Source organism: Xenopus laevis, chromosome 7S, assembly GCF_017654675.1.
Source record: "Xenopus laevis strain J_2021 chromosome 7S, Xenopus_laevis_v10.1, whole genome shotgun sequence".
NCBI classification, from domain to species: domain Eukaryota; kingdom Metazoa; phylum Chordata; class Amphibia; order Anura; family Pipidae; genus Xenopus; species Xenopus laevis.
The window spans coordinates 98,537,542-98,609,630 of record NC_054384.1 but is presented as its reverse complement, the minus strand read 5'-3'; the positions used below and the strand labels follow the sequence as shown (position 1 = coordinate 98,609,630).

The following is a 72,089-nucleotide window of genomic DNA, read 5'->3' as shown; positions in this document are numbered from 1 at the left end:
TAATATGAGAATACTATATATCAGCATTTCCCACCCTGCTGCTCTTCGTTTCTGAAACACAGGTTACCCTGCTTTGTGTTGATAAAGAAGCCCTTCAAACTCTGTTTTGACTTCCATTATTAAATATGATTCTGTGCAAATAACTGACTAAATCAACAGCTATCGAATATTAACAATCCGATTTACATTTGCTGATAAGAAGTTCATTTGATTTTGCGCTTTTGTCGACAGGTCTGCTTATAGAAAGTGGCACATACATACTGTATATCAGCATATATTAAATGTTTTTTCCTGACATTGCACACAAGTGTTAAATTGGAGCCCCTGTCTGGATTGACCTGGGTCTTGTCTTTCAAATCATATCACAAGATACATGAAAGTCAGATCACTGTTAGCAGTTGGCAGTACAGAGACTCCAGAGAGCTGCACATATAACATCACACGCTCTTAGCAACAGCATCAACATAGAGCAGACAGGTGGGAAAGAAGCTGCCAGAACACTCACCTGTTCTTTGCTCGGCTACTGGCAATCTGTCCTGTGTGGCTGGGGCAGCTGAGTGACTGTTGTGAAAGACAAGTGGTGTATAAGTAACCTGGAACTCGGCTCACCTGTCCTCCGAATGAGAAGAATGTGACTCAGTCACACCCAGTCCCCAGACACAGGCACTGCATAGATCATAGGAGACGTCCCCAGAGGGGTTTTTTACCCTTCAGAAAAGCAGGTGCACTAAGAAGTAAAAATAGCCAACATAGCATACCTGCCCTATAATTCCAGTCTCCTTATGAAGAAGAGAAAATGTTATACAGAAGGGAAATATTATATATATAGCAATGTCATTGCTATGGATCCACACAAATCAAGGAAGCCATCATAGATGCACACTGGGAGATAACAAGCCGGGAAATTACAACCAAATACTAGGGATGCACCGAATCCAGGATTGGGTTCGGGATTCTGCCAGGATTCGGCCTTTTTCAGCAGGATTCGGCCGAACCAAATCTAAATTTGCATATGCAAATTAGGGGCAGGAAGGGAAATTGCATAACTTTTTGTCAGAAAACAAGGAAGTAATTATCCTATATACAAAAGAGGACTTATCCCCCTATCCCGTTGCACTGTAGAAAATTAGACACAATATATTACAATAAAAAGCAATATTTATTAATAACCATGCTAGTGAAAACAAATTAAAACATATTTAAAAACCAACAGCGCTGCTGGAAACAAAAAACGGGGAATACCCTGATGTTAATTAGTGATCACTATTTTCCATGCTGGTTGAAAAACCTTGCGTAGGTAAAAAATGTGGTTGGAGCAGTATAGATGGTTTAGTAAAACGTGTTAGATGTGAACTCCCGGCAAAGATAAAGCATTACTTTTCTGCATTAGTGTGAGTTAGTTTCAGACCACATTAAGGGCATACGTGCCAAAATGTCCCTTCTTCTCTGTATAAGAAGTATATCCCAAACAGGGTAGGGGCTGGCTCCCCTTGCAAGTCCCTCAGCGGAAGCCCCTTGAGCCGAGGTTAAGTGCAGGGTAAGTAAGGAGTTAGCTGTAGCAAACGCTGGATCCAATGTAGTAGCCTAAAGGCTATATATGCAGAACCCCAGTTCAGTATGCCAGCAAAAGGTTTCCTATACTTGCCCTTGTATGGATATCGTCCGTGGTGTGGAACGCTCACAAATATCCGTCAGATCATCCCCGGGATAAAAACTGCATCCAATCCGCAAGGGAAAAACACCACGACGATATCCATACAAGGGCAAGTATAGGAAACCTTTTGCTGGCATACTGAACTGGGGTTCTGCATATATAGCCTTTAGGCTACTACATTGGATCCAGCGTTTGCTACAGCTAACTCCTTACTTACCCTGCACTTAACCTCGGCTCAAGGGGCTTCCGCTGAGGGACTTGCAAGGGGAGCCAGCCCCTACCCTGTTTGGGATATACTTCTTATACAGAGAAGAAGGGACATTTTGGCACGTATGCCCTTAATGTGGTCTTAAACTAACTCACACTAATGCAGAAAAGTAATGCTTTATCTTTGCCGGGAGTTCACATCTAACACGTTTTACTAAACCATCTATACTGCTCCAACCACATTTTTTACCTACGCAAGGTTTTTCAACCAGCATGGAAAATAGTGATCACTAATTAACATCAGGGTATTCCCCGTTTTTTGTTTCCAGCAGCGCTGTTGGTTTTTAAATATGTTTTAATTTGTTTTCACTAGCATGGTTATTAATAAATATTGCTTTTTATTGTAATATATTGTGTCTAATTTTCTACAGTGCAACGGGATAGGGGGATAAGTCCTCTTTTGTATATAGGATAATTGCTTTAAATGTGGTGGACACCCCTCCCCCCTTGCACTGACACTTAATTGAATGCTGGCGCAATTGTGGATGTCCGCTTCTTTTAACCCGGTGTTCTAAAACAAGGAAGTAAAAAATGTTTTCCCCTTCCCATCCTTCATTTGCATATGCAAATCTTTCGCGAAGGATTCGGGGTTCGGCCTAATTCAAAATAGTGGATTCGGTGCATCCCTACCGAATACATTTCTGATGATTAGCGTCTAGTGATGGGTGAATTTGTCCCGTATCGCTTCGCCACTAATTTTGCGAATTTCTAGCGAAATTTGCAAAACTGGTGAGAAACTCGCAAAATTAAGATTTTGACACCAGCGACGATACGCTGGCGTCAAAATGGGCACCAGCATCAAATATGCCAACATAGAAAAAACATAGAAAGCAGATGTTCACCAGTGAAATTTTGCGAATAAATTTGCCCATCACTATATAGCGCTTAATGGTAAAATAAAATGGGTTTATATTGGAGTTGTTTCTGCAAACTGTTCTTATGGACAAGGTCAGACCCACTACCCTGATCGGCCTCCCCCCAAAAGAAAACGAACTTCGGCACAATGGAGTTTGCTCATGTGTGCGGGGGGGGGGGCACCGAAGTTCGAAACCTGGGTGGGCCCCCAATGCTCCAGTCCGACCCTGCTTATGGAAAACCTGTTGATTTCTTTCTGACCATTATCCCAGTTACAGGTATAGAATCCGTTATCTGAAAACCCATTACCCAGAAAGATCAGAATTCCAGGAAGGCCATCTCCCATAGACTCCATTATTATTAAATCATTAAAAAAAAAATTAAAACTAAGCAATGGTCAAAACATTTCTGATTTGCCCTCTTTACATGTTTCATATGCTTGGAGGTATGCAATATTTGCAGCTGGAAATATGCCACCCAGAATTCTAAAAGGGTTATCAGGAGTCTGACCCATGGGAAGCTTGCCGATTCTTTCTTGGGTGTCTCTCCATTTCACAAACTGAAAGCACATTAAAAGCCACTTTGCATTATTACAGAGGGGGGCCCAGGAGGTATAGGGGCCCCATAATTTCAATAAATATTGGTAAAACAGGTCAACCTCCAGACATTTTGGTGCCCCAAAATTGTCTGAAATTAAGGAAAGTCACCAGAAAACACGAGAATGCTAAAGAAAGACAGGAGACTGGGGTACAGAGCCCAAAAAGAGCCCGACTTCTACACAGGTTCGTCCCATTGCATGCTGGGTATTGTAGTCTTACATTAAACTTGGCAGGTGCCAGATTGTTAAACAAAAACTACATTACCCAACATGCATTGGGAGACGCAGGCTCTGCCCATTAGGGCATGAAAAACTTTGGCTGGTTTCCAAACAACAAACCGTCAAAGGCTCAAAAAGTAGCCCTAATCTGTACCTTGGCTAGTTTGTACCTCCACCTGGGCTTTAAATTAGTAGCGCAATTTGGCTGGAATATCGCCAACCCTAAAACCGCTGCTGTCACTAGCTTAAGGTGACAGCACAATATATTACAAATATACTGAGTAGGACAGTAATGGCCACCATTCCACCAGAGTAGCCTTGCAGCCAGGCATTTATGTTCTGAGGAGCTTGAGGATTAGCTGAAAGGTTAAAAAAAGGTAATTTATATAGAAATAGTCCCACACACTCTACGTAACCCCTAAACCCATCAAACTGCCTTCAGCTCAGGCTACACCTTATTTTAGATATTATTTTATGTTCTGTGCTCCAGCCAGGGTCGGGACATTTATAGCTTTGGCAGTCCTGGGGCAAACTAACATGGCATCCCCTGAAAACAGTCAGCGGCCTTTGGGATAATGTGTAAAGCCTTCACTTAAAGGGATTGTTCACCCATAAATTACTTTTTAGTATAATGTAGAGAGTGATATTTTGAGACAATTTGCAATTCGTTTTTATTTTTTATTATTTGTGTTTTTTGAGTTATTTCGATTTTTAAACAACTGTCCAATTTCAGCAATCTGGTGGCTAGGCTCCAAACTCCCCTAGCAACCATGCATTGATTTGAATAAGAGACTGAATATGAATAGGAGAGGCCTGAACAGCAACACACGTAATAAAAAGTAGCAATAACAATACACTTGTAGCCTTACAGAGCAACTGGAAATTGGAAAGAGTCAGAAGAAAAAGGCAACTAATTAAACTATAAAAGATAAATAATGAAGACCAATTGAAAAGTTGCTTAGAGTGGGCCACTGTATAACATAATTACACATTGGAACCCTATGTGGATGTTTCTTCATTTTGCCGAAGGGGTGCTGTTTAAAATGTTATCACATGGGGCAGAGAGGGTGCACTTTGTACTTTTGTAACTCTGGTTTCATTTCTTGTGAAATAATGCTGCACATGCCGGTTTCATTTCTCTTAAAAAGGATCACCATCACCAGCATCCTTGCATAATTTTTTATGACAATGGGGAAAGCAGAGTGCTGTAGCAAATGTATGCCCACAACGTGCCTGGAAGACTGGAAACCAGAACATTACGTAGTGATTCTTTCATTGGGATCAGTGTCTGCCTCTTAAAATTGTAATGAGCCCTGAGTTATAGGAATTAGAACAGGGGACCCAGATTATTTAAATCTGAGATTAGTTTCCGAGTACTTTTCTGGGGATTCCTCTCTCAAGATTTGCTGCGAGCCTGATTGAGCCAAGATTAGTAAGGTTCGCAGGGTGGTTGTTGCAAAGGGCCTGAGAGGTTTAAAGGTGGGGCATTGTGTGCCCAATTGTGTTTGTAACATTAGGAGGGTAAGCTCCGGGGGCCAGTAGAGAATGTTGTAGGCTCCTCAAGTATTGGCCCCTGTGGTTCCCAGTCCGACAATGAGTACTTACATATTACTGTTTTAGGAAAATGTTTTTAATGTATTAAATGGAAAACCACCCAAAATATTATGTAGGGACCCATAGGGTTAATGTGCCCCTATTGTCTTTAAATCCCTACATTCCCTGATCTCCCTAGTTGCCTGGCAGATGCCCATGTAGCTAGTTGTAATTTAATTAACCAGATAGCAGCTCCCTAACACAAGATAACAGCTGCCTGGTAGATCTAAGAACAGCACTCAATAGTAAAATCCCATGTCCCACTGAGACACATTCAGTTACATTGAGAAGGAAAAACAGCAGCCTGCCAGAAAGCATTTCTCTTCTTAAGGGCAGGCACAAGTCACATGACTGGGGGCAGCTGGGAAATTGACAAAATGTCTATCCCCATGTCAGATTTCAAAATTGAATATAAAAAAATCTGTTTGCTCTTTTGAGAAATGGAATTCTGCTGGAGTAGCACTATTAACTGATGTGTTTTGAAAAAAAACATGTTTTCCGATGACAGGATCCCTTTAAACTGAGTGCACTCAGACTAGTGGCCCCATAAAAAGCAGAAAATATACCCAGAAATATAGTAGTGGGTGTGCTGAACCAGACATAGAACAGAGGATTCTCAGCACCCTTGACAGCCTTAACCTATTAGCATGTGCTGAGAGTTTTGTAATAAACAGGCCAAACCCAAAAACTGAAGGGCATATGAAGTGTTACTTTCCCCTACTTGTATGTAACCTGCAATACCACATTCCAGAAAACCCCAGGTCCCAATCATTCCAAACAGATCCCATGCCTGCACTCCCACAGTCACAGTTCCTTCCTGGAGTCTATTATCCCAGTGCTTCTATAGGTATCATCTCTCCCTACTATACCTGCTATCCCACAGTCACACTCCCTTCCCAGAGACTATTATCCCACTGTTACTATAGGCACCATCTCTCCCTACTATACCTGCTATCCCACAGTCACACTCCCTTCACAGAGACTATTATCCACTGTTACTATAGGCACCATCTCTCCCTACTATACCTGCTATCCCACAGTCACACTCCCTTCCCAGAGACTATTATCCACTGTTACTATAGGCATCATCTCTTCCTACTATACCTGCTATCCCACAGTCACACTCCCTTCCCAGAGACTATTATCCACTGTTACTATAGGCACCATCTCTCCCTACTATACCTGCTCTCCCACAGTCACACTCCCTTCCCAGAGACTATTATCCCACTGTTACTATAGACACCATCTCTCCCTACAATACCTGCTATCCCACAGTCACACTCCCTTCCCAGAGACTATTATCCACTGTTACTATAGGCACCATCTCTCCCTACTATACCTGCTATCCCACAGTCACACTCCCTTCCCAGAGACTATTATCCCACTGTTACTATAGGCACCATCTCTCCCTACTATACCTGCTATCCCACAGTCACACTCCCTTCCCAGAGACTATTATCCCACTGTTACTATAGGCACCATCTCTCCCTACTATACCTGCTATCCCACAGTCACACTCCCTTACCAGAGACTACTATTGCATTACAGATACAAGAAGGAGCCTCCTATACAGAGGGCTGCTTACCTTGAGTTTGAAAAGGTTGAGACCAGTTGGTAATCGCAATCTGAGTGTTTACAGCATTGTACAGCACTTAGCGGACCCTAAATGATACTTTAGAAAAAATTTTTGGACTTAGCCTCTGCACGAAATTACTGTATTTTGAGACAGGCAAAAGTATAGAAAGAAATTCAAGAAAGTTAAGATAGTAGAGTTGGTGCACAATTAAAGGCTGGATCTATAAATGCCGGAACTAGTGGTTAAAGATCAACATAAAACAAATAAAATCAATGGAGTATGTGGGTAAGCATCAGTTCAATTCCTTTATTTAGCCAGGCCAATTAGGTTCCTTTCTGGATATATTGAGTTCTGAGATCTGTGACAAGGGGAAAAGGTTGACAACACAAATACGAGCAGTGCAAATTCTAAACAGAGAATGGCAAAACAAAGTGCAAACAAATTATCTTATAAACAGGTTAAAGGATCTGACTGACGCTTCTGTAGTGCTATTTCTAGATTTACATGCGCTTTGAACATAAAAGTGGAGGGGGGATAAGTTAACCCATTAGATACTTGGAAGGACAAGACAGTGTAGTCAAATAGGTGCCTAACACAGAACCCTAGCCCTCACTTATACTGGATTACTTATCCCGTTAGTGATAGAAGTTTAAAGGGGATGCAAAAGCCAGAAATAAAACAGTGCCGAATGGCAGACAATGGAATTCTAAGCAACGTCCCTATATGCATTCATTAGAAAATGCTGGTGGATACAATTAAAAGAAGTCCCCTTCTGCACTGCTGGTTCTGCTTCTTGAAACTATGTAGCAGACATCAGCTCTGCATGCTTCTTTACATTTATGTTAATCAGCTCGTTCTTGCTAGATTGTTTCAAAATTCAGAACTGCCAAGGAAGAGAAGGGACAGAAATTCTGCTTTATATATTAGTTAAAATAATAATTATTAATAATAATCATCATAATAACAATAGTAAAAATACATCGTAAAATAACTTTAAACCATCGGCAGAGGTCAGCTGTAATGCTCTTAATGAAGAGAAAGAATCCGTTATCCATTATCATAAGCAGACTGTGTTCTGTATGTACATTTAATATTTTAACAAGGAAAATAATCTCTGTGCAGAGCGGCATTATGTGATTTTATGTAAGGGAATGATTAACTGGGTGACGGACAGCAACTGGTTCAACTAGAATGTGCTTGAGAAAAACTGAATGCAAATTTTCTGTGTAGAAAAGGAAAGAAACGCAACAGAAACAATTATTTTTTGGCCAAGACACTGTGTAGCTGGTTACATTGGGCGGCAGTCATTCGGATGTTCTCTGAAGTATTAAAGAGCCAGAGAGGCTGACCATATACTGAATGGAGGAGAGTCAAGCAATCTTGAACAACGGGGGTGCTTTATTTAGCAAACAGCTTATAAGTAACTTGCTCTGTAGGGAAAGAAGAAAATGTCTCCTGGCCCATTAATGCATCAGGGGATGATCATACTCAGTCAACACCTTTACTAAATTGCTTCTGCATCATCATTGACCTGGGAGCAAGCTCAATGCTTGGGCCAACCTGATAAACAATTGGTCTGTACTGTGGTATCTTATATCCCCCAAGAACAATGTATGTACTATTGTTACCTTAAAGGAGAAGGAAACCCCCTGGTTGCAAAATCCCTCCCCCCTCCCCTGTGTTGCCCCCCCTCCCTCCTCCCCCCTGGCCTACCTGTCCCCCTGGGCAAATGCCCCTAACTTGTTACTCACCCCTCTGCGCAGGTCCTGTCCACAGAGTCGCCAACTTTTTCCACGCGCGTCTTCTTCCTGCTCTGACCGGCGTCTTCTGGCACATGCGCAGTAGGAACAGTTACCAGTACGGATCTACTGCGCATGCGCGGAATGTCACTAAGTTTTCCGATTTCACTTCGTGACATTCGGCACATGCGCAGTAGATGCGTACCGGTAACTGTACGGGGGCAACACAGGGGAGGGGTTTTGTGCCCAGGGGGTTTCCTTCTCCTTTAAGAGCAGAGACATACGTTCAGATTCGGGGAGATTAGTTGCCCAGTGACAAATCTCCTCTTCTTCGGGGGGACTAATCTCCGCAAACTGCCTCCTTCCGGATAGAATGTAAATCACCGACGGGATGGCAATCTGAGTGCCTCGCTTTCCAAAGTCGCCCGAAGTTGCCTCATGAGGAAACTTCAGGCGACTTTGGAAAGCAAGGCACTCCTAATGCCATCCTTTAGGCGATTTAGATTCTAGCCGTCGGGAGGCAGTTCGGGGAGATTAGTCGCCCCGAAGAAGAGGCGATTTATCGACAGGCAACTAAATCTCCCCGAATCTCCTCTGAACGTGAATCTGAGAAAGGTAAATAAGTTAATAAATAGTACAGCCAGGATAATTAATGGCAACCAGTTTATAAACTTATTGCATTACAATTTTATGTCACAGGTTAAGCAAATCATTCTAGACTAGAGCTAGTCATCTCCAATGACCCAGGACGTATTTCAAATGTGCAAGCAGTGGAACCCCTGGTTCAAAAAGCAAATATAGACAGAGGCATATATTGGGGCATTATATTTTCTGCTAAATGGATACAGATATACAGAAAAGGCAAATGTGATTAATTAGTTCCTTTCTTCAGTGTATACAACGGAGGCGTCAGAGTTTCAAGTCCCACCTAACAGGGTCACTGATGGCTCAGGTCAATCTAGTCAGTTTTTAACCACAATTTCTTGAGCTAAACAGGGAAATTGGTCTTTACAAGGTTTATAATTACAGAACACAGATAATCCCCTTGCATAATGGACTCCAGAAACAAAACAGTCACAGCAAAGGGGAAAGGAAGGGGGTTGTAGACATTATCTACTGCAAAGACCAAAACATGGAGTAACAGACTGGGGGTCCAGGGGCCCAATGGAGCTGCCAACCCAGGGGCCGAGACAGCAATTGTGAGGTCCTCCACTGGCACCACAATACCCATTCCCTCCCTTGTGCATACCTTTTTTTCCATTGTGATCAGGAGAGGAGGTCAGGAGTAAAGTGCCCTCGGTTTTATGCAGGTCTGGGTCGACAAGGGCTGGGCCCACCAGTTTTTTCCCCAGTGTCCCTCTGGCCCAGTCCAACCCTAGCAGCTTCAATTTCGCTTTTTGTCCTGTTTAGCCCAAGAAATAACAAGAACCATGGATCTTTCATGATTAAAACCAGAAGTAAAAAGTATGTTTAGCACAAGCCCTATTTATTGCACCCATGTTGAATAAAGGCTAAACTACCCCGTTTTCCCTTATATCTAAGACCTTCTATGCCAGTTATCAACTTAGCTGCCCTTATTTGAATTTTCCCTGGGTTATTAATATCCTTTTTACACAATGGGGACTAAACTGCTATGAATATTCTAGATCTTACTTTGTAAAGATGAAGAACAGCCCTCTCCTCCAACAAACTTATTCCCCTTTTAATAAAGGACAGTATTGCTCAGGGGCGTAACTACAGAGGAAGCAGACCCTGCGGCTGCAGGGGGCCCAGGAGGTATAGGGGCCCATGAGACCTTAATTTATACACAATTTCAATAAATATTGTTAAAAATAGGTCAATCTTTAGATATTTTGGGTGCCTGAAAAATAAATTGCAGTGGGCCAAGTAATATCTATTTACACTACTGGTATTGCTGCTACAGCTAAATCTATTATCCTCAAGTACCCCCAGGTCCTACTCCATCGAGTATTTGATAGTGAGTTATTACCAGTATATCCAGATCTTCCTGTAAAGATGCCACATCCTAGATGCTCTTAATTGGGCTGCATAGTTTTGTGTCATCTGCAAACATAGATCCATTGCTTACAATGCCCTTCCCCAAATTCATAACAAATTCAAAATAACATATTCAAAATAGCAAATTCAAGTGAAAAAAAATTCCAAAGGATGTTACCAATCGTACCTCAAAAGAAAAAATGTATAGTGTAGCGTTCTTTTTAAAAAGATTCACACCTCACTGCAAATACATACTCACATTATCAGTGCCGTATTTATCCACCCAAATCTAGTGTGCAAGTGAATAAAATGCAAACATACTCATACACCATCATGGAAGTGCACTGTGTTTCTAAAAAGGAAAGTATTTCTGGTGGTTGAATGTACTCACAAACGTTTATACTTTACTTTAACTTATTGTTGCTCCCGAGATTCCTCCTTTGGACAATAAAGCATAGCATGTGCGGAAACGTTTTATGGTTCTTTAATAGCAAAAAATATTACACTCACAATGTTCCACTTTCAAATGAATTTTAAAACCAAAATTGGCTCTTCCGCAGCGTGGCTGAGATATCTGCGGCGTTCCTCAGTCCTCACTGCGCATGTTCGTATTGCGTCCGCTTACGTCACCACTGAGGCGTTTCGCCGAATAGGTTTCTTTCTTGAATAGGTTTCTTGCTCAAGGAAGGAGCCTATTCAAGGAAGAAGCATATTCGATGAAACAACCTTCTCTACACAATACTTCGGTACAAACAGTACATGGAGCACTATATCATGAAAGGGATGATCCAGTAATCTTAGAGTATTAGGATTTTTAATGCATGGTAACGTTATCATTCATTACAGTTAAATGAAGATGCATGTTCTATGAGAGCTCAGAAGGAGTTGTCTGTGTACCTGGGATCTGTACTTGCACTATGATGCTTGAAGTCTTCCTGGTAGCCACAGCTGGATCTTCTGCATCACTTAGCCATTCTTTGTATAAACAATAAGCAGGGCGAAGCCACAGCACCGTTGAAAGCCTTAGGGAATCAGAATACAGAGGAATTTAATAGTCTAAGGAGACAAAAGTAAAACGTGATGACATTTACAATTTAAACATTTACACAGCTTTGCAAGTCAAACAGCAGGACATAACAAGCAGTTGCTATAATAGTGGTGCCTTTCTCCTGTTTCTCCTTTGAATAGGTTCAGTAATTAAACATCATATGACTGAACATAAGACTTGCTTTGGCCTGTTCCTTCCCTGAGTTGGCTGCTGGACCAGGGCCATCAGATTAGAGCAGGGGGGTCCAACAGGTAGATTGGGATCTACCAGTAGACCTTTAGCTGGTGATCAGTAGATCTCAAGACACTTGTCTAAACAGCTTGTCTAAATTATCCTCCTGTTTCATGCTTTTCATTCGGATATTTATTATGTTAAGGTGACAAAAGAAATAGTTGTTTATTAAATATAGCAATATAAATTCTCTTATAAATCAATATAATATTTAAGTAATATTTTCCATCATAAATTATGGGTTCAACTCTGCCTAATCACGAGAGGCTTAATAGCTAAAAGATGGAAGGGCCCACCTCCAACTATGCAGGAAATCCGAAACAAATTGTGGTGGTCTATCGAAATGGAGAAGCTTACTGCTTTAATGAATAATAGGCTCAGTAAATTTGAGGATGTATGGAATATTTAGCTATATAGAGAAGGACTGTTGCTAAGACAAATATAATACCTCAATCGCCGGAAGGTCTCACTCCACCCCTCCCCCCCACCTTTTTCCCCCCCCTCCTTTTCCTCTTTTATTAGGAATTGTTGTAAATTTGTTAACACATAAATAGGTTTATGAATGTGAAATAATGCGATAGGCAAAGATTGCATTTCAGTAAAATTTTTATTGCTGTATATGTGGAATGGAACAGACAATTGCATTCTGTCGAGTTTGTGTGTTAACTTCAATAAACAGAAAGTTGAAAGTAATATTTTCCATGGAACAGAATGCTAACAGTGCTTTTACGGATGTAGATCATAATGGGACAACATCAATAAAAGTAGACATTAGGGGGCAGATTTACTAAGGGTCGAATTTCGAAGTTAAAAAAATGTCGAAATTCGACCCTCGAATTGAAATCCTTCGACTTCAAATATCGAAGGTAAAGGATTTTTCACCGAATTTAACGATTCTTATCGATCGATCGAAGGATTTTTAGTCAACCAAAAAAAACTTAGAAAAGTGCTCTGGAAGGTCCCCATAGGCTAGCATTGCATTTCGGTAGCTTTAATTTTTGCGAAGTCTAATTTTTTTTAAAGAGACAGTACTTCGATTATCGAATGGTCGAATAGTCCAACAAGTTTTACTTTGAATCATTCGAATCGAAGTCGAATGGTCGAATATAGCCTATTAGATGGTCGAAGTAAACTTTACTTCGAAATTCGAACTTTTTGAAATTCGAACCATTCACTTGAGCTTAGTAAATCTGGACCTAGTAGAAGACACATTAGTAAAGTATGGCCAATCCAGGATTAGAGGATCTGTTAGGTCCCAGAAACATTTTTTATAAATAAAGGGTCATCTGACCTGTACAAATTTCACTTTGACAGAAGCAGCACTATTCTAAGCAAACGGGTACGTGGTTTCTACTTTTTAACAGTTTTCCTTTCTCTTCTGCCTAAAATGTTAAATTCAGCTCGGTTGCTGGTCCAACTTTTCCTTTCATCTTTTCTTTTTAAGCCCTGCACTATTCATCTACCAATCAAGTAATAATTGTTTAAAACGGCTGGTTCATATTTACGTAAATTTTTTTTGTTTTTTGTTATTGTTGCTTTTATTCTTGATCTTCAGCTCCTCATCTATTCATTATTTAGTCTCTCATTCAAACCGCTGCCCAGCTGCTATAGTAGATGAGACCCTCGCAAACAGATAGCTGATGAAATACCACACTGGAAAGCCACTGAACAGAAAGTTAAAATAATTGAAAAACCAAAAATATTATAAAAAAAAAAATGAAGACTAATTGCAAATTGCCCTTAGTCAGAAATGGCCCTGAGTGTACGATGCCATAGAGCAATGACCCCCAACCAGTAGCTCATGAGCAACATGTTGCTCCAGCCCCTCCATTGTTGCTCCCGGTGGCCTCAAAGCAAGAGCTTATTTTTGAATTCCAGGCTTGGAGGCAAGTTTTGGTTGTATTAAAATCAGGTGCACTGCCAAACAGAACCTCAATGTAGGTTGACAATCCACAAAGGGGTTACCAAAGGCTAATCACAGCCCTTATTTGGCACCCCAAGAACATTTTTCATGCATGTGTTGCTCCCCAACTCCTTTTACTTCTGAATGTTGCCCCCCTTCTTCTGCTCCAAACCCCTCATTAGGACCAACTAATCAGTATGGGAAGAACTGAAGTATATCAAGAAAGCAAGGAAAAATCCTTTCTCTGTGGCTCTATATATAAGCACTATATATATAGCAGTACATATACTTAGTTGTGTCCTTTCTATATTGGGATTCAAAACTCATTTTAATTACTGAATTATGAGTAACAACAATTAGGCAAACATCAGCGATATCTCGATGTTTATGAACGAACCATTTAGAATGCACAGTGGCTGAGCTGAAGGCGAGTCCTCGTCTGGGACAATTAGGTAGAAGGTACAGCTTGGTCCATTCTAAACAAAACCTTATTATCTGCAAACTTTGATGCTCTAATGACAGAAAACCTAAGAAATAGGACTGCTTGTTTTACCATCTTTTTCTCGTGATGCAAGCAAGGCCAGTGACTCACTCCCTGTCTCCGATGGCAAATCCTTAACAAGCAATCGACAGCTCTTTCTGTAAACAATTAGCCCGTCACTGCTGCATTTTTAACAAGGTCACCCTTAACCTCCTTTGCGGGAGGTCATAGGGCTTCCTGGACATTTTGAGTTTGATATTAGAAATTAAATGCAAAACAGGAAGAGGGGGAAAAAGGAGAAAAACAGAGATTAAGGACTTTTTTTTTCTGCGGACTTTGAATTAAACTAACAATATTGTCCTGGCACCAATCGTCTCTCTTTAGCACTTGATTTTTGTGTTTCATTATTCAGTTCATTATAGTGTTTGCTTTGCCCTATCTGGGGGCATATGAGTCTCTTGAGAAGCAAGTGTTAATAGCAAAGCTGAGGATCTTGCTGTTCTTTCTCCTCCCCGTGTCTCGACACTAGAGCTCAACTTTATAGATGTAACGGGCCACTGAGAGGACCCTGGGATCTGAAGAGCAAAAGGTGACACAGTCAATTTGTAGTCATAAATATAAAGTACGGCTACGTCACCTGGTAGATATCAATGGTATGTATAAATAGGAGACATGGCACGCGTTGGGAGAGGGAACAAAAGTTTGTCGTATTCCTGTGCGGCTTAAGAAGGAAGAAGTGCAGAAGAGCAGGAAAAAGATATTTTCAGGTATTTGGGAGAAACCTTCACATTTTAAAGGTTCATTCCTGTGTTGGTATATTCCATAGTGATCAGATCAGATCCTGCTGATACATCCCTTTTACTGAATATTTTAATATTGACCACAGTCTACATTGTTTAGCATTAATTCATTCAAATGTAACAAAATCTCATAGAGAAAATAATATATGGGATCTCTTATTTAGATACCCATTATCCAGAATTATAGGAAGGCCATCTTCCACAGAGTCCATTTAAAGCTCATTGTTTTTAAAAATGATTTCCTATTAAAAAATTATTTTCCTATTTTCTCTGTAATTATAAAACAGTAGCTTGTACTTGATGGCAACTAAGCTTCACAAATTCAAATTGGTGGCAAAATTGCCCTATTGCCTTTCTTTCATGTTTAAATGTTGTTTAATATACCTAATACTATGAGTTTGTGCCTGCATGGTTTTATGCGTAACAGATCTTGCCAGACTTTCTTTAATTTAATTTCATTTAATGAGATGAGCAGGAACCTTGACTTTAGTATGGCTGTGGATGTGATCTGTTTGGACTTTGCTGAAGTATTTGATTCAGTGCCACACAAAAGGTTACTGGTTAAATTAAGGAATGTTGGCCTGGAACATAGTATTTGTATCTGGATAGAGAACTGGCTAAAAGTTATATTACAAGAGTGGTGGTAAATTGGACATTTTCCAATTGGACCATTGTTGTTTGTGGGGTACCACAAGGGTCTGTACTTGGTCCTTTGCTTTTTAACTTGTTTATTAATAATCTGGAAGTGGGAACTCAAAGTACTGTTTCTATTTTTGTTGATTATACTAAATTGTGCAGAACTATAGGTTCCATGCAGGATGCTGCCACTTTGCAGAGTGATTTGACTAAATTGGAAAACTGGGCAGCAAACTGGAAATGAGATTAAATTATCAAGAAATAATATAAATGCAAGTTCTACACTAAATTGCAGTGTGTTGGGAGGTTCTTTACTTGAAAAGGATCTGGGTATTTTTGTAGATAACAAGTTGTCTAACTCCAGGCAGTGCCAGTTTGTGACCACTATTGCAAATAAAGTTCTGTCTTGCATAAAAAAAGGACATTAACTCAAGGGATGGAAACATAATTATGCCTCTTTATAGGTCCCTGGTGAGGCCTCATCTGGAGTATGGGGGCAGTTTTGGACTCCAGTCCTTAAGAGGGATATAAATGAGCTGGAGAGAGTGCAGAGACTATGTGCAACTAAACTGGTTAGAGGGAGGGAAGACTTAAATTATGAGGGGAGACTGTCAAGGTTGGGGTTGTTTTCTCTGGAAAAAAGGTGCTTGCGAGGGGACATGATTACACTTTACAAGTACATTAGAGGACATTATAGACAAATAGCAGGGGATCTTTTTACCCATAAAGTGGATCACCGTACCAGAGGCCTCCCCTTCAGACTAGAAGAAAAGAACTTTCATTTGAAGCAACGTAGGGGGTTCTTCACAGTCAGGACAGTGAGGTTGGGGAATGCACTGCCGGGTGATGTTGTGATGCTGATTCAGTTAATGACTATAAGAACGGCTTGGATGATTTCTTGGACAGACATAATATCCAAGGCTATTGTGATACTACAATTAGTATAGATATTAGTATATATAGTTTGTGAGTGTATGGAGGCTGGGCTTCAGTTGGAAGGGTTGAACTTGATGAACTTAATTTATTTATTTCAAACTTTTGGATTTTTTGGCTGATATTTATGAGTAAAAGCCAGGATGATGTATGAACAGGAGCTATTTAATATATGATCCCTGACATATTTTTACAGTTGTATGCCAGGAGCTACTTACTATTTATAAGCACATAATGGGATACCTTTCAAGTATCTTACACTGTCATAATTAGATTTTTGCGTGTCTTTGTGGAGTTTATAAATACAGGTATGGGATCCATTATCCAGAAATCCGTTATCCAGAATGCTCAGAATTATGGAAAGTCTGTCTCCCATAGACTCCATTTTATCCATATAACCCAAATTTTTCAAAAATGATTTCCTTTTTCTCAGTAATAATAATAATAATGGACTGCATAGTCCTGAGAAGAGTGCGTCAGGTTGACCGATACTGTTGATGAGGGATGGAGAAGAGTATTGAATAAAGAAAACAGGTGTCGTGGGTTGGATTTGTCATTGTTTTCTAAGGTTACTGTAATACTCTTGCTTGGCTTTCAACAAGGTAGAATTGAGGCATGACAGTAGAAATTTAAAGTGAATAATATCTGCTTGTGTAAAGAATCTTTTCCACAGACGTTCATCAGATCTTGTACAGGAGCGTAAGAATCTGCTTTATGAAACAAATAAAATATTAGTGAAATTGTGATATTTATTCCCCAAAAGGGCATGGATAGAAGGACTTCCAAACGAACATTCCTTCCAATCACAGTCCTCGTTGGATACTGTATTGTATTGTCTTCTGCAGCCATCATTCCAACTCTGCGAAACAGGCATGTAATCTACTATACAATCCCCAGTCATCGTCACCACTGCCCCTCATATATCCTACATTCATTAACATATATCTCTAACTAGACTCTAAATTATATTCCACATGATACATTTGTTAGTTTTTCCTTGTAATCGTATACTTTCCTTTCTATAACTGAGATCATGTACTTCCCATTTTATATTGTCCCTGTGCTTAATAAACCAGTGACATCCTATTAATTGGGAGATCTATTTGTCAAGCCCTGGGAGGGGGGTTTCATGGATTCCCTGTTGCACAAAGGATTGCTTTCTCAGTGAACCACACCATTTCAAAATGTTCAGCGATCATTTGAACTTATTTCAGGGGTCAATAACTTCAGCTAATGGATGAGGTTTAATATTGAGCAATACGTTCTATATCAGTGATCCCCAACCACTAGCTTGTGAGCAACATGTTGCTCTCCAGCCCCTTGGATGTTGCTCCCGGTTGTCTAAAAGCAGGAGCTTATTTTTGAATTCCAGGCTTGGAGGCAAGTTTTGGTTGTATAAAAACCAGGTGAACTGCCAAACAGAACCTCAATGTAGGTTGACAATCCACATAGGGGCTACCAAATGGCCAATCACAGCACTTATTTGGCACCCCAAGAACATTTTTCATGCTAGTGTTGCTCCCCATCTCCTTTCACTTCTGAATGTTGCTCATGGGTTCAAAAGGTTGGGGATCCCTGTTCTAGACAATCTAAACAATAGCAAGTAAACCTTATGAAGTTTCTTACAGATCGATATATTCTCTTTTTTTCCTTTTTAGACTTCGGAAAAGAGACTTGTCAGACCAAACTTTCAGTAATAAACAGATGAACCCGTTCCTGTCCAGACCAGGATCATGGGATAACCAGCTACCTTCTATAACCCTCCATGATTGGAGTTCTGATGTACTACCAAATGGACCTCCAGAAGACAGAGGACAAAGGCTCCTCGTACAGCCTGTTACCAGGCAGTTTCTATTTGGCTCTAATGATGTCTCTAAAAAGGGATTGCCAGGCGTCCCCAGGCTTAATAGTGGCATGGTTGATCAAAGCTGGCTGCCAGACTGGCCCACCAATGAGGAACAGGACAAAAGGAGCATTGTCGTGGCCGATGATGCTGCCTTTCGGGAGAAGAGCAAAATGCTCACGGCTATGGAAAGACAGAAGTGGCTTAACTCATACATGCAGAAACTTCTGGTTGTGAATTCCAATTAACTGGAAGCTTTGCATTGTGTGATTTAAACATGTATTCTTTTTTCAATAAAAATTATTAGCTACTCGTCTAATCCAAATGCAATAATAACGTTTTTGTAAATTGAGGCATGATAACCTTGCATGTATAATTCTGAATGAACGAATATAAACATGTATTAATTTAATTAGTCGTTAGTTTCTTACTGATCCAGCCAAAAATGTATTATACTCATATACTCATATTGTACTGCTGATTGGATAATGTCATATCACATGTACATGCTACTGGGGCTCTCTCATATAATTGCAGGACCTGAGCCTCCCCCTTTTGTGCCTCATGAATACAGGGCTGCCGACAGCAGGTAGGGCTGTATTCGCGGGGGACAGTTGGGGATCTCTGTGCTGCAAAACGGAGTTCAGAGACCTGCAGCCATTATTACAATATTTGCTGCCTAATATATGGGACTCCCAAAAAATAACATTTTACAGAATGAGAGAAAATATAATTCTAAGCAACTTTCAAACTATACATTAATTCCAAATATTGAATATTTATAGTTATTTGTCATTTTTATTGATACTGAAAGCAGAATCTGCCTGTCCCTTGTTATTCTCTGTACCAGGGGTGTAACAACAGCGCATCAGGCCATCCCTCCGAAAATATTCGGATGGACCTGACCCCCCTTTTCCCCGTGCCCCGCTGCAACCGCTGGGTCTGCTTCCTCTTTAGTTACGCCAGTGCTCTGTACTGCTGTTTCTGACTATGGAAACAATGTAGCAACAGCCAGCTGATAAGCAGAAGCATGCAAGGTATTGTGGGAAATGGGAGCATTGATGGAAGGAGGGCTGAATTTTACTATACTGTTTCATGAAACCAAACCAGCAGTGCAGAAAGCGACAGAGATAAATTTTGCTTTGAGATGAAACTTCATTTACAAATACCTTTAATACCATTGCAAAAGTTGTTTTTAAAAACATTGAAAAACAACAATCTCATTAGAGTTTATATAGAGAGTTGTAATTAAAGGTGTAAAGTATTGATGCCCCAAATGGCCCGAAATCTGCAGGTCGGCCATGTTCAGGCAACATCTGCACCTGATTTGTGGGTTTATTTGGGCTGAGCCCTCCCTTCCACCCTCCTCGTCTGCATCCTTCCTCTACCTGGCATTCCAGCTCCAGCGCCTCTATTTATAGGCACACCTGTACACCCACCTCCTTCATGACATCAGAAATGGGGCGGGTCAGGCGCAGGGCCTATAAATAGAAGTGCCTTGCCGGGTCGGGTTGGGCCTGGGCGGCTTAGGATCAGTTGCAGGTCAACTCTCACATCACTAGTGTGAAGTTTGCTCTAGGTCTAGTAATCCATAGTAGCCAATCAGCAGCTAGCAATTACTAGGCAGCAGTATGAATGTAAAAATCTGATTGTTTGCTATGGGTTAATAGTTTTATTGCATCATCCAATAGGTCTTTGGCCTGCGGTGTGTGAGACTAACCTGCACTGCCCATAAAATCCATGCACAAGTACAAAGCTTTTAATCTCATTTAAAGTCAGCACACGTTTAATAGAATGTATGAAGCATGCTGTCATTTCTACAGATAATCTACATAAATATCTGAATAACTCCATAAAGAGTAAGGTATTTGATATTTACAATACATTGGGTAAAAATAGTTTATATTACTGCTCTTGGCCTCCAAATTAAAAAGAGCATTTTTGTTTTTTACTGATTTTAGCACTATATAATTAAAATAAACCAAAACTGGGTCACCCTTACATAAAACAAGGTGGGGGTTAGGTTAGATCAGGCAGATGGTGATTTGGTCTGGGGCATGGTCTAAATTGCTACAATGCTACTGGAAATGCTGTGAGATACAATATAGGCTATTGGGGATTGGTTAGAATAGGGGAGCTCAGGTCGGTATTTAAGCGAACCTAAACACAGGTTAGGATGAAAGAATGAAGCCTATTTGATTTCCCTTGAAAGTCCATTAGGTTGAGATATTGGGATAACACCCATGTCATGTCCTAGATATTCTTGGACCTCTAACTGAAAAGCTGATGGTGCTGTTTCCATATATCTGTATCTTACCTATGAGCTAAAGGGGACTTCAAAGGAGGGCCTGAACTTAATGGGGAGCCTGAACTTAATGGGGAGCTTGAACTTTATGGGGGGCTTGAACATAATAAGTCTAAAAAACCAAAAGTGTAGGAAGTTTAGATACATCTCAATTTGTCCTATTGTTTTCTCCTCTTTTTGTCAATCATCTGGGTAACCTTTGTCAATTTTGAGAGAAGCAAATGTCACCTGGATTTTTGTCACTTTAGGAAGAAAAAAGCACATTACATACTATACAGTATATCATCTATAAAGTCCAACATTACAACTAAAAATAATATGAGATAAACCAAGACAAGAGCCCAGAAGGCAGAGTGCTCACCAGAGCTTACAATCTACAAGGACATTAGAAAAGCAAATCCACTCTTTTGACAAATTCACCAACAAACAGATCTTCTTCTAAACTGGCCACCTAGGTGATGAGCCAAATCAACCCGGTGTGAACATCTGAAACTTGGGATTGGATAGGGGGCCCTATAGCCCTGTGGCCTAATGCTGGGTTTGCCCACTGCAATTTTACACCCATTTCAAACACTAAAGGGCAGATTTATCAAGGGTCAAATTGAAAATTTAAATTTTTAAATTTTAATTTCGAGTTTATTTAAGTGTAATTCGACTATTCGAAATTCAGACCCCACCATTGTGGGCGGTCCCAGGGTACTGAGGAGCTCGGGCCACTGGATCTGTTTCCACAATAGTTAAGAAAATCAGCCCAGCTACAACGAAAATTTGAATTGCAAAAAATATTTGAATATGAATGTTGATAAATCACCCCCCTTATGTTTAAAAAAGAAAACTTATGTTTAAAAAAGCTTGGACATATAACAATGCCTTACTAAATAGCATGACAAAATAGCAAAACAGTAAGAAAAGGAAACATGTACAAATGGCCCCTTAAAGCTAAAGCTCATTATCAAAATTACCACTAGAGATCACCTTCTACCCAGATACTTTCTTATAGCAAAATTAAGCAGATTTTTCTTTTAGATACCTGTTAGTGTATAAAAAGCAATAGTCAACAATCCCTTTGGGCATCTGCAAACTGTAACGGAGAACTAAACCCTTCTTAAAGGAGAAGGAAAGCTAAGGAGGCATTTTATTGCCAATAGATTAGCCGCAATAGTGCAAGCTAGAATGCTATATTTATTCTGTAGAATGTTTTACCATACCTGAGTAAAAAGCTCTAGAAACTCTCTGTTTGTTTAGGATAGGAGCTGCAGCATTAACGTGGTGTGACATCACTTCCTGCCTGAGTCTCTCCCTGCTCTGGACTCAGATTACAGTAGAAAAGGGAGGGGGGCGGGGGAAGAGAAGCAAACTGAGCATGCTCTTGCCCGGGGCAATGAGGTTTAAGCTGAAGGCAGGAAGTCTGATACAGAAGCCCATGAGTACACAATAGAAGGAAAGAAATGCAGTGTTTCTTTTGACAGGGGACTCGGAGCAGCATTACTTTGAGGGTTTACTGGTATATTTAGATGGACCTTTCTGATAAGGCTTACTTAGTTTTAACCTTTCCTTCTCCTTTAATAACTTGGCCCTCCTTTCTCTTAAAGCACAGTAGGGTAGAGTCCTGCAGCGGGTCAGGTACCCGAGGGTTACCCACAAAAAGAATGAGGGTAGGATTTTCAGGTGCAGTTTGAGGGTTGCAGGTCAGGTTGCGGGTCTCATCTAAATTTCTTATCTTATGTTATATTGTCTTTATTTTATAGTCCTTTTAAAATTTCACTCACCTTCGATGATGTCACTTCCGGTTTGCAGCAACATCGCTTCCTGTTTGATGGTGGTCAGCGGGTTGAGGGTTGGGTTACAGACAAGGCAGTTGCGGGTCCGGGTTGGGTAGCGGATCAAAGTGGGTAAATATGCGGGTTGCGGTTCAGGTCGCGTGCTGCAGGTTGTGGGTTCGGGTCCGGGTCTTAGAAATTGGTTTTGCGCAGGACTCTACAGTAGGGTTGCTGGGCACCATCTCACACTGCTTCAGGTCATTTTCTTTCCCATCAAACACGAGAAGTTGAAACCAAGATGCAATGCGATATAGGATGGACTCTGCAACAGGCCAATCTATTAAGAAGGGGTTTGCTGTCCATGGATTATTATTATTATAGCATTAAGTATCATTAAGTAGTATAATTAAGAATATAATTGTACTCTATATATAAATTTGTTTGTGAAGATTCTCATTCATCCAGGTCATGGTATATCTGTAAAAAAATAAGTCAAATCAACTGGACTTGCTGTGTTTTTTCTTGCAGATATTTCACCAGTCATCCAACTGGCTTTCTCAATTCTCAATTCGATAAACTGATTTAGGAATTGCACAGGAATTGAGACACAGCTTTTTGTAAGACTTATGGCGTAAAACATAAATAACATTATTTCTGTTAACGTTTTAGAATACAGGTTTACTTTGCTTTACCTTCCATCCCATAATTATGTCCTGAGGGAATATTATGAGCATCAGGTCAGGATTAGCATTTAGGGCTCTTTAGGTGCAGAACTGTTGGTTGCCCTTTGCTCAGGATGAGTGTCAGGCAAGGGATCCTAGGGCCTAACAGAGAATTTGACGTCCAGGGGGAACTCACACAATAATTAGAGGGAAACAGTGTCAAATGGTATAGAGTTATATATAGGTTTATGGTGCAAATGAGTAAAGACAAATGGGCCTGGTGTCCACTAAGGCCTTGGCCATTTCGGAAATTTGCCAAATTCTTTCCTTTTTCTCCATAATAATAAAACAGTACCTTGCACTTGATCCACACTAAAATATAATTAATCCTTATTGCAAGCAAAACCAGCCTATTGGGGCTATTTAATGTTTACAATATTTTCTAGTAGACTGAAGGTATGAAGATCCAAATTACAGAAACATCCATTATCCAGAAAGATTCAGGTCATTCTGGATAACAGGTCCTATACCTGTAATATATTAGACAAACATCTCTGCCACTGAAAATGGTATTGCACTTCATTGCACATTATAAAAATCTGCTCATTGAGTATATATTAATATATATACAGGTATGGGATCCGTTATCCAGAATGCTCAGGAACTGGGGTTTTCCGTATAACATATCTTTCCGTAATTTGGATCTGCTTTTTGTCTTTAACTCTTATAAAAATTATGTTAACATTAAATAAATCCAATAGGCTGTTTTTTGCTTCCAATAAGGATTAATTATATCCTATAATTAGTTGGGATCAAGTACAAGGTACTGTTTTATTATTAAAGAAAAACAGGGGAAAAAATTTAATTTGGAATATTTTGATAAAATGGAGTCTATGGGAGACTTTAATTCAGAGCTTCCTGGATAACGGGTTTCTGGATAGTTGGTCCGATACCTGTACCTGTATTTGTTCCATGTAAAGTAATTAAACAAAAAACTGTTTTTTAACCACACCTGCAGTAAGCTTGTGTAGGGGCCCAAAGGGTTAACGCTCCCCTATGGCTTTAAATGCCTATACTTCCTTGTTTTCTGGTTGCTGGGCGACAGCCCATGGATCTACTTTTGCTTATTAGCATAAAGTGTGTATAGTGTATCATTGCCCAGAGGCTGGTGACAAGTTGCTGCCACACTTGAGTATACTGCTGGGTAGAGGTTGGGGCTTCCTCTTTCCCCTGCCATTCCAGGAGGGAGTAGATGGTAATGGGAGCCTGGAGCTTAGGTCCCAGTAAGGGAAGGCCTTTTCATAAGCTTTAGCTGGCTAGAAAAAAATGTCAGACTGTCTGTCCCATTTTGTCTGGCCGACATAGTATTTATATAAGGAATAAAAATGCCAACTCAAATTGCTTAATACACAGATACTGAACAACATGTGCTTGCAAATCCATTGTTTTCTAAGGGTCTGTTGCATCAGACACTCAAGATTATTAGGAAGAGCAGTGAGCCAGTCTTAAATAGAATTCCTCATATTTGGTGCTCAGCCATTGTTGTATCCTCTCTATTCTTCTCCATATAAAAGGGATCAGCAATAAACAAGCCATAGGAGCATCAGCTTGTTTGCAGGACACTGTTGCTCGCGAGAAAGAAGCTGTTTACTATATTCTAAGTGTTACCAACTGACAGAAATATTGGGGGCGCAGCCCAAAAAATTCACCATCAAAATGTAAGTAATATTTATAATGACCAATCGAAATTTATTAAAAATTTGAATTTTTTTTAAATTCGGGTGAATAGGATCGACCTGCAAACGCGAAACGAATGAAATCAAATTTCTGAAGAAAAAAAATTGTATTGACAAAAGTCTACCAAACGACTCCAACTTGATTGTAGGAAGTCCCCCATAGGCTAAAACACCAATTTGGCAGATATTAGATGGTGAATAGTCAAATTCTAATTTGTAATGGGACAGTACATGATAAATTTTGAAATTCGTTTAAACTCAAATCAAATTTGGACTATTCCCTAGTCGGATTACACTGAAAAAAAATCGAAATTCAAATTTTCAAATCGATCCTTGAAAAATCTGCCCCATAGTCTACTAGAAAATCATGTAAACATGTTTACTTCCAATAAGGATCAATTATATCTTAGTTAGGATTAATTACAAGATACTTTTTTATTCCAGAGAAAAAAGAAATCATTTTTAACATTTCAAATTATTTAATTAAAATGGAGTCTATGGGAGATTAATTTCCGTAATTCTGAGCTTTCTGGATGACAGGCTTCCTGATAAAGGATCCCATACCTGGGGAGCTGTTTGCGGCAGGGAGATGGTTATTTGGGGGGAGTTGCTCTGGCAGGGAAGTGTTTATTTAAAGAGTGGGCTTTGGCAAGGAGGTAGTTACTAAGGGAACCTTTAATAATATAAAGTTGTATATATATATATATATATATATATATATATATATATATATATATATATATATATATATATATAATTCTCCAATGAGTATCCGCACTCCAAGGCAATGTAGGATAGAGAGGGGTGCACGGTAATTTTTGCATACACCAATAGTTTCCAAACCAGCACTCCCTTTAGTGAAAAAATATAATATTTATTATTACATGGTATCTATTTCCAACGTTTCGGTCCCTGTTGGGACCTTTTTCAAGGAAGATGAAAAAGTAAGATTGAAAAAGGTCCCAACAGGGACCAAAACGTTGGAAATAGATACCATGTAATAATAAATATTATATTTTTTCACTAAAGGGAGTGCTGGTTTGGAAACTATTGGTATATATATATTTATATATATACAGAGAGATAAGTAGCCCAAGCCTTTGGAAGGCACGTGACAGAATTGTCTTTTGCAGATAAATAGAAAAAGAATAATAAAATAGTTAATTCTTCCAGTCATAATTGCATGCTGAAAGCTGAGTTTGATCCATTTAACGCTTTCCTTCAATTCCTGTTTTACAGGCTGTTCTATAGGCTTGCATGTACCAGGAACCTTTTGTGCAGTATTACATTAGTGGCTGCTGTCTGCTGGACAATGTGCAGTGCTAGAGCCTTGCCAGATGTTCCCGATCTGTGGAGAACAGGTAATTGTCACTAATAGGTGAAAGGATCTATAGGTTGAAAAATTAACACATTACATTTATCTAAAAATTAACTTTAAATGGACCAGCAAGTTTAAAATATGAGCATTTGAATTAACATTACAGTTAGTTCTATCCTGTATATGTAAAATCTTTTCTTTTTGGCAGTCGGATTATTGAGTTCAATGACTCTTTTACAGTTAATGCCCAGTCTCTTATGGGTCAGTACCTGTTTTACAGCAAGTTCTCCCATTAGCCCTGTTCTTAAAGCTGTAGTTGGTCCTCCTAGAACCAGTTAGAATAAATTGTAAGCTGTTATGTGTAATTGAATTGTACATCACCACTATAGTAGACTGTGCTAAAGAGAGAGAATAGTTGTGAGGCAACTTTGGAAAACTACATCCAATAAAGATAAAGTATGTAGGACTAGTCTAAGCCAGTATTTATTTTTTTTAACAAAGTTTTATTGAAATAAAGTACAGAAACACTGTCAAGAAGCAGGTTTACAAGAGTACAATCAATAAGCATTTTAGACCATTACAGTATACATCAACCTAGGACTTTTTTTTTCATTTTATTCCACGTTTATACCTTCAATAAACTGATGTACGTTGCTTTATCGCCGTACCAATAAAACTATCAAAACAATCTAACTCAACTCGTGCTTCACTTCATTGTGTACTTGTCTAGCCAAGGCAGTATTTTAACTGCAATTCATTTTTTATTGAGGATCACCGTGTTGTGTGTGAACCACATCCTCAATAAAAAATGAATTGCAGTTAAAATACATACCTTATCTTTATTGGATGACCTTTTTGGGATGTCGGCACAGGCTATCCAGTGGGATGAGCTGAAACACGAATCAGTTCAACATAACCTTTTTTGGAAATATCCTTTTACTGTGTAATTGAACTGTGGACTTCGGAAAACAAAACACTCAGTTTAATCAGAGATTTATCACCGGGTGACTAAATCTCCCCGTATTTTCAGGTGTGTCTCTGCTCTCATAGGTGGAGACATGCTAATGACTCCTTAATTTCCCTGTCAGGGTTGCCAAGGTCACTGACCCTAGCAAGCCAAAAACAAATTTGAAAACTGCAGAGACCCACCCTATCCAATGACATAAAAGATAGATTGGTGGTCCCTGGAGATGGATGGGGATTCACTCTAGAGGAATGGGGAGGTAGAGGGGATGGGCGTTGTTACTATTTTGGCTCACTACCAACCCATGACTTGCTCCTGTAGCTAGGATGTTGACCCAAACACATTCATCTTGTGGGTTTTGAGCTAAAATGTGGACAACCAAGCTACATGTTTAAAGCACTGTGGCAAACTTGAATAATGTAAGTATGAATGTAAAAGAATCATGTTTAATGAACATATGTGGTTTGTTCTTGCTTCTCAGTTTGTGGCTTTATCACTGACCAGCAGTTTTCCTTATGAAGTAGAACCTTGGGTGAAATATCCAGTCTAAATGTCCTAATTTTTTTTTATTGGTAACCTAAAATTCCCAGGTGGTGAAGGCAAATTGCCTCTGACATTGGACATCTGTGATTTTATTGACGTTCTTTCTTCTTCATCCATGCCACAGTATTTTGCCAACATTCCACATGTCAGCACTAACACTTCCCAGAAACTGATGAACTACAAAGAGGACCTTCTGGCCAGCTTTTATTTCCAAGGTCGGCAGAAAAGACAGTCCCAGGCTGGCTACAATGTCAACTCCTTTGGTTTACGTTTTGGCAAAAGGGCATCTAAACCTGAAAATCTAAATTCTATTAAGCTCCTTGTTCAAAACAAGAATCAATTTTCCATTCCCTTAAACACTCTGCGACATGTCTTCTGCACTGAATAGCTCCCAGCTACAGGGACTATAACGTTTTCTTATATGCAAGTGTCATAGAGTTATCATTTGGCATTGATTTGTACAGAAAATTATCTCATCTTTGTTTCATTATCTGCAATCTTTTACAGATACAAGCCTTCAGTGTGCAGCATTATCAAGATGTTACCTAGAAACCTAAGTTTAGAAGAGAGGGCTTTTTATGGGAGAATGGTTGAAGCTTTCTATAGTAGTCACAACATACAGTAGCTCTATTAAAGGGCAAGTAAAGGCAAAATAATAAAATCCCATTTTTACTTTCTTTAATGAAAAAGAAACCTATCTCCAATATACTTCAATAAAAAAAATATGTACAGTTTTTAAGAGACCCGGCTGTAAGCAGTGAAATTCTCCCTTCATTTACTGCTGTGGATAGGAATTGTCAGACGGTCCCTAACTGCTCTGCAGGGAAACAATCATACTTATGTACAGCAGGGGGAGCCCCCGCCTTACTTCCCAGCCATGCAGAACTCAAGCAGCTTTGTTTATGATGATCCCTAAGCAGCCCAGACCACACTGAGCATGTGCACAGTCTTAGTCTTGCGAAGATGTTTAACAAAGTTACAAGATGGTGACCCCCTGTAGCCAACTTTGAAAGCATAAATTATTTGTTTGATTAGGCTTGTGGTGCAGTCATTTCATGTTTATATTTAGTATACAAAATACAGCATTTCTAGCCTTATTCTATTTTAGACTTTACATGCCCTTTAAAGCTTTAAAGAAAAAGAAGTGCAGAATAAATTCACAAGAGGTACCAAATATCTGTGCATTGTGTATACATATATTCATGTTGATTATTTTTGTTAGAAACTCACTACCAAACCTTCATTTTACTGTGTACCAGATAGATTTGTTACCTAAAGAATGTTTTAAAATGAGATACAATATGATTGCTGCAAACATTTTAATATATTAACATAAAATAAAGGGAAATCTAAAACTGGTTTGTAATTATGGTTTATTTCTTTAAAACTGGATATATAATTACAGGATTAGAGGATATATTTTCACTTCAATTGCATTTACATATATAAATAGGAGAAAGAGATATGACTTGCTGGAGCTTATGTCATACTTTCAACCAAAGGGTAAAGACAGAGTTCACCTCAGTCTGGCAAAGGAACTGTAGTGAACTATATTTTCATGATCAAGTTGCCCTTCATGAACTGTGGTGAACTCTAGGACATAAGCATTAATATTATTTTATTTCAATTCCTGTGTGCTTTAAATTGCTTAAAATTTTAATTCTGCAACTCAATTGCTCAAGCAACTCATCCATGCTTTAGATGGTGAACTGAGAGACAAGGGGGTAGATTTACTAAAGAGCTAAGTGGCTAACACTAGCAACTTTTCACCATCGTTGCCACCCCCAGGGATATCGCCAATTAACTAACAGTCGCAGGCGAACTGGACCGTCACTAGCGGTCATTTGCATTCTATCGCCAGGTGACTTTTCGTTACTCAGCAAATTCACTAAAATGCGGATTTTACAGAACGTTACTTCTTTCGCCAGAGTTGACATTGCGACCTCAGACCAGGTGAAGTGCTATAAAGCAGCTAGATCTCAATCTTCTGTCACATACATCATATCCTGTGAGCCAAAAATGCATCAAAATTCAAAAAACGCTGGGAGTCTTTTCAGATGAGAAACTAGTAAGCAAAAGGGTAAATAGGAGGGTACATGGGGCAGCAGAATGGGTGGGGCATCCTGAGTGGCAAGTGTCACATGTAGTGAGGGGCGAATTTGCGAAACGACGCCGGTGCCCGTTTTTTCGACGCCGCGTCCAAATTTTTGCGGACGTTTTGCAAATTTTTTCACCAGCGGCGAATCACGCAAATTCGCCGCTAATTCGCACCTGGCGAATAAATTCACCCATCACTGGTCACATGGACCTCCCCTATTCATGAAACACTGTCTCTTATGGTGTATAAGGTGCCTGGAGTGTCAGTAATCACAGCCGCTCACTGTTTATTATGTGATTGTGGTGTCTCAACCCAATGTCTCTCACTATATGATGTGCTTGGGGTGTTAGTTCCCCCTGTGCTTGGGGTGCCAATACCCAGTTCTTTTTGTTGCACAATGCGCTAGAGAAGCTACTGATCTTGTATGCGCTAGAAAAGCTACTGGTTTTCTTGTATGTAAGGCTTTTAGGTTAAAGGACGAAATTATAATATAGTCCAGATTTGCTTCAGCCAGACTGTATAATATTGTTTCCATGTTTCCAGTCCTACTGAATGAAGACTGATTATAACTGACTTGCCTTGTATGTGAGGTCATCAGTTACTCCAAAACCGTAGCGGTAAAGAGGTTTTTTACCCAGTAGTTTATTCAATCAGATCCCTGCAACTGAATCTGGATAATTTATTTACTGTAATTTTGCCATGTTGGTTTACATTAGAAAACCCTTCTCTAACAATGACAAGGGTAAATTATTATATAGAACCTATTATAGCGGACATATAAACCCAGAATACACAAAGGGGAAAACTAAAAATATATTACTTGCACAGGCTGCAAAAATTCAGCATCTATTTCTGTTAGAATTAGACCTGGAAGTTCCTTACTAGCAGGCCCAACTAGCTCTTAGATTGGATAAGGAGCAGAACATTGAACTGGAACTATTGTTTTGGAAGGGAAGAGTAATCACTTCAATAACAAAGATTATTTTAAATAAATTGTACCTAAATAAAGTAGGTCTGCTTAACCTATGGCTGTTAGTTTATACTATGGATTGTATCAACTGAAGGGGAATAGGTTGGAGAACTCTGTTTAAATTCTACGATTTTTGCTCAACTTTTGATCTGTTTAACTACCCTACTTGCTCCATCTTGCCCTACACTTTCCATATAGCACTACAATCTCAGTCAATCTCAGTTGACTGGTTTCCACAAGGCTTTTAGAGAACATAAACTGAAACACATACAATACTAAACATAGCATGTTGCAGTAAATAAAAGTTTATTAAGGGAATGAGCATGGCAATTTTTGCAATTAATACAGAACATTCAAGAGAATCCTTCTAACCCTCATGTCTAAAAGTGTTGCATTCACTATTAAACTTTTGTGCACTGGAAAATCCAGGGTAATCTGTATAAACACACTCTAACACATGTAGTGAAACTGCAGAATGTTTTTACACTGCAGTGTTAATGGTAAGCAATAATAAACATTACGGGGCCGATTCACTAACTTCGAGTGAAGGATTCAAAGTTAAAAAACTTCGAATTTCGAATATTTTTTTGGGCTACTTCGACCATCGACTACGACTTCAAATCGAAGGATTCTAAGTAAAAATCGTTCGACTATTCGATAGTCGAAGTACTGTCTCTTTAAAAAAACTTCGACCCCCTAGTTCGCCATCTAAAAGCTACCGAAGTCAATGTTAGCCTATGGGGAAGGTCCACTTAGGCTTGGCTAACTTTTTTTGATCGAAGGATATTCCTTCGATCGTTGGATTTAAATCCTTGGAATCGAACGATTCGAAGGATTTAATCGTTCGATCTAAGGAATTATCCTTTGATCGTTCGATCGAACTATCTGCGCTAAATCCTTCGACTTCGATATTCGAAGTCGAAGGATTTTAATTCCTAGTCGAATTTTTGAGGGTTAATTAACCCTCGATATTCGACCCTTAGTGAATCACCCCCTAAGTATCTCCCAGACTTAAGGATAAATACTTGTATTTCTGTTCACTTAACTCCCTGCTCACAGACCGTGGAGGCTAAAGTCTTTAGTAGCCTCTAATCATAAGCGTATAAAGGACCATGCTTTATGTCTCAGCATTACATGGGAAATAAATTCTGTTTATTATCAGGACATTTCTTACAATTGTGTTCCCATAATTAGACATTTATATATACAGTATACAGGTGTCACTACATGTGAACTCTGGCTATTTTAGCTAAAATGGCTTCAGAAAAGGAAACATAAACTTCTTATTTTTTGAGTAAAAGCTGATTGACCCATAATTTAGGGTTCTGAAGTTTTGAAGAGATTAAAAGTGTTTTTTCTATTCCTGTTTTGTAGAACAGGATGATCTGTTGGTTATCCAAACGAATGACTGTCTTCAAAAGCCATCAGACTTCAAAAGAAGATTATTTAAAAAGAGCACAGCTAAAATTAAATGATCATCATGGTATTAGAACAACATAAACCTATCTATGGTTTCATTAAAAACCTGGTATGATGATTGAGGGCAGTGGCTGTAGAATTGCAGCTCTAGAACTTACACTATAAAGGAAATGGTTGTAAAAACATTGACATTAGCAATTCTTAACAAATGCCTCAGGTTCGAATGTAGAAAACGTAATGTCAACCAAAAAAGTTGGTGTATCCGAAACTGTACAAGGTTAATATGTATTTTGTAATATATAACTTGAATACTGGGTGGTAGATCAGAGATCACAGCTTCGGTAAAGCTGGAAAATACAGGGAATGGTGGCTAGGGTTGTGAAGAATCTTCGGCGATGATCATTGCCAAGTGATCCAGAGCTCCCAGTTCTGCAGGAAAACAAAATGACCAAATATTTCATAAAATCATCATAGTAAAACCAATAATTCATACAGTTCTGTTGACAGAGTCCTTTATCTATTGGGTCCTTCTTGCCATTCAGTTTGGCCAAACAAATCATATCTACTTAGCCAAAAAGAATGTGACACATATCAAGGTCATCAACTGACCTAGAATGGCATGGGTCTAAAGTTGTGATTGATCCAATTGCTATAAAGCTAATTTCTCTTTTCAGTGCATTTTGATCATCCATCTGGGTAGTCATAATACAGCAACATCTGACTGATCAGAACTCCCAGTTAAAAAACATAGGGCAACCTAGAACTAAAAGTAGAATATAAAGAACTAGGGTAGGCCTATTAAATAAGCTGCACAAAGAAAAGGACATTTGTTTTAGGATGGATCTTCTTTAGTCATAATCAGATTCACCTCCATGCAAGTATGGAATCCGTTATCCGGAAACCCCTTATCCAGAAAGCTCGGAAATACAGAAAGGCTATCTTTCATAGACTCTATTATAATCAAATAATCCAAATTTTTAAAAATGATTTTTTAATCAAATGATTTTTGAATTGCACTTGTTCCCAACTAAGATATAATTAATCCTTATTGAAGGCAAAACCAGCCTATTGGATTTAATTTTAATGTTTAATATTTTCTAGTAAACTTAAAGGGCATGTAAAGGCAAAAAAACAAAATCCCATTTTTACTTTTTTTAATGAAAAAGAAACCTATCTCCAATATACTTTAATTAAAAAATGTGTATCGTTTTTATAAGAAACCTGACTGTATGCAGTGAAATTCTCCCTTCATTTACTGCTGTGGATAGGAATTGTCAGATGGTCCCTAACTGCTCTGCAGGGAACCAATCATACTTATGAACAGCAGGGGGAGCCCCTGCTTTACTACCCAGCAGTGCAGAACTCAAGCAGCTTTGTTTGTTTCCCTGTAGAGCAGTCGGTGACTGTGTAGAGATTTGTACTGGATTTTATTTTTGCTTTTACATCCCCTTTACTGTTTCCAACTCCAGCTGCAGGGACAAAGATCATGGAGCCAGATTTAAACAGATAAACTGGGATTCTGTTTGGAGGATTATTTTGCTGCAGCCGCTGGTTCTGCAGAGTTGGAGAAAGTTTGTATTAAACAATACAAAAACTATAAAATCAACATAAGATTACATGACAACACAGGACCCAGTGCAGTCTGTATATTCTGATTATTAATCAATCTTGCTGTATCGGTTTCTGGCAGATATTATTTGACTTGTGCTGTTTTTAAAAATGTACAATGATCCCTAAGCAGCCCAGACCACACTGAGCATGTGCACAGTCCTGGTCTTGCAAAGATGTTTAACAAAGTTACAAGATGGTGACCCCCTGTAGCCAACTTTGAAAGCATAAATCATTTGTTTGATTAGGCTTGTGGTGCAGTAGCCTTATTCTATTTTAGACTTCCCCTTTAAGGTATGAAAATCCAAATTACGAAAAGATCCATTATCCAGAAAACCCCAGGTACCATGCATTCTGGATAACAGGCCCCATACCTGTACATATACACAAATATTTTACTTCTATATACCAAGACGAACACTTGAGAGGGGCTTACAAGGATCAATATTACACCAAACAAATAGCAAACCAACACTTCAAGGCCATGAGTGAAAACATGTTGCACCGTAGAATTGACATAAATAAAACAGATGATTACAAATTCCATTTTATTTTTAAATTGATGATGGAAGGGCTTTGCTGAATCGGCATGGTTATGGAGCATAGATTGTATACTGTTATATACAAGGACAAGACTATGACCTTCAGAATTGTCACGAGATTGGGCAGGATATAGAGAACTATTTCATTTGCTATAACACTTCTAATAAAGAATGTTTTTCATTTTTTACTGTCATTTTCAACTGCACCATTCACATTTATTAATATACTGTAGGTGTGGGAAATGATTAGTATTACCTTTGAGGCGCAGATATGACAAGAATTCCAGGATGGTTGTAACTGTGTTATCATCCAAAGAATGGAGCTGAATTCCTGTAGAAACAACATATGTACAATCAGTGCCATAACTATAGAGGAAGCAGACCCTACAGTCGCAGGGGGGCCCGGACTGTGGGGTCTGCTAACTCTATAGCTAATAAGAAAACACCCTCTTCACCAGCCATTTTACAGGGGAGGAAGGGGACGCAAGTTGGGACCGGGTGTGGGCGGAGTCAGGGAAGTGGGTGAAGTCAGGGCCGAAAAAAAATTTGCCCGCAACAAAAATTTTGTGGACTTTAATGGGCGTTTGCGACATTTAGCCGGCGGTGAATTTTTGGCCAAACGAAACAGGTCAAATTCGCCGATCCCTAGGATCAATTACTTGTTTCATTTTTTTTCCTTCTTCAATCATGTTTTAGGTGGCAAGCTTTGTATTTTGTATGATTTTTAACAGGAAAAAAAAATTCGGGAAAAAGACTGTGGCACTTGATTCAAAAAAACACAGTTGCTTTATTGATTTTCCCAATTATGACCCTCGGTTATTAATACATTTGGATTACTTGACTGAAGTCCAGTCCATAGTGCAGTTGATTAGATGAGTGCAGTGTGACCACCCATTTCTACAGACAATTCACACGCTCACAATCTGATCATTTAGGATATGTACTTTGTGGACAACTTTTTTTTTCTTTTTTTTTTTTTTTTTTTTTTTACATGGAGTCACTCACCCGTATATACAGGCCCGGATTTGTGGTGAGGCCACATAGGCCCGGGCCTAGGGCGGCAAAAAATAGGGGCGGCATGCCGCCTGGCCGCATTATGGGGACGTGTGCGTCCCCATTCAATTACACCAGCAGCGCCGGCGCTTTTTCGCTGGCGCGCTGGGAAGGGGAAGTGTAGGCGGGCGCTAGGACCAAGCGGCCGCCTGGTCGGACTGCGCGGCCTAGGGGCGGCCGGCAAACAAATCCGGCGCTTATCGGAATATCGAATGTAACCCCGTCAAACAACCTGAAACTTTCGACAATCATAAAGGCAAAAAACTTGTTCCAATTGTTAAAGGAACCATGTGCCTTTGACTCCTACATGATTTCGACAGGTTTTAGCGGTGTTTTCAGATTCAGATTGTATTTTAGAGTATTTTCAGATTCAGATTTTTAGCAGCATAATAAATGAAAATTTGCATTTCAGAAAAATTTGAGGTTTAATGAATAGGCCCCAAAGACTTCTCTATGAGGGCCACATGGTCCTCACATGCAACATCAGACCCTTGGGATCCAATATGCGCAGGGGTTATTTATCAAAATCCAAATTTTTCCAGATCCAGTGCAGACCACAGAAACTTCCAAATAGGATAGGGAGCTCTCCCATTTACTTATTTACAACCTTGGCAGGTCTGAGATGGCTGATTTTTGGATTCAGACTTTTTACAGCCTCCAGTTATAATAAAGCTCAGATAATTAGATTTTTTTTTTCACTAAAAATGAAAAAACAAATTTCACAAAAAATTCGCATTTTATAGTAAAAAAAACAAAAATTTTTTTAGAGTTTTTGGCATACTGACTTTAATAAATAACCCCCAAAGAGTGGAATGCTCTAAGATTTCACACAAATTTACGTTTGCTCAAAAAGGGTGCATCAAACTAGGGGAACACTATGAAAATGAAATACGTTACCCCCATCCTTGCACCATAGATTCACCCTATCCAACTAGAGGGAACCCCAAAACAGTGCATGGGATACAGAGTCTGAAAAATGTTTATAGTAAAATGTGGGATAAATGTTTAATGAACAATATTGAAGCTAGTGATGGAATTTCGCCATCTGCATTTTTTCACAAAACTGCTGCAAAAATTTGCTGTGAAAATATTCGCTGCAACAAAAAAGTCGCCAAGACAAAAAAACTTGCCATAAGAAATAATGCCCATTGACTTTAATGCATTTGGAATGAGAAAAAAAAACCCACGAGTGTAAAAGATTGCCGTAAATAAAAATATGGTCACCTATTGACTTCATTGCATTTATGAATTTTTTAGCAGTTTCGCAAATTATCCGGTGAAGGGAAATGGGACAGACTTGCTCGTAACTAATTGATGCATATGTCTAAAAATGACCGCCACTGCCATAAGCACCATGGAACCCTCTCTTAGGCATGCATTTGGAGGAAAAAAAGTCACACTCGCGCATAAAAAAAATTGTTGTCTATTGACTTAAGTGTGTTTTGTGAATTTTTTCACCGTTTTGCTATGTTTATAACGAAACAGGACAGATTGGCTCATCATTAATTGATGCATAGGTCTAAAAATGACAAATAACAAATAACAATAACAAATACTGAGCTTGCTGACTGTTACATCATTTACTGCTTTAGTCTAGGGGGGGTTATCAAAATCCAATTTTTTTTTTTTTTTTTTTAAGTAAAAAAGTCCGACCAAACTAGAATTTGACCTTATTTGTCATTGAAAAAACTTGATAAAATCAGTTCGGAAAAAAAAACTCAAAAAAGTTTTTGCAAAAAAAAAAAATGAATTTTATGGGTTTTATGCCCGAAACGCTTGAATTTTTTCGATTTTGGCCAAAACTCTGTGCAGATCATTATATCTTCAAATTTAAAATGGGACCTTTGTCACTGATTTCTACAGAACCCGACAGTTTAGAGATGGAGTATTTTCCGATTTGGACTTTTTCCATCCTTGGCGTATAATAAATCTCAAAAAGTGTTTTTTTCCAATAAAAATTCGGATTTTATAGAAAAAAAAATTAAAATAAATTTTTCGAGTTTTTGGCATTCGAACTATAATAAATAACCCCCTATGTTTTAGGCCACAATACATAAGCTAAACCAGCAACAGTTCAGTTCATTTTTGCATGTGTGTTAAATCCTCAAGGATTAAAATGAAATGAATTTGCTTTTCCTTTAAAGAAGGTCTGAGGTTGGGGAGTTATGCAGAGTGGTCTTCCCTCTCCCACAAGCTCTTACCATACGTATCTCTTCCAGACTTAAATGTGTCTTCCACTGTCTCCCTTTTCCCAGCTATATTTCCTTTATCAGTCAGAGTCCCATGACCATCTGTCCATCACAGAAAAAGTGGTGTAAATGAGAGAAAATGCATTTTATTCAAAGCAGGATCACTGTTAATATTTATTATGTTATAAATCAACGGTCCACAAACCAGTGGCTCAGGAGCAACATGTTGCTCAGCAACCCTTTGAATGTTGCTCCCAGTGGCCTCAAAGCTGGCGATTATTTTTGAATTTCTGGTTTGGAGGCAAGTTTTTGATGCATTAAATCAGGTTTACTGGCAAACAGAACCTTCTTTAGACTGCAAGTCCACATAGGGGCTACCAAATAGTCAATCACTGCCCTTTTTTGACACCCGTTTCCATGTTTGTGTTGCTCCTCAACTCTTTTTACAATTGAATGTGGCTCAGTGTCTCAGTGACTGGCCCACCGGGATACCAGGAAAACTTCCGGTGGGCCCACGTGTTAGTGGCCCTCTTGTTTGGCCTATTCATGGTCATTCCCTATTTCTTTATGGGGGAAAATGCTTAATAATGAGAGAATATAGTAAGTAGATATAAAAGACTAGAAGAATAAAGTGGTTGAGCGAGTAGAGGAGGAATAATAGTTTGGAAAGGTCCACTGTCAAAGGTTTTCTGGTGGGCTCACAGCTTTAGGTATTCTGGTGGGCCCAAGGTCTATGGCTTTCTGGTGGGCCCCTGGCATCCCAGTCCGACACTGATGTGGCTCATGGGAAAGAAAGGTTGGGGACCCCTGTTGCAGATGATAAATATTTAATTCTGGCAAATTTACAATTTTGTCTTTTGTAGAAAATAAATCTGATCTCTGTAACAGGAACAAATACATTAGGTTAAAGGAGAAGGAAAGGTTAAAACTAAGTAAGCCTTATCAGAAAGGTCCATCTAAATATACCAGTAAACCCCCAAAGTAATGCTGCTCTGAGTCCCCTGTCAAAAGAAACACTGCGTTTCTTTCCTTCTATTGTGTACACATGGGCTTCTGTATCAGATTTCCTGCCTTCAGCTTAAACCTCATTGCCCTGGGCAAGAGCATGCTCAGTTTGCTCCTCTTCCCCACCCCCTCCCTTCTCTACTGTAATCTGAGCCCAGAGCAGGGAGAGACTCAGGCAGGAAGTGATGTCACACCACATTAATACTGCAGCTCCTATTCTAAACAAACAGAGAGTTTCTAGAGCTTTTTACTCAGGTATGGTAAAACATTCTACAGAATAAATATAGCATTCTAGCTTGTACTATTGCAGCTAATCTATTGGCAATAAAATGCCTCTGTAGCTTTCCTTCTCCTTTAAAGATCACCAGAAGCACCTTTTGGACTATGGGAAGAAGCTGGAGCACCAAGAGGAAACAAATACAAGCACGGGGAGAGCATATAAACTCCATGAAATAATGCCCTGGTTGGAATCCAAGCCTGTGCACTGGCCATGTATGTGCTTGTTCAGAGTGAAGGGTAAGTGACATCATTAGAATATAGAATATGTGGATTATCCTTTGAGGTTGGACATTGTGAAGTGTGTGCACTTTCAGATGGATGTGCTCAGCACCAGCCTAGCATTTGGGTCAGAAGAGAAAAATAACTATATACATATGTGCCAGATAGCACTTTGGTCCCAGATGCACATAATGTATTAATGGGTTTAATGTCCAAACAGCGGGTTTTTCTTGTAGTAACATGACAGGTACCAAAGTAAAAAAAAATGTATAAAAGTGCAAAGTGATCTGTGCGGTAAATAATTTCAAACTGTAATAAATAAAGCGCATTTCAAATGATTATGTGCGAACTTAGACAGATCCTTGTAAACACAGAACATTTACGTCAGTCTATATGCTTTCTGCCATAGAATTATTCAGGTCTCGCTTTAAAGGAGTAGCCCAGAAATGCTACACATCAAAGGTCAGTCAGAACTTTAAGTGCAAAGTGCAATAATAGACGCAATTCACCATGGTTTTTTTTTACCCAGAATGCATCATTCCAGCATAACTGTTGCTCAAGGGGGCATTGCACCAGATGTGTCAAAACACAAGAAATTGCTCTTAGATGCAAATTGTTTGCAATTCGAGGGTTCCTCTGTGTCAAGTGGTGTGTGTGTGTGATTTATCTGAATACACTGGTGGTGTCAAAACACTCAAGTGCAGGGAGTAGCTTTAAACGCAAGTATCTTTAAAGGAGAACTAACCCCCCCAACCATAAGCCCCCCTAAGCTTCCAGGCATTCCCCCCTCTCCCTCCAAGCAATGTGCTTTAGTGTAAAAAAAACCCTTTAAAAAATTCTCACCCTTAATTGCAGAGAAGCGCAGCAGAGCTCCCAGTCGCCATCTTGTGGATCTTTGTGTATTCTTCAGGTCGCATCGCCAATTTGCGCATGCGCAGTTGCAGCCGATTCCTGACTTGGCCCAACGGCGCATGAGCCGGCAGGCTTCATGAAGGCGAACAGACCCAAAGACTACACGAAGATCCGGAAGATGGCGACTGGGAGCTCCGCTGCGCTTCTCTGCAGTTAAGGGTCAGAATTTTTAAAAGTTTTTTTCAACTCTAAAGCACATTGTGGAGAGGGGGAAAATCCCTGAAGGTTAGGGGGGCTTATGGTGGGGGTGGTTTAGTTCTTCTTTAATGCATCCATTTTACTGTGACCACAACTGGCAACCTGTTCAATTTTGACCTGAACAGTTTGTTTTTTCTTGGGGCTTTTCAACTGTCTGTTGGGGTTTCAGCCTTGTGAAACCCTAACAATAATGTGTCCAATAACTTCCTCTGATGTCACAGCCCTGCCCTCTACAAGGCACAAACAAGCCCTCAAATGTCATGATCCCGCCCCCTATATATATATAACTGCACTGCTCTGTCATCATACCCCCTGTTATAGGGCTGATAAACCTACATTAGGTTCCATGTATAGAAGGCATCATTTCTAGCCATATTCTTTTCTAGACTTTAATTTTCTTTTAAGTCAGTTCAGGTCTTTCAGGACCTTTCAGGATTCGGCCTTTTTCAGCAAGATTCGGATTCGGCCGAATCCTTCTGCCCTGCCAAACCAAACCCGAATCCTAATTTGCATATGCAAATTATGGGCAGGGAGGGAAATTGCGTGACTTTTTGTCACAAAACAAGGATGTAAAAAATGTTTTCCCCTTCCCATCACTAATTTGCATATGCAAATTAGGATTGGTATTCGGATCGGTATTCGGCTGAATCTTTCGCAAAGGATTGGGGGGTTCGGCCAAATCCAAAAAAGTGGATTCGATGCATCCCTAGTCTAGATCAGACAATAAAAAGCAAGGTCTGGTTTCATAGGTATAAAGAATTTCACTGGCAGGTCAAATCCGAGCAGGGACAAGCCCTTGCTACATTTATTTGCGAAGGTGAAACGTTGCACCTTCCCAAATAAACGTAGTACGAGCTTGTCCCTGCTCGGATTTGACCTGCCAGTGAAGTTCTTTATACCTACAAATTAGGAGGTTACCGAAGTCTTCTTCACCGAGCAACGGGCATTCGATTTATGGAGAGCCAGGGTGTGCAAGCGTGGTTGCATTTCATTATTGCAAGGTCTCGTTTGAGTCATATCTTGAACTTTTGCTACAACAAAAATTAGCGGAGACTTTTCTCTGCCTTTAGTTTAGCCTGCACCATCTAGTGGAAAATTTAAAAACAACAATTTGTACTCAATGGGGAATTTGTGCTATTTCATTATATGATTCGCCAGTCTTCCTATATTCAAACAGAATCTTATCTTATATTCAGGTATGAAACAAGGGGGTCATTTCTCACAGAGCACAGTATTATTATTGGTATAAAGAAGAATACTTACGTGGTCCAAGTAAGTATCCAGCACTATTTAATGTCCATCCCCTTTTATCTATTTTATCTTTAGGCTAAATAAAACAAGTAGAAAGGGTGTAAGGGGGTGAAAGAAGCAAACCAGACATGAAAAACAGAAGCAACATCTAGAATTTAAAATTTTACATGGGAAAGGAAAATGTATTATTATTATAATTGCATGTGCTTGGCTTTTCTGCTACTCCAACTTTTACAACTCCTTGGTGAGAATTATTATTATTTTATTATTATTAAAATGTATATTTAGAGAGCCAACATATTGCGCCGTGCTGGATTATTTTAAAGCTACCACCTTGTTGTGAATAGTTTCCCTGGAGGCAGAATTGTCCTGGGCTTTTGGATTATACAGGGCTTCATAGCATATTCTATTAAAGAGCATCTATCACATAAAGAAAGGTTACCCCACCAGGTGTCATTTCCCCTGATTTTACACATGCACATAATGAGCAACCCTGGGAACTCACTCATTAAGTACATGCATTTGCCTCAATATGGCCGCCTGCACCAGAATCTCAATCCCAGTGTGGAAAAAACGCAGCACTCCCTAGTGTTATAGTTTCCCCCATCTTGAGTGTGAACTCTGGTAGGAGAAAACTGTTATATGATAGGGACTCCCTAAAGTAATGGTGAGGTTTTAGATAATTTCACATTACTACCACCCTAAATCGCCCCCTACAGTTAAAAAATTGGTTTCCAGAATACTAAAAAGTCTGGGGTGCTAGACAGTGTGTGGAAGAGGCACACCTATACACCGGCAGATGCTTTTTCAGTCCATTATATTATTTATCCTCAGGTGAACTTCCTCAGGGGGAACCCCCCGAAAGCTAGTGCTATTTTTTTGCTGCAATAAATGGACTGAAAAGGTAACGACCGGTGTATAGATGGGCTTCCTTCACACAAAGTGGATAGGATTTGGCTTGGGAGCCGCCAAGGAAGTGAATTCACCCTGGTGAATCAAGTAAGTGGGGTGCAGAAGAGATTTTGCTTCTGAGGTACTAGACCACATTCACACATTCATACCAACATTTACATATTGGTCACCCAGTACTAGCGAAAATGCCCATGAAGGATATCAGGATTATAAGGTCCATGGAATTATGAAGAACTGCTATCTGTTATGGTTGTACTTATAGGTTTATGTTATTCTGGGGTTTATTTTAAAAGCTATTAGGTCATTGGGAGCCTGTTTTGTGGCATCTTCTGGAACCTTAAGGTGGCCGTAGTCTCAACAATTTCCTGGAAAAGATTTCAATACACAAACATGTAGAGCTAAATCGTCAGATATACAGATAGAAACAAGAGAATTCTACCTGGATCTGCCTTCAAAGGCACCCTGATCGAAATTTTCCAGCCAGCCCCATCAATGAACTGGCCGATATCAAAGTCTTCTACCAATATCAGTCAGCTCTTCTCCTGCCTAAAGGTGGCCATAGACACACTGGTGATGTCATAGGAAACTCATTTTTTACGATATCCGTCACATGTATGGTGGGAGACAAGTCGGCAGAAGACTTGGATATTGGTCGGCTTGTTGATCGGGCTGGCTTGAAAATTTTGATCAGACGCCTTTGAAGGCACCTGAACATCGGCCATTGTTAGTGCGGAACCATCAGATACAGGTAGAATTCTATTGTTTCTATCTATATATCTGACAATTTAGCTCTACATACGTGTATTGAAACGAACAATCTTTCTTGGAAACATCTTTTAAAGTAAAGATCGTAATTGTGACGTCTAATTATGCTCGGTATTAGGTCCACTTTTATTTAACTTGTTCATTAATGACTTAGGGGAGGGTGTTGTAAGTAATGTATCAGTGTTTGCAGACGACACAAAACTATCCAGCCCAATTAATTCCATCCAGGATGTGGCATCCTTGCAACAGGATCTTGACAAACTGGCAATCTGGGCAGCTAAGTGGCAAATGAGATTCAATGTTGATAAATGTAAAGTCATGCACCTGGGATGCACTAGGCAAATCCATAATGGAAAAGGACCTTGGAGTCCTTGTAGATGATAAACTTGGCTGTAGCAAGCAATGCCAGTCAGCAGCATCAAGGGCAAATAAGGTCTTGAGCTGTATTAAAAGGGGCATAGAGTCAAGGGAGGAGGGGGTCATTCTTCCACTGTATAGAGCACTTGTAAGGCCCCATCTATAATATACCGGATAGTTTTTGTCTCCATCACTTAAACAGGACATTATTGTATTAGAGAGGGTACAGAGAAGGGCAACTAAGCTGGTAAAAGGTATGGAAAATCTTAGCTATGAGGAAAGACTGGCCAAATTGGGATGTTCACGCTGGAGAAGAGGCGCTTAAGGGGTGATATGATAACTATGTATAAATATATAAGGGACGAAAAAATTAGTCCAGCACCCGCAGTTTTAAATAAAACAGCCTTTATTACGGTCCAAGGGACCAATAAAGGCCGTTTTATTTAAAACTGTGGGTGCTAGACTAATTTTTTCGCCAGTATTGCCAGTGGATAGTGGCCATTGGAGGACATGCACCCAGCCAAGGAAGGGAGTGGAAGTTGTGCTGACTACTAGTCTGCTAAATATATAAGGAGATCATATAATAATCTCTCTAATGCTTTATTTATCAGTAGGTCTTTCCAGCTGACACAAGGTCACCCATTCCGATTAGAAGAAAAGAGGTCCCGCCTAAATATCCGGAAGGGGTTTTTTACAGTGAGAGCTGTGAAGATGTGGAATTCTCTCCCTGAATCAGTGGTACAGGCTGATACATTAGATAGATTTAAGAAGGGGTTGGATGGTGTTTAGCAAGTGAGGGAATACAGGGTTATAGGAGATAGCTCATAGTACAAGTTGATCCAAGGAGTAGTCGGAATCAGGAAGGAATTTTTTAGGCAAATTGGAGAGGCTTCAGATGGGGTTTTTTTTGCCTTCCTCTGGATCAACTGGCAGTTAGGCAGAAATAATAATAAAAAATAAAAGAGGTTGAACTTGATGGACGTGTGTCTTTTTTCAACCTTACTTACTATGTGAGTTCCTTCCATAGGACATTTAGAAGTGGCAAATAGTGGCAAGCACCCTAATAGTAAAACAGTGGTGAAAGATAGACATGGTAGTATGCAACCCAAGAAAAATAATTACTGTTGTAAAATGTAACTTTTAACATACCAAGGAGAAAAGACGAATAGTATTGTCAGACAGACATGGTGGCACACAGCCCAACAAGGAGAATAGTGTGGTCATACAGACAGAGTAGCATGCCACCCAGAAATGCTACCCACAATAGTGGGCTAAACCAGACAAGGTAGCACGTACCAAAACAGATAGTGTAGACCACACCCAAGCAAGAAATAATAGTTCAGACAGACAGAATATCATTCACCCCATCCAAATCAAATTGTGTTTTTAGTAGGGATACACCGAATCCAGGATTCGGTTTGAGATTTAGCCAGGATTCTGCCTTTTTCAGCAGGATTCGGATTCAGCCAAATCCGAATTAGAGACAGGAAGGGAAATCACGTACATTTTTGGTAAAAAACAAGAAAGTAAAAAGTGATTTTTCTATATCTTTCCTTTCTGTCACTAATTAACATATGCTAATTAGGATTCGGTTTGGTATTCGGCCGAATCTATCATGACGGATTCTGGGACTTGGCCGAATCCAAAATAGTGGATTTGGTGCATCCCTAGTTATCAGACAGACAAGGTAGCACAGACCTCAGCCAAGGAGATGTAGCCAGGGTGGCAACACAAAAGCACATTCAGAAATTCTTTTTCCAGTAGCCAAGCACTTATATGGTATTTTATAACTTGTTCAATTGCAGCTGCATTTACTCATGTGGTTAATGGGTAACAAAACACATTGCAAATAGTGATACTCCAACTCCGATAGCGGCCTGTTGTTTTGTTTTGGACAATGAACTTTGGTGCACATGAAAAGGAAAACAAACATATGATTTACACTCAAATCAACTGAATTAAATGAAAATTTGATCTGTGTGACCTGGGAATCATAACACATATCAGTAAGGCAAGTTGAGTGTTTATTATAGCAAAGAAGTCCTGGATTCTTACCAATAAGCTAAAGCTTACTGTCAGCATCCCACACAGAAGAAGAGAGATACATAATAAGAACTGACAATTCCTCATCTAGGAAAGAAAATAAACAGTGAGTTACATGACGCGACACTTACAGGTATAAGACCTGTTATCCAGAATGCTCGGGACCTGGGATTATCCGGATAATGGATCTTTCCTTAATTTGGGTCTTCATGCCTTAAATCTACTAGAAATTCATTTAAACATTAAATAAAACCCAATAGGCTGATTTTGCTTCCAATAAGGATTAATTATATCTTAGTTGGGATCAAGTTCAAGTTACTGTTTTATTATTACAGAGAAAAAGGAAATCAGTTTCAAAAATATGGACTATTTGGATAAAATGGAGTCTATGGGAGACAGCCATTCCGTAATTCGGAGCTTTCTGGATATCGGGTTTCCGGATACAGGATCCTATACCTGTACTGAAAGGTTACTTAGAGTCCAGCAAGGCCCCTCAAATCTTACTAAAAACTTTGCCTAAGGCCTGGCCTTAAAGAAAGTCTTTATAGTTTTCCCAGCATGTTCTGGCTTTTCATCTTTCTTACTAGTGAGAGAATGTACACTGAATTTGATGATTTCACCTCTATTTTATTATTGTTGACAGGGACAATCCTTACCCCTAGGGATGGGCGATTTTTTTAACCTTGTTTCGTTAAAAAAATGACACCTATAGACTTGTATAGTGTTGTGCATCAAAAAAATTTTGCCGCGAAACAAATTTTTTTTGACACATATAGACTCTAATGGGCGTTGGTGACATTTCGCCGGCGGCACATTTTTGGCGAAACGAAACGGGTCAAATTCGCCCATAAAAAATAAAAAAAAATCTGCTGCACGCAACATGGCAAATTTTTTGTCCATTTTGTTTTTACACTAAATTGCTTGGAGATAGACGTTAGTAAATAACTGATTGCATGCTGGGGTCCTCTAGTGACCAAATAGAGGTATAGCCTCAACATTTCACAAAAATTGGTTGAAAACCTGAAATTCGGCTCTTAAAGTTACCAGGAGTGTCTTTTTGCCACCCCTGGTAACTTTTGGGGAGCTGCTGCCTGAAGTTAGTTTCTTAACTCGCCCCATTGACACAGCGCCCCTGGTTGTTAATCATTAAGGGGCAGATTTATTAAGGTTCGAATGGTACATTACAATTAGAATTTTAGAAAAATATTTTGGTCAAAGCTCACAAATTCAAATTTTAAATCTCCAAATTGAATTTGAATTTGAGATTTATCACAACTCGACCCTGGAAACAGTTCTAATTCAACTATTCTCCACCTAAAACCTGCCAAGTTCATTTACAAGTCAAAGGCAGAAATCCATGAACCATTTGAAGATGTAAATAGCCTTCCTGACATTCAAATCTTTTTTCAGAGCGAAACTCGAATTGGAATTCAATTTGAATGTTTGGGTCGTTCATATTCATTCGAATATTAGACGTTCAAGTTTTTTCATAAATAGCCTTCCATTCGAGTTGTGAGTACATTCAAATCTATTAGAGTTAAAATTCACATAATTTCGAAATTCGACCTTTGATAAATTTGATAAATAATATTTGGTTTATTTTACCTAGCAACCATGCTTGTATATGGATTTGGAAGAATGGGATCTGTAGTGCTATTTCCTGCACTAAGGTATATTAAAATATAATCCAAAGACTCCAGTGAAACAGCACTAAAAAATTGTTAAATGGGATAATAATATCATGGTTTAAAGGAGATGTTCTCTTTACTTTTTCCCTTTGCTTTAGAAAACTGCAATCGGTCTTTCTTTTATTTTTACCTTTTTTCGTTTGTTTCTTTTAAATTATTATTTCACTTTTTTGTTCTGTAGCTTTCCAGTTTGGATATTCAATGGCTTTTTGGTTGCCACTGCAACTATTCCAGCAACAAGCCAATTGTCGGCAAGTCAGTAAAAAAAAAAAAAACACAATCCAAAGAGAATTTTTATTTTTTTTTGGTTGCTGACAACTTGCAGTTTGAAAGAGACAGAATAGGAAGGCACTTAGTGATAACCAAAGCAAAAGTTGCTAAGAACAGGCCAATCTATAACATACTGAAAGTTAAAATGTGAACTTTCCCTTTAAGGACCTATTATTTCCTATAACCTGTTTTATTTATTTTACCTGTTCAACTGCAGGTAGAACAATGAAAGCAAACATTTGATTGGTTGTCATGGGTGACTGCCCAGGTGCAGATTTACCCAGCATTCACAAATGAACCCCCACAAGGCAAGCCTGACTGATTAGCTTTCACCCATTGCATAACTACAACTCCCATATAAAAGCAATGAACAGGCAGCTGACTTCCCCTTATTTTCCCAGTAACTATATATATATATATATATATATATATATATATATATATATATATATATATATATATATATATATATATATATATATATATATATATATATATATATATTGTATATATATATATATACAGAGATACAGAGAGAGAGAGAGAGAGAGAGAGAGAGACCGAGAGAGAGAGAGAGAGCAAGAGACCGAGAGAGAGAGCGAGCAAGAGAGACCGAGAGATAGAGAGAGAGAAAGAGAGAGAGAGCAAGAGAGACCGAGAGAGAGAGAGAGAGAGAGAGAGAGAGCGAGAGAGAGAGAGAGAGAGAGAGAGCAAGAGAGACCGAGAGAGAGAGAGAGAGAGAGAGAGAGAGAGAGAGAGAGAGAGAGCAGATCCTAATGGCACTGAAAACATTAAGATATGCACTAGAATTTAGCAGTAAACTTTAGCGCTAGAATGCAAGGAGCTCCACTATTGCTCTAACTTAGCACATAAGACAGGTATATTGCCCTGAACAAATCAAAGGAAAACTAAAGGAAAATCTTACCTTTTCTGCTTTCCTACGTGGGCCAATTAAATGAAAATTTTCAAGAAAATAAAAAAATAAAAATGGCTTCTTTTGTCCCTAATTTACAGAATTGATAGCTGAAATAACAGGTTATATTCCACGTAGACCCTGCTGCAAGTGTAAAGCGCGCCGTGAACTATTTATGCACAAAGCGAAGATATAAGTCCGCATAATTCGGTGTCATTAAGAAGTAGGAGGGGGAAAGGCACGAAAGGAGGGGATAAAAGATAAATACGCAAAAAGGTTTATGATTAGGTGAATGCTATTATTTGCCTTCTCAGCCGGAAAATGAGTTTGATAGCTATAATTGCCTATAATTGGCTCCAATGTTATACAAAGGGATTCAATCAAGTGTTCACTTTTATGTCTTACATTTTCCTCTTCACTTCCTCCGTCCTCCCAATACATATTACAGTTATCCGCCTCATTCTGTCTTTTGGGGCTGGTCTTGCGTCAGTCTCAAAGAGATTTTTGTTTCTTGGCTTCAAGCCATGCCAAGGTGTCTCAGTGTAGATGAATTCCAGTTCCTATAATGAGACATCCGAGATGTATATTGTGGTGCTAGTTCTGCTGCATTTGCCAGTTGGCCAGTTGGCCAGTTCACTACTTGTTGGGAGCATAAAGGTTGTGGTTGGTTACAGGTCAGTACTAATGACACACACTTTATAGTTTGAGGAGAACAACCAACCAAATGCAATCACAGTCACAGTATAATGGATTTTAAAATGAGCCTCAAGGTGCAATGGCCTCTTATAAAATTAAAGAGCATAGGCAAAAGTGAACTTGCCTTATCATGAACAAAGTCTGATTGGCCGGTCATAATACCATTGCATTTTTCATTGGCTCCAAAACCTAATAAGTCCCAGTAAAGGACAATAGCAATCAGGCCTTTATTTCTAGCATAGGTCTATGTGATGACACCTATTATAATTAGAACTGATTTCATTGTTGTCAGAGTGGCCCTAGATAGGCTCTGGTGATCCTTACAGGCCCTGTCCAGCACTGATCATATATATAACCCTATATGTCCTGGGTTGGTCACCTTCCAAGCACTTGTAACACCCTCTTGGGGACCCCCCTGGTGCCAAGGTTGTGATGATTTCCAACTTACAGGTCCTGAGTCCCCTTTGCAAGGTGAAAAGGTACTGGGAATTGTTCTCCGGCAGTGCCTCCACCTAATGGGAATCCACCTACGGGTGGCCCATTAGGAATAACATTCAACAAATACTTTGCTTTTATAAAAAAAAAAAAACTTTATAAAAAGAAAGTGTAAATTAAAGGGTAAGTAAAAATGGCATTTACATCATACAAATATAACCCACTCCCCTGGGAACCTGTGGCAGTCCATTTCCTGGCCCTCCATGCCAGGCAAAGTCCCGCACTACTCGCATTGGCAGAATCAGAGAGTCTCAGTCCCTTTTCCCCAAAAGAGTATCAATGTCCTAGGCAGCACTACCTTCCCAAAATACCTTTCCCTCCAGTTAGGTACTTGCTCCCTTGTGGCAGGCATCTACAAACAGCCCGTGGCACAAATGGAAACCATCCTGGATTCTCTATTTTTCTACCCTCCCCTGGGCACACCTTACCCTGGGGATTCACACAGATGGGTAGGCTCATCCAGAGCTGGAGCAGGCATCCACAGCGATGAATCCATTTCATGAAGCAGATGCAGCTTGCTTGATCCTCCAGACATAGCTCCCAGCACTGTCTATAGCGCGAGCACACTGTTGCTGAATCCGTAGCTGAACTGTAGCCCCCAGCACCGTATATAGCGCGAACATTTCCACATTCAGTTTTGGAGCTCAAGAGCTTCAGACCCTCCTGATCGAGCTCCCTGGCATGGGGTCACCTACCCCAGCCTCAGAGGCCTCCTGCCTCTACATAGTGGCAGCTGAAATCACTCTTAGTGAATCTTCTTAGTGAAGTACAATCAGCAGAAATCCTCCAGCAGTAATGGCTGTGAGAACATGGCAATTTCCTTTTATAGGGTGCAGCAGCAACACCTAGTGACACCTTTTGGGATCGTCCATGCTGCACCAACACAAGGGCTCTGCCCCTTAGGAAACCCTGTAGTTAGTCCCAAACAGGGTTTCTGCACCATGAGGCTCCAACAGGAGGGGAATTAACCCTCCGGGTCCCTACACACTTTTTTCAGTTCAGTTGTTTTCAGATTGTTCCCCAGAAATAAATTAAGCACCTGCTTAAAAGCTACTAAAAGTTAACGTAAAGGTGAACCACTCCTTTAATATCAGTTACCTTCTATACAAGAAGAAATCCCAAGGAATACCCCACGTGAGCAATGGTGAATAAGAGTATATAAGAGTATATAATAGAAAGGTTTTGTATTTATACTAAGTGATTCATTACTATTCCACTGCTGCTTCTTCAATGTTATCAGTCCCACCCTGGCCAACTGATTATCATAACTGAGATCCTATCTTCTCTTTATTAACATGCTTGCCAAACTTGGTACTGTCTATAATTTCTGAGCACTGGAACCCAACTTTGTAGCGTTTCCATACAAGGCCTTGTCTCAAAAATCAATTGCAAAGACTCAGGACAGAAATGTGATCAAAACCGCCATCAGAAATCAACACCCACCACAGCTTAGCATTAAAAGAAAACCAAACCCTTTTTATTAAAATCCCTACCCTACATAGACCCCCTCCCTGCTCCCCCCCCCCAGCCTAGGTGTTAGCCTGGGTGAATGCCACTAACTCTTTACTTACCCCTTGTTGCAGATTCAGGGTATCAGAGTTCACGGGCACCATCTTGTTCTCTTTGGTAATCTTCTGGTCTTCTTCCGGCGCTTCGGTAATTTCTGTGGCTTTCGGTGCATGCGCATGTTCCGTTACACCGCTCCCTTCCCAAAGATTACCTAAGTAAAGAAGATGTTGCCTGTGAACTCTGATGCCCTGAATCTGCAACGAGGGGTAAGTAAAGAGTTAGGGGCATTTACCCAGGGTAACACCTAGGCTGGGGGGGGGGAGCAGGGAGGGGTGTCTATGTAGGGTAGGGGGTAGGGGATTTTAATAAAAAGGGTTTGGTTCTCCCCCACTCTCCCACACCACAGTAAAAAGGTCATACTGACATGGGAGCTAAAACAATTAAAACACATTTGGCCAAAGTATTATAAACTCTTCCACCGCTTCAAGGTAGACTCTTTAAGCAAGTATCTACTCTAACCTAAATTGCACTTAGTTTTGAAATTTTCTGCATTTCTGATGTACAAATAAGAGCCATTGGTCAAAAACAAAACCACTGGTGGCCAGGGCCCCTCTACAGGTTAAAAAAAACTTGGTGGCCTAGGCCCCCCTTACAAGTTAAAAAACATTTTAACTTGTAGCCACCAGGGCCACCAGGCCCTGGACAACTGTTCCTCCTGTGCCCCAATGGTGGACTGGATGTAAAAGTATGTCCCATAGTGTTCAGTCAGAAAGTACTTCTGCCCTGGGTCTGACAAGGCCCCATAACTTGCATGTCATTCAGATCTACATTAATATTACCATATTTTCAACATTACATCCAGGGACACCTACCAAAATCTGCCCCCCCCAAAAGCTGCCAAGTAAAAACAATTAGGTCACGCCTACCAGTGTCGGACTGGCCCACTGAGATATCAGGAAAACTCCCGGCGGGCCAAGGTATCAGTGGGCCCTCCTGCTACTAAACTTTTGGCCTATTTCATGGTCATTCTCTATTTCTTTATGGGAATAAAGAGGCTTAATAATGGAAGAATAGTATGTAGAGAAAAGAGACTAGGAGAATAAAGAGGTTGAGTGAGGAGAGGAGGTAAAATAGTTTGGAAAGTGGGCCCTTAACCTAAGGTTTTCTGGTGGGCCCCTGGTATCCCAGTCCGACACTGACGGCTATTTTTTAACCACTTCCCTTACTACACCCACTCATGGTCTCAGTCGGAAAGTTACAATCTCTGACTTCTCTTGAATCTATAACTCTTTAAACATACCATTAATTTAGCAAGTTACTTAACATAATGAAAACCATTTAATGTCAAGTTGATAAAGTTAAAAGCTCTCAAATCGGATTTACGTAAAAGGAAGAAAATGGTCTCATCTCAGGAAACATTTTTCTGTTCGTTTACAGCAAAGTACTTGGAAAAGAGAGGTCAGGGAGCAGAATGAGGGGCAGCTTAGTGTTCCCTTGGCCTTGAGCGTCAGCTTTGTCCCTGTTAAAAGCTCTGGTCAAGCTTTAATAGGAGCTCAAAGAGCAGCACAAGGATGAGTTAATTGGAAGTCATCTGTCCATTAAGATTCTTCATTCTAATGACGCTTTCCTCCGACAAGAGGGCACTTTGTTCAATTAAAACCCTCCTGTGAGCATGTAAAAGGAGGAATAAACACAGATTAAGAACATAATTAGCCAAGTAATTTTGGCAGAGTTGATAATCATTTTGCCGAGGAAGGAAAAAGCTGTTGAACAAAACATGAGGTCAAACACAAAACCCACGGCCTTCATTAACCCTGAAGAAAAGGTACCTTCATTGTCCTTTTTCAGATTATACAGGGGTTTAAAGGGGTTGTTCACCTTCCAAAGACTTTTTTCAGTTGATTTGTTTTCAGATTGTTCACCATAAACAAAGACTTTTTTCAGTTGCTTTCCATAGTTCTTTTTTTTATAATTTTTACATAATGTGAGGGCTTACTCTGGTGGTCTAGTGGTGGTCTAGTGGCGTAATGACCTCAGCGCGCAATGGCGCGAAATTTGAAAATATTTCTGCAGTTTCTCATTGCCTGGTATAGGTTTGTTCCTGGTGCCTTTAGCTGTTTGGTATTCTGATTCTGAGCCTGATTCTGACTACCTGTTGTGACCCCTGCCTGTTCCTGACGATTCTGACCTCTGTATCCTGATCCATTGCCTGAATTTCGACTACCTCTTCTGCCGTATCCCTCTGATTGATCTCCCGGTTTTGACCCTTGCCTGCCTGACCTTGCTTTGATCGCTGCCTGCCCAGACCCAGCCTGATTTGTTTACGCTTACTTTCTGCCTGCCTCGACCCGGCCAGTTCCGTCTACGATCCCGTTTAACACCTTGTACCACGACCTTCAGCCCAAAGACTTTGCTAACAGTCGTGCCCCTCTGCTTATCCAGAACCCCTAACCTTGCACCTCTCGTTTAAGTCCTGGTGGCATCCAAGTAGCTGAGGGCTCCTCCCGAGGCCAACGGCGGTCACACTACAGGTGAAGCAGGAGCCGAGACCAGGGTGCTTGGCATTTGTTCTGGTGTTGGGTGCCGACCGTGACACAAAATTGAAGTTTAAAATTTGTTTGTGTCTCTAGGGTTTCAGTCTGGCAGCTCAGTTATCCAGGAGCAGATTCTGAACTGTTACAATTGGATACATTTATTAAGGTTTGAATGGTAAATTTGAAAATTACATTTTCAAATTTTATTTTGGTCAAAACACATTCGAATCTTAAATCGCCAATTCAAATTTGAATGTGAGATTTATCACAACTTGACCCTGAAGTTCATTTACAAGCCAATGGCAGAGGTCCGTTGAACCATTTGCCTTCCTGACATTCTAGGTATTTTTGGAGGAAAACTCAATTTGAATTTTCAGTTGTTTGTATTCAATGAAATATTAGATGTTCGAGTTTTTTCATAAAAAAAACTCCCATTTGAGTTGTATGTACATTCATTAAAAAAAATCACATAACTTTGATAAATCTGCCCCTTAGTGGCTACATGAGTTGATACATTTTTTTATCAGTATCAATAGAATATTAGCAACTATTGTATCAATTCTAAAAGCTGACTTTAATGAAACTCAGGGATTCTGCTCAGCAGGGACAAAGATAACAAATGTGTCAACTAAATGAATTTAGAACAGCTAAAGAGTCGGCGACCCCCCTCCCAGAGCTGCTTTAGAAGATGAAAAATGAAACTTTACACTTCAGTATTACAAAAACGGTCACAAATAGAAAATTATTACAAAAAAGTCTTTATTTCTGGTGAACAATCTGAAAACAACTATGCTGGAAAAAGTGTTTGAAGATGAACAACCCCTTTAATGACCCAATACATTTCACCAAAATGTGGGAGAGATACAAGAGACTGAATAGAGCATCTCTCTGTCAGACTAGGGGTAGCAAGAAGACATTTGAGTAGATACCTGCCCAGCATCCCCCACATCATTCCCTAATTTACATATGCAAATTTGAGCTTTGATTAGGTACGGTATTCGGCAAAACCTTTGACAAAGAATTAGGCTGAATTGTAAAATATTGGATTCAGTGCATCCCTAAAACAAGCCAACTGGGGTAATTTAATGTTTAAATAACTTTTAGTAGACTTAAGGTATGAAGATCCATTATCTGGAAAGCCCCAGGTCCGGAGCATTCTGGATTACATGTCCCATACCTGCTTAATATTCTACCTTGCAATTGAATTAGGTAAAGCTGAGCACACTCTTTCCTTCCTTAAGGTGGCCTGGTGCACAATGTAGGAGGGTACGGCAACCCCCAAAAAGTCAATAGTATAGAAATACACTGGCACTCGAGGCAATTGAAATGCAGGGTTACCCCTTGCTATATGTTTCGTGCGAACGTGCAACGTATTTCTATACTGTTAAAAAATCTGTACCATATCCATTCTGTTTAGTGTACCAGCCTGGAGGAACAGGAGTGAAGATCCAAACACCCATTGTTTTTATCCAAAGATCAGTATTTCCATGCAATTGTTATCAATCCAACCCTCAATATAACCCAACTTACCTAATGAGTACTGATTAACCTACAGTCATGACCTGTAGGTGCCTAGAGCAGTCCCGAGGCTACTGAGCATATGCAATGTTGTGGTGAGCAATGACGACTTTAAGAGCCCCTGTGGGCCCAGACCCCCCCCCCCAATTTGACCAGACCCCCCCCAGTTCAACACTGAATGGCCCACAAGTTATGTTCATGGCAGGAGGGCAGATCTTTGTGCTATATTCTGGATAACACAAATGCACATGGTGCAAAGTGCAGGGCAGGATAAAAAAAATCCAAAACATTTTTATAACCCTATTTTGACACCACGTGTATTATAGGATGCATATCATTAATATCTTACCATACACAGTTCCTGACTCCCCTTTGCTAATTGAAAGGGTACTGGGAATTTCTCTCCATGGCAGTGCCTCTACCTAATGGAATCCGGGGACGAACCTATGGGTGGCCTCACTAGAAACAAATAATTAAACATACCTGTTGCAGTAAAACTGATACAAGAAAATGGCAAAATGCAAATATACAATAGCAGTAGCAATAACCTCTGCCCTGGGGATCCTGTGTGGTATTCCAACCCTGGCACAGTCTTTCTCAGGCAAAGTCCCATATGCCACTCTGGGTGGATAAAAAGAGTCACAGTCCCTTTCCCCCAAGAGCTCTTAAACTGTCCCCAGGTAGCACTACCTTCCCAAAATATATCTTCTAATGGATGGAGGTAGTTGCTCCCACATAGCAGACACATGAACAATGCCTGTTCTCAAACAGGGGACACACGCTGGAGCCTTGCACTATCCTCCCTCAGGCAGAACATTCACCGGAGACTCACACAGATGGGTCAGGCATCCATAGCAACTCAATCCTCAGGCTGGGCTCCCAGGCTATCCTAGCTGAGCATGTAAAACCTGCTTTATTTTTCAGGGCACAGTTACCAGCACTATCCAAAGAGCGAGAACACAGAAGCCCTCTTTACTGGAATCCATCCACAGGTAACTCTTTTAGGGTTCTCCGCTGCCTCGAGCTCCAATCATCTCCTTCCAGGTCGAGCTCCACAATGCTTGCGGCCCCATACCCCAAGTCCTCAAAGGGAGAGTCTACCCATGGGCTCCCTCCAAAGCCTGGGACCTATGGCTGCAAAAAGGCCCCAGCTGTACTCCCTTCTGGAATGAAAAGGCAAAGAGAGACTGAGCACATGGCAGCTCAGCTTTTTATACTTCTGGCCAGTGGCGTAACTACCGGGGGAGCAGTGGGTGTGATTGGGCCAGGGCCCACACCCCCTCAGGGCCCCCCCGGCAGCTCACGTGACACTGACTCCGGCGGCAGAAAATGACGTACGGAGGGGGACGGGGCACGGCTGCGCGTCCCACGCCAGGGCCCGTCCCACTCTAGCTACGTTACTGCTCCAGGCACAACAGTGAAGCTAGAGATCGCCACAGTCCACTAGAGTGAAATACCGGCTCTCTCCATTCATTTTTATGGAATTTTTAAAGGCATATTTATCAAAGGGTGAAAGTGATAAATACGCCTTTAAAAATCCCATAGAAAGGAATGGAGAGGGGCAATTTTTCACTCTAGTTGACTGTGGTGATATCTAACTTCACTTTTTGATAAATATATCCCCTGGGCTTCACAGCAGGTGCAATGTGCAAGTACAGTATGATTCAGTGGCCATGGATTGCCTTAGATTGTCATTAAATGTCCTGTCCTACACTCCAGCACAGAATATAATTGAATTGGGGGATTGGACTTAACAGAATGGCATATCCTCATTACAGTGTCCTTACAGTGTCCTGATCCATACTATAAACTCTTTTAGACCAAAGTAACTAGCCAATAACATCCTGTAGACAGATCCCCGACTGTAATTACATTATGTCATTGGATTGGCGTTGATGGAAGTCTATTGTGCATTGTACCCCACTGCCAGCCACAAACTGCCATTAGTTCTTCCCCAGAACTGGATTCAAAATGGGACTGATGGATCTGTAGGTCCAGGTGAAGTCCAGGCATTTGGCCATGGTTAAGATTCAGTGGTCAGCAAAGCGGCCAGATACCATCCTTAGCCTACTCTTTATGAATCCAGTGCTGCCAAATGAAGACAGAGCTGTATTCATGACAAAAGTACAGATCTTTGTTCTCCACTTTGTAGCACAAAGACCGGGGTGCTATAAGTGGGTCAGGGTGCACCTCTGTTGTCTGGTCCAGTATTTAATGTCATCTTGATGTGGCTGCAATTCCGCTGGAATATTCTAATATTTTTTGTAAAATGTTCATTAATCTAAAAGCCATTATGCAGCTCGCTTTGTTAAAAATATAGAAATATTGTAATCAGAATAGTAATTATAGTTGAGTATCTTGTGCTGAAACAGAGCTAGGATGTGGCTTAAATCGGCCCTGTGTCCCCTTTAATTATAGTGAAAGTGAGGGAGGGAATGAATTCTTCATTAGTTCCACCTTTGCCTGGAATGAAATCAGAAAACAACATATGTGACATAATAGTGTGCAGGAGATAATAGGTAAGTTTCTATTATGGGAGAAGGTGGAGATGGGTGGGAACCGAGAAACATGCTGTTCGCAGATGGCTGAGTGTCTGGGACTAATGAAGCTCTTTAGGGCTGTGCTGCTGTTTGTTTCACTCCTCTCCGATTCTCTATGTGACCCAACAATACAACCTGATCATATTTTTAATCAGATTAGCAGACTATACATGTGGTCTGAATGATGATTTTGTAATTGTGACTGTGCCTTGTTTTCTACCAGAGTTTAGAGAAAGATATTCTGCACTAGAGGTTCATGGAGACTTGTGCAAGCTAAAACAACCTAAGGTCAGTGTAAACACTTAACAAAAATATTGGAACATCCTTGAATGGATCGTTTGAGTTCTGTGATGCCCCAAGAAGAGGCCCTTCAAAAGTAGCCCAAAAATAGCACAATATGGGCAGTGAAAAGAAGTCTAAAAAATAATTGAATATATGTGAAAATACACCTTTTTTTAAATTGTCACTGTTGAGTAAATTTTTCCATGAAGCAAAATGGGACAGATTTGCCCGTCACCAAGGGCGTAACTACACAGGGGGGCCCAGGAGGTATAGAAGCCCCATAAAGCCCTAATACACATTCAATTTCAATGAATATTGGTAAAACAGCTCAACCTCTAGACATTTTGGTGGCCAGAAGATTTTTTTCCCCAGAATTGTCTGAAATTGAGCAAAGTCACCGGAAAATTTGAGAAAGCTTAAAGGGATACTGTCATGGGAAAAAATGTTTTTTTCAAAATGAACCAGTTAATAGTGCTGCGCCAGCAGAATTCTGCACTGAAATCCATTTCTCAAAAGAGCAAACAGATATTTTTATATTCAATTTTGAAATTTGACATGGGGCTAGACATATTGTCAATTTCCCAGCTACCCCAAGTCATGTGACTTGTGCTCTGATAAACTTCAATCACTCTTTACTGCAAGTTGGAGTGATATGACCCCCCCCCCCCCGCAACCAAACAAAAGAACAATGGGAAGGTAACCAGATAGCAGCTCCCTAAAACAAGATAACAGCTGCCTGGTAGATCTAAGAACAACACTCAATAGTAAAAACACATTCAGTTACATTGAGAAGGAAAAACAGCAGCCTGCCAGAAAGCATTTCTCTCCTAAAGTGCAGGCTCAAGTCACATGACTGGAGGCAGCTGGGAAATTGACAATATGTCTAGCCCCATGTCAGATTTCAAAATTGGATATAAAAAAAATCTGTTTGCTCTTTTGAGAAATGGATTTCAGTGCAGAATTCTGCTGGAGTACAGGGGCCAAAGGGTGGAAACTCCCGACACAAGTTAGCCCCATTGCATGCTGGGTATTGTAGTCTTACATTAAACTTGGCAGTCAGCAAATTGTTAAACAGAAACTACATTACCCAACATGCATTGGGAGGCGCAGGCTTGGCACATTAGGTGTTTTCCGAAATACAACCCAAATCCGTACTTTCAAAAGCCGCCTGGGTTTAAATCAGTAGCCCAATTCGGCTGGAAAACCACCCCCGTAGCACTTTGTTTCCCAGGCACGTGCGCTACCCTAATAAAAGAAGCCCTGAAGTTGTTAGTGACAATGTGGGGACTATTAACGCCCATCACTCGCCGCAGCAGTTGTATTTCCCACACTGTAAGTCTGTAAACCTGCCCGAAGCTGCCTAGTCTTGTTTTTTAAATTCAAGCGTGACGTCAGACTCCGCCTACAAATCGCCGGTCTCTAGCATTGGCTAGAATGCAACATTGCCCCGTCCATCACGTCGATCTTGCTTTTCATTGGTAGAAGCCGCCAACAGGAAGACGCTGCGGAGCTCCTCCTTCTGATTGGGTTGCTGTGTGTGCGCCTTATCCGCCCTGGGCTGTGGGCACTTCCGGATGTCTGGTGTCGGCTCTGCGGGAGGAGAAATCCAATGTTACAGAATGGGAGTTCCTGAGGCGCTGTGACTAATCCCCCCCCACCCCCGCACATTGGGGAAATCCACCGGCGGGCAGAAAGCCAGAGGGAGCACTAAGGGGGGCTAAACCAAAGGAAACCGCAGGAGTCAGAAACACAGGGATCCGTGACGAGCCCGGTAAGGGCCGCTCATCTGCTTACCCTCCAGGGATTCTCCCAAATGAGACTTTTGTTGAAGAGCGAGTCTTTTAGCATTAAGCCCTTGTGAGTGAGGCATGCTGGGAGATGCGATTCAACAGCAGCTGCGAGTCCCTGGGGGGAATGGCAGTGTCAAATCCATCTCTTACCCACTCTAATGTCATTTCCTCAATAGTCACCTGAGAATCTCTCTGTGTAATAACATTCTCCTTGTCTCAAAGTCTAGGGGGGGGGGGTGTTGTTTATACAGAGGCTTCTCAATGGGCTGCTGCTGGTGTGTATTAGTAGAATGTCATTTAGATTCAATTTCAGGGGGTTTACAGCCGCTTTGAATGATTAGAATGTAAGCCTTTGTGCTGAGAATTCAGCTGTTAGAAGGTCTTGTCTGTTTTATATACAGATGTAATAAAACTCTCAGACTTTGCACCAGCTCCAAAGTGTCGGGTGTTTGGGAACAAGCAGAGCTGTGGAGTCGGAGTTGCCGAAAATGTACTGACTCCTAATAATTTTAAATAACCTTTAATTTTTAGGGCCCTTTAATCCTGTTGTATCTGTAACCCTTGTTTGTTATCCACCGTTAATTCCCTGTTTTTTATAACCAAGGTAACCTGCCTATATTGTCGGCGCTATATAAATAAATGATGATGATAAATACCAGCGCTGAAAATAATCCAATCCGATTTAAGAGCTTCTATTAAGGAGGATATTAGCTGTTTCTAAGAACAATACTTCAGTTAATTGGATTGTATTCAACAGCTTTTTGTCCGGTTCAGTTGATTAAGTGGTTTTTAGATTTTCCAATTGTTTTTGGTTTATTCAGTTTAAATTTGATTTGGCTTTAGAATTACTAAAGGATGTGGCTTTAGATTTTTGAGCTTAGGCAGTGATAAAATGCCGTGTATATTGTGTACTCAAAGGAGTTGTTTACTTTTGAGATAACGTTGAGTACGACGTAGAGAGTGATAGTCTAAGTCAATTTGTAATTGGTTTTAATTTTTTATTATTTAAGGTTTTTTTAGTTATTTAGCTTTTTATTCAGCAGCTCTTTAATTTTAAGCATTTTAAAGGAGAATTCAACCCTTAACTAAAAAAAACCTACTCCCCCCAGCCTAGCTGCTACCCCGGGAAATGCCCCTAACATTTTACTTGACTCTCGGTGCTGATTCAGGGATCGCAGCTCACGGCAGCCATCTTCCGGGTCTTCGGTAAACTGAGACCAGCGGCGCATGCGCAGTTGGAGCAATTTCCCCGTTTGTGACAACTGCGCATGCGCTGAAATAGACGGAGACCTGGAACATGGCTGCTGTGAACTGTGAGCAAACTGATTTTTATATATTTAATTTTGAAATCTGACCGGGGCTAGACATAGACAGTTTCCCAGCTGCCCCCAGTCACGTGACTTGTGCGCTAATAAACTTCAATCACTCTTTACTGCTGTACTGCAAGTTGGAGTGATATCACCCCCCTCCCTTTCCCCCCCCCCAGCAGCCTAACAACAGAACAATGGGAATGGTAACAGATAGCAGCTCCCTAACACAAGATAACAGCTGCCTGGTAAGAACAGCACTCAATAGTAAAATCCAGGTCCCACTGAGACACATTCAGTTACATTGAGTAGGAGAAACAACAGCCTGCCAGAAAGCAGTTCCATCCTAAAGTGCTGGCTCTTTCTGAAAGCACATGACCAGGTAAAATGACCTGAGATGCACCTACACACCAATATTACAACTAAAAAAAATACACTTGTTGGTTCAAGAATGATATTTTATATGGTAGAGTGAATTATTTGCAGTGTAAACAGTGTAATTTAGAACTTCATAAAAATCATGACAGAATCCCTTTGACTCTAACCTGACTAACTGCCAATTGATCCAGAGGAAGGCAAAAAACCTGTTTGAAGCCTCTCCAATATGCCTCAGAGGGGGAAAAAAATCCCCAGTCCATGGGAAGTGTATTATACAGGTTTTGATGTCACACTCCTCTTGTACATTAGGACATATTGTGCAAATGTTATAGTTCCGTCTGACACTTCCTTTCGATCCTACAGAATCGGCGCTGGTGAAATGACCGAGTACAAACTAGTGGTGGTTGGTGCTGGGGGCGTAGGGAAGAGCGCTCTTACAATCCAGCTCATTCAGAACCATTTTGTGGACGAGTATGATCCTACCATTGAGGTCAGTATTAATAACTGGTTTCTCTATATCATTATTCTAGTCTCCCTTCTGTTTCCCCATGAGCCAGCTCTTGGCCTATAGCAGAACGGCCTTCATCTAATACATCCAGACTTTCCCTTTAAAGGGGTTGTTCACATAGTTCATCAGAACTTTTTATTTTATATTTGTGACTATTTTTTTTTCTTTTTCATTTGAGTGTAAAGATTCATTTTTCACCTTCTAAGGGTCAGGGCACACAAGAAAACTTCGGAAAATTAAGCGCTCCGAGTGCTATCCCGCTGGCGATCTACATTCTAGCCGGTGGGAAGGCAGTTTGGGGAGATTAGTCGCCCCAAAGAAGAGGAGATTTGTCGCCGGGCGACTAATCTCCCCCAATCTGATTGTGTACCCTGACCCTAAAGGAGCTCTTGGGGGAGGGGTCGACGACTCTTTACTTGTTTTTAATTGATAAATTTAGTTGATACATTTCTTATCTTTGTCCCTGCCTGAGCAGAATCCCTGAGTTTCATTACAGGCAGCTGTTAGACTTGATACAATAGTTGCTAATACTCCAGAGATGCTGCTGAGAAATGTATCAACTAAATGTTGCAAAATTGTAAAAGTTCAGATGCTTCTGGATCACTGAGCTGCCAGACAAACATCAGAGGCAGGAACATTACATTTTCAATTAGTTTCGATTCCTTACTGTTTTTCCAAAATCTAAGTTTAATGTTCCTGCCTCGGGATGCACCGAATCTATTATTTGGTTCGGGATTCAGCCAGGATTCGCCTTTTTCAGCAGGATTCAGCCAAACCGAATCCGAAGCCTAATTTGCATATGCAAATTAGGGACAGGGAGGCAAATTGCATGACTTTTTTTATCACAAAATAGAAGGGATGCACCGAATCCAGGATTCGGTTCGGATTCGGCCAAGATTCTGCCTTTTTCAGCAGGATTCATATTCGGCCGAATCCTTCTCCCAGGCCGAACCGAATCCTAATTAGCATATGCAAATTAGGGGCAGGAGGGAAATTGTGTGACTTTTTGTCACAAAACAAGGAAGTAAAAAATGTTTTCCCCTTTCCATCCCTAATTTGCATATGTTAATTAGGATTCGGTTCGGTATTTGGCCGAATCTTTCGCAAAGGATTCGGGGGTTCGGCCGAATCCAAAATAGTGGATTCGGTGCATCCCTACAAAACAGGGAAGTAAAAAATCTGCATATGCAAATTAGGATTCGGTTCGGTATTCGGCCGAATCTTTAGTGAAGAATTCAGGGGTTCGGTCGAATCCAAAATGGTGGATTCGGTGCATCCCTAATATAAACAGAGACATACCTGTTTCAATAGCAATGGCATTTCCAAATATATATATATATTTTTAAATTTAATGAATGTATTTTGGGAAGTTGTTTATAAAGGCATTAAGCAGTAATTGTTTTTGGGTGGAGTTTCTCTTTAAACTACATACGGTTACAGCTGGGACATCTAATTGTGGATTACCTGTACGATTGTTTTTTTTGTTTGTTTTGAACCTCCCGCACTTTCCCTCCACTCCAGGACTCGTATAGAAAGCAGGTGGTGATAGACGGGGAAACTTGCCTCCTAGACATATTGGATACTGCGGGGCAAGAGGAATACAGTGCCATGAGGGATCAGTACATGCGCACGGGAGAAGGGTTTCTCTGTGTCTTTGCTATTAATAACACAAAGTCTTTCGAGGACGTCCATCATTACAGGTTAGTTAGCTTTCCTCTCTGTCACCCTGTCATTTTATTCACTCCCTAACTGGATCCTTAGTGATTGGCTGCTGCAGGGACTATTACAAGACCGTAAAACCATTGATATACCCTACATGCTTTTATTTGGATACCCACCCCTAAACCACACCAACTACATACCCCAATACTGACTACTTTGCCAATACTAAGGGGGTTATTCATTAAACTCTGAATGCTGAAAAATTCAAGTTTTCTTTTACTATAAAATCCAAATTTTTAGTGGAAAAAAACTAGATTTTTTCGGGATTTAATGTGCACCGAGGATGGAAAAAGTCAGAATCAGAAAATCCGGCATCTCACACCTGCCGATGTTGCATATAAGTCAATAGGAGACATCCCGAAGATACCCTGATCTGCGCTGTGTTTTGTGCAATAATTAGAGGATTTTGTGGGGTTTTTTAGAAAATTCATAACATTCTGTTTTTTTTGGGGGGAAAATGTATTGATAAATGAGGGTAAAAAAAACCTGTGCGGATTTGGTCAGGGTATATTTTTCAGAAAATAAAGAGATAAATTCGGACTTTGATAAATTGGCCTCTAAAAGTTAAGTAATGTGAGCAGGTTGATGTCCTGTCCATTGCTTCTTACTGGCCGGAAACAACTGAAGCAAATCTGTCCTTATTGGTGGTTGTCACCAGAGAGCTGGGGAAAGACATTAATGGGCCTAATGTGGTGGCTGCCAAATTTGCAGTGATACTCTGATTTTATCAGCAAAAGGGCAGTATGGGGAATGTAGGTGGTGCCATTTAGAATGGGGACACTAAAGGGATGTAATAAGGGATTTTCTTCTCCTTTACATTGTTTTAAAGGAACAGTTCAGTGTAAAAACAAAAACTGGGCAAATGGGCTGTACAAAATAAAACCTGTTTCTAATATAGTTAGTTAGCCAAAAATGTATAAAGGCTGGAGTGACTGATGTGTAACATAATAGCCAGAACACTACTTCATGCTTTTCTGATTTCTAAGGGGGGCCATATGGGACCCAATTGTGAGTTTGCAATTGATCCTCCGCATTCAGCTCAGATTCAAAAGCAACAGTTATGATCCATGTGACCCGCCCTCAAGTCACTGATTGGTTACGGACTGGTAACCAATCAGTGGAAACCAAGAGAGTAGTGTTCTGACTTATGTTACACATCCAGTCACTCCAGCCTTTATACATTACATTTTTAGTTAACTAACTATATTAGAAACATTTTGTACAGCCTTATTTACCCAGATTTTATTTTTAAACTGAACAATTGCTTTAAACAGAGCATTCGTACAGCTAAACATACCTTGAAAACTGCACCAGTACAGAACCTGCTCCATCGCTCTGGTTACTATTATAGTCCCTACTGATCTCCCTTGCAAACTAGCTAACTTGCGTCTATGATTTGCCTCCAGGGAACAGATTAACAGAGTAAAAGATTCCGATGATGTTCCCATGGTGTTAGTTGGTAACAAATGTGATCTCCCATCCCGGACTGTGGACACAAAGCAAGCACAGGAACTGGCAAAGAGCTACGGCATACCTTTCATAGAGACCTCTGCCAAAACTAGACAGGTAAGTGTCTATTGTCTCTAATAGATTTACTGTGTAGCTTGAGCCTACAGTGATGTAATGGGTACATAATAATAAGATAAAAGCCCTAGAAATGATTTAGTTAGAGACAAATTGTTGCCAGGACTGTATCGCATCACATGATGTCTATGTGCAGAAACCGTTACAGGGGAAATATAGTGAAAATTAAAATTTAAAATAAGCTTCAGCATGCTGAAATAATACAATCAATTAAATATTCTGCACCGTTTTTGAAATAATCAAGTTTATCTTCACTATCTCTCACTCAGCATCTGTTTCTCTTCATTCTGTCTTCATACAGCATTTAAGTGTCAGATATTCATTGACAGTTAGATCCAATATATCTTATAGGGAGGGGGGCTTCCTTTCCTAGCAGATGTATTAGAGCTCATTCCAATAACTGATTCCAGTACAAACAAAAATCTAATGAAATTACTGCCTTTTGCACAAATCCTGCATGTAGAGAGACATGGGGGAACATTTACTAAGGGTCGAATATCGAGGGTTAATTAACCCTCGATATTCGACCGCCGAAGTAAAATCCTTCGACATCAAAGTCGAAGGATTTACCGTAATTCCTGCGATCGAACGAGTAGGTGGTGCCTTCCCCGCCTGTTCATGTTAAAGAAACAGTAACACCAAAAAATAAAAATGTTTTAAAGTAATGAAAATAACATGTAGGGGCATATTTATCAAAGGTCGAAGTTAAAAAAAACTTCGAATTCAAAAAGACCAACCGAATGGAGGTCGAAGTTTTTTTCTGGTCGAAGTGGCCCAAAGTTAACCTACTTCTATCTACTACGATTTGAAGTTTTTTTAACTTCGATCTCCCAAACTCCCCCAATTGCCACCATAAAGGTTCTAGGAGGTCCCCCATAGGCTAAAATAGCATTTCAGCAGCTTTTAGGTGGCTAATGGTCAACGTTGAAATTTCATAGAGACAGTACTTAAAAAAAAAATTCTATCTTTTAATTTTGACGTTTTTTTCAAATTTGAATCGAAGTTGGACTATTCCCTAGTCGAAGTACCCAAAAATTACTTCAAAATTCGAAGTTTTTTACTTCGACCTTTGATAAATCTGCCCTGTAGTGTCTCCCTGCACTGGTAAAACTGACGTGTTTGCTTCAGAAACACTACTATAGTTCATATAAACAAGCTGCTGTGTAGCAATGGTGGAAATTGAAAAAAGTCTATATGGCACAGGTTAAATAGTGGATAACAGATAACATTATGTTCTACAGAGCTTATCTGCTGTGTAACCTGAGCCTTTTCTCCTTTGAATGGCTGCCCCCATTGTTACACAGCAGCTTATTTATATAAACTATAGTAGTGTTTCTGAAGCAAACACATCAGTTTTACCAGTGCAGGGCGACAAATACAGACAGCACTTGGGTCAAGAAGAAAGCCACAGACATCTATGCTCCGTAGCGAAGAGACCTGGGGTAATTCTGCAGTAGCATAAATCAAGAAATGGGCACCCATGTGTGAATTCTGTCTGTCTCTCTCAAGTTTGATATATTTTTTCCTGTAAGCAATAGTCATGAGCAGGGATCTTCAACCCTGTAACTCTTCAGCTTTAAAGGAATTGTTCAGTGTAAAAATAAAAACTGGGTAAATCGATATTCTGTGCAAAATAAAAAATGTTTCTAATATAGTTAGTTAGCCAAAAACATAATGTATAAAGGCTGGAGTGACTGGATGTCTAATATAATAGCCAGAACACTACTTCCTGCTTTTCAGCTCTCTTGGTTTCCACTGATTGGTTACCAGGCAGTAGCCAATCATAGACTTGAGAGGGGGGGCACATGGGTTATAACTGTTGCTTTTGAATCTGAACTAAATGCTGAGTATCAATTACAAACTCACTGAACAGTTATGTCCCATGTGGCCCCCCTTAAAGTTGCTGGCTAACTCAGAGAGCTGAAAAGCAGGAAGTAGTGTTCTGGCTATTATGTTACACATCCAGTCACTCCAGCTTTTATAGATTAAGTTTTTGGCTAACTAACTATATTAGAAATATTTTTTATTTTGCACAGCCTTTTTATTTACCCAGTTTTTATTTACACTGAACTGTTCAGTTAACTCAGTGATCCCCAACCAGTAGCTCGTGAGTAACATGTTGCTCACCAACCCCTTGGATGTTGCTCCCAGTGGCCTTAAAGCAGGAGCTTATTTTTCAATTCCAGGCTTGGAGGCAATTTTTAATTGCATAAAAAACAAAGTATATTGCCAAGTAGAGCGTCCTGTAGTCTGCCAGTCCACAAAGGGGCTACCAAATAGCCAATCACAGCCCTTATTTGGCACCCTGGGAACTTTTTTGCATGGCTGTGTTGCTCCCCAACTTTTTTAATTTCTGAATGTAGCTCACGGCACAGGTAAAAAAGGTTGGGGACTTCTACGTTAAAGGAAAACTATACCCCCAATATGAATACTTAAGCAACAGATAGTTCATATCATATTAAGTGGCATATTAAAGAATCTTACCAAACTGGAATATATATTTAAGTAAATATTGCCCTTTTACATCTCTTGCCTTGAGCCACCATTTTGTGATGGTCTGTGTGCTGTCTCAGAGATCACCTGACCAGAAATACTGCAGCTCTAACTGTAACAGGAAGAAGTGAGGAAGCAAAAGACACAACTCTGTCTGTTAATTGGCTCATGTGACTAACATGTATAGTTTGTTGGTATGTTTGTGAGTACAGTGAATCCTACGATCCCAGGGGGCGGCCCTTATTTTTTAAAATGGCAATTTTCTATTTATGATTACCCAATGGCACATACTACTAGAAAAGTATATTATTATGAAAATGGTTTATTTACATGAAGCAGGATTTTACATATGAGCTGTTTTATGCAATATCTTTTTATAGAGACCTACATTGTTTGGGGGTATAGTTTTCCTTTAACTGAACTGGTTCCACTATCCCAACAAGAGCCTCTGGCCGGCAGTTGAGCTTCTGTTGAAGGCCACAGCCCTAGAGGAATGTTATGATGTGAATGGTCTGTAGCTGGAGTCATTTCTATGCAGTTCACTACCTTCAAAGGCAGGATAATAAATGTAAAGGAACTTCGGTTCCTGCAACTCTCAGCCCGTCTGCTGCTTCAAGGTTATCACTGACACAATAATGCACTATAACCAACGAAAGGTTGAACTATTCTTCTCCTCCTCTTAAGTCAAGGCCTTTTAAAATCGTGTATGAAGTCACCCTGCGTATAAAGTATTCTATAGGAAGCAGGAATATATACATTTGCTGCTATAAACATGTAATAACGAGGAGAGCTTTCAAAACGTATTGCTTGCGACCCAGCGTCAAGGACTTTGTATGGTAAAATAACTACATTCACCCTGTTTCGTTTTATTTCCCCCCCCTTTACCTTCTCCATGTATCGCGTTGTAACAAAGGGAGTCGAAGATGCCTTCTATACCCTAGTCCGTGAAATCCGCAAGCACAAAGAGAAGATCAGCAATGGGAAAAAGAAGAAGTCCTCCAAGAGAAAGTGTGCCATTCTTTAATGTGCCAACCTGACCCCCCACACACACACACTTCGCTCGTGGATCAGCGAGAGAGAACCGTGCCATCACAGACCTGAAAGCAAGCAAAAAAAAAAAAAAACGAATGTGTGGACTTTCGTTGTTGCCGTGGAAACCATAGAATTGTCATAAAATTTAAAAAAACAAACAAACATTGACTACTTCTTTTAACACAACCGATAAATGGCACAAGCTGTGCTGAATTTGCGTCCAGAGGACTTGGAACCCCCCACAATCGTTTATACCGTAGCTATTCATCATGAACAAACTGTTTTACCAGAAGGACAAATGCAATAGCCCCTTCTTTTTAACCCCCCTCCTTGTTTTTTTTTTTTTATTTCTCCCTGGAAAAGACGTTGGCCGACATGGAGGGGAATAACCTGCCCGGCCTTTCTTACAAACCCAATAAAGATTGAAACACTCGCCAGTATTTTTGTGAACCATAGTAGGAAGGAATGCTAGGAATTGTGCAAGGGTGTGTTGAGGGAAACAATAGTAATGGTTGTTGTCTGAATATTGGGAAACCTACTAGAAATAAACAAACTCCATGCACTTGTTGTGCTGTTCTTCTATATAAAATGTTGTGTTTATGACTGGGGAGCGGGATATCTGCTCTGAGTTCTCGTTAGTGAAACCTCCCCGCAGAGAATAATGACGGGCTTATTATATGAACAAGCTTTAATTGTAGGTGAGCAGGTGCTGGATTTGCAACAGGCAACGTAACATTATCAGCGCTTAAAGGAGAAGGAAAGGCTAAGTAAGCTTTGTCAGAAAGGTCTATATAAATACACCAGTAAACCCTCAAAGTAATGCTGCTCTGAGTCCTCTGTCAAAAGAAACAACTCATTTCTTTCCTTCTATTGTGTACTCATGGGCTTCTGTATCAGACTTACTGTTTTCTACTTAAACGGCTATGGCTTGAGCATGCTCAGTTTGCTCCTCTCTCCCTTCCTTTTCCCCCTCCTTGCTGTAATCTGAGCCCAGAGCTACAAGTGAGCAGGGAGAGACTCAGGCAGGAAGTGATGTCACCCCAAGCTAATATGGCAGCTGCTATCCTAAACAAACAGAGAGCTTCTAGAGCTGTTTACTCAGGTATGGTAAAGCATTCTGAAGAATAAATATAGTCTTATAGCTTGCACTATTGTGGCTAATCTATTGGCAATAAACGGCCTCTCTAGCTTTCCTTCTCCTTTAACTAGTAACCGTGCTGGTATTTATGGAAGAAAGTTGCACTTTTATCAGAGTATGTCTCTGTCTGTTCAACATACTGGAACTTTTTTCACCCAGTGAATACTCTGTTAGTCTTTTTCGGTGCATCCGACGTGACGCCTGCGCAACGGATGGACGCGCACCGAAAATCGCCAGTGTAGTTCTACCCTAAATCTGAAATGTATTCAGTAGGGGATGATGGTTTGTTCAAAACAAAACAAAGGGCATATCCGCATTCATTTGATTTAACACAGAAAAAGACTAACAGAGTATTCACTGGATGAAAAAAGTTCCAGTATGTTGAACTAACAGAGACATACTCTGATAAAAGGTAACTACAGGGAAGTCTCTGTTCTCCAAAGCTCAGGGAATAATAATGAAGCTCTTAAAGGACCAGTAACAAAAAATTTTCTTAAAAAAATTTGTTTCTACATAACAAAAAAAACCCACCAAGACACATTTAACTTTAAATTCGCAAAGTCTTTATTAAGAAATAACTTACCGATACTCTGCTTGCGCTCCTCTTCATAAAAGGCGTCAGAGTGACAATCCATCATGCGGCACTCGATTTCTCCTCCCTGCCTTGTATAGGAGATGGGCAGAGAGGAAAAATTGAGCACCGCACTGTGGATTGTCGCCCTGTCGCCTTTTCTGAAGAGGAGCGCAAGCAGATTATCATTAAGTTATTTCTTAATAAAGACTTTGCAAATTTAAAGTTAAATGTGTCTTGTTGTTTTTTTTTCGTTATGTAGAAATTAAGTTGTTTTTTTTTTAAAACATTTTTTATGTCAATGGTCTTAAAATCTAGCTGAACATGGAGGTTGTGATGTAAATAATTAGATCCCCAGTGTGCAGATGATCCGTCTGCATGAAGGGAAAGGGACAGTGGTTGTATACTGGGAATCCATCTGCCTCACAAGGACCAAACATGGAGAAGCTTAAAGGGGTTGTCCACCTTTTAATGAACTTTTAGTATGATGTAGAGCTTGATATTCTGAGAAAGTTTGCAATTGGTTTTCATTATTTATTATTTTTGGTTTTTAAGTTATTTAGCTTTTTATTCGGCAACTCTACAGTTTGCAATTTCAGCAAGCTGGTTGCTTGGGTCCACATTACCTTAGCAACCATGCTTTGATTTGAATAAGAGACTGGAATATGGATAGAAGAAGGCCTCAATAGAAGGATGAATAAAAGCAGCAATAACAATAAATGTGTAGCCGCACAGACCATTTGTGTCTTAGATGGTGTCAGTGACCTCCATTTGAAAGCTGGAAAGGGTCAGACAAAAAAGTATAAAGTATAACATATAGATAATGAAGACCAATTGCAAAGTTGCTAGGAATTGGACATTCTGTAACATACTAAAAGTTACGTCAAAGATGAACCACCCCTTTACGTTCCTCTGTTTAGCTCAATAGCAAAAAAAACATTATTTTTTCCTGATTAATAGGATAAATAGGCAAAACCATTTGTTCAGCACAAGCCCTATTCACTGCACTCAGGTTGCACAAGATTGATCACTGCCTCTTTAAACTCCTTGAAGAGGATGCAGCATAGCCGTTTTGAGTTGTTATTTACTATCCCGCTCTCCCACAATCCCCTGTCATAAGCACAATGGCCAAGTGCTGCATCCCACCCTTTGGAATAATTCTCACTCCTCCCACTGCCCCAGCTCATTAGTACAGTCTCTTTATTGTGTTAGCCACTACCATGAAACTCCTCCGAGATACCAGACATAATCTCTCTATGTTTTTCATATACACAAGTGGTGTTTGTTATGGACTGGGTTTATAGAAACACAACAGTGCAACAATATAAGAACAATGGAAGAAGAAGAAGAAGGTAACCGCTACACTAAGAAGTTAAAATAACATATAGAAAGGACTTCTAAACATAAAAAGCTGCTTTTGCTCTCGCTGTATCCTCTTTATCATTCGCCGGCAGCTGTTTGGTGTTTAGGACTCCTTTAAAGAAACAGTTCAGTTTAAAAACTGGGTAAATAGATAGGCTGTGCAAAATAAAACATTTTTCTAATATAGTTAGTTAGCCAGAAATGTAATGTATAAAGGCTGGAGTAACTGGATGTGTAACATAATAGCCAGAACACTACTTCCTGCTTTTCAGCTCTC

At 40.1% G+C, this 72,089-nt stretch overlaps 4 protein-coding genes across 4 annotated transcripts in view; 2 read left to right on the top strand and 2 right to left on the bottom strand.

The window, feature by feature from the left end:
* The window catches only part of LOC108697794 (Golgi-associated olfactory signaling regulator), a 12,933-nt gene extending 12,335 nt beyond the window's left edge, over positions 1-598 (bottom strand). Inside the window, exon 1 of the mRNA XM_018228183.2 lies at positions 506-598. The gene's annotated coding sequence lies outside the window, so the exon portion shown is untranslated. The remainder of the gene's footprint in view (positions 1-505) is intronic.
* Positions 599-14,777: 14,179 nt separating this feature from the next.
* LOC108697991 lies at positions 14,778-18,786 on the top strand. The gene is made up of 3 exons (XM_018228444.2): positions 14,778-14,929; positions 17,295-17,401; positions 18,190-18,786. Exons 1-3 carry the CDS (start codon positions 14,813-14,815, stop codon positions 18,620-18,622), a joined length of 657 nt encoding a protein of 218 aa, XP_018083933.2. The 5' UTR covers positions 14,778-14,812; the 3' UTR covers positions 18,623-18,786.
* Positions 18,787-31,663: 12,877 nt separating this feature from the next.
* On the bottom strand, positions 31,664-48,767 carry LOC108697793 (galanin peptides). The gene is made up of 6 exons (XM_041571608.1): positions 48,366-48,767; positions 45,495-45,569; positions 41,418-41,481; positions 37,554-37,643; positions 34,556-34,630; positions 31,664-32,578 (listed from the first exon to the last, which is right to left on the bottom strand). The coding sequence occupies exons 2-6, from the start codon at positions 45,567-45,569 to the stop codon at positions 32,520-32,522; spliced, it is 363 nt and encodes a 120-aa protein (XP_041427542.1). The 5' UTR covers positions 48,366-48,767; the 3' UTR covers positions 31,664-32,519.
* Positions 48,768-59,421: 10,654 nt separating this feature from the next.
* kras.S (kirsten rat sarcoma viral oncogene homolog S homeolog) lies at positions 59,422-69,303 on the top strand. The gene is made up of 5 exons (XM_018228181.2): positions 59,422-59,698; positions 61,766-61,892; positions 63,432-63,610; positions 65,039-65,198; positions 68,623-69,303. Exons 2-5 carry the CDS (start codon positions 61,782-61,784, stop codon positions 68,731-68,733), a joined length of 561 nt encoding a protein of 186 aa, XP_018083670.1. The 5' UTR covers positions 59,422-59,698; positions 61,766-61,781; the 3' UTR covers positions 68,734-69,303.
* Positions 69,304-72,089: the final 2,786 nt, after the last annotated feature.

Coding starts and splice junctions, on each gene's coding strand:
- kras.S (XM_018228181.2), top strand. CDS start 61,782: ATGACCGAGTACAAACTAGTGGTGGTTGGTGCTGGGGGCGTAGGGAAG. Junction 61,893..63,431: donor AGTATGATCCTACCATTGAG/GTCAGTATTAAT, acceptor CCTCCACTCCAG/GACTCGTATAGAAAGCAGGT. Junction 65,199..68,622: donor CCTCTGCCAAAACTAGACAG/GTAAGTGTCTAT, acceptor GTTGTAACAAAG/GGAGTCGAAGATGCCTTCTA.
- LOC108697991 (XM_018228444.2), top strand. CDS start 14,813: ATGGTATGTATAAATAGGAGACATGGCACGCGTTGGGAGAGGGAACAA. Junction 14,930..17,294: donor CAGGAAAAAGATATTTTCAG/GTATTTGGGAGA, acceptor ATTCCCCAAAAG/GGCATGGATAGAAGGACTTC. Junction 17,402..18,189: donor ATTCCAACTCTGCGAAACAG/GCATGTAATCTA, acceptor TTTCCTTTTTAG/ACTTCGGAAAAGAGACTTGT.
- LOC108697793 (XM_041571608.1), bottom strand. CDS start 45,569: ATGAGGAATTGTCAGTTCTTATTATGTATCTCTCTTCTTCTGTGTGGG. Junction 41,482..45,494: donor CAGTAAGCTTTAGCTTATTG/GTAAGAATCCAG, acceptor TGTTTTATTTAG/CCTAAAGATAAAATAGATAA. Junction 32,579..34,555: donor GTCATATCTGCGCCTCAAAG/GTAATACTAATC, acceptor GTTTTCCTGCAG/AACTGGGAGCTCTGGATCAC.